Source organism: Hakea prostrata, chromosome 9, assembly GCF_041222555.1.
Source record: "Hakea prostrata isolate BN-2017 chromosome 9, UWA_Hpros_2, whole genome shotgun sequence".
NCBI classification, from domain to species: domain Eukaryota; kingdom Viridiplantae; phylum Streptophyta; class Magnoliopsida; order Proteales; family Proteaceae; genus Hakea; species Hakea prostrata.
In genome coordinates, this window is record NC_142608.1 from 33,072,093 (window position 1) to 33,144,181 (window position 72,089).

A 72,089-nucleotide genomic window follows, 5' to 3' on the forward strand; every position below is an offset into this window, starting at 1 on the left:
CTACTAACAGAGTACCTGTTACAACATCGTGGAAGGGGTCTTGCTCGGTACCAGATATGCTAAACACTCTGCCAAAGGGAGGGGCAGAAGTAGCAGCATGAGTACTTTTCACTACAGGAGCTTGAGGTTGCACAGACTTATTGGGGCAAGAACGAGCATAATGGTCTGCTTGCTTGTAGAGGAAGCAAGTAGTATCTTTCGGTCCAATAGGAGCTGCAGCAGAGGGAGGTCTCTAATAAGCTGGTCTAGGATTCACCATCCCAGGCCTAGGAGGATAAGTAGCTCCCTGAGGTCTGGCTCCACTGGACTGACCATAATAGCTCACAGGAAGGGAATTAGGATTCGGACCAACATTTCTCGGCTGAAAGGCGGGTGCAGGATAAGGAGTAGGTCTAGCAAAACGCCGATCAGTGCGGTCCACAAATCCAGAAGATCTAGGTTGCCAGGGTTTCTGAACTCGAGCATTTTCCTTTTCATTCTCTTCAAGCTTCTTCGAGTTTTGGACCACCTGAGCATATCCTTCAAGAGGCAAGACAGTGAGGTATGCCTTAATAGAAGGTCGCAAACCCTTGAAAAACTTTTTCGCCTTGGCTTCTTCAGACTTAATAGACTCGGGGGCGAAGAAGAAAAGTTCTTCAAATTTCTGATGATACTCAAGCACAGACAAAGTACCTTGTACTAAGGCCATGAACTCGGCCTCCTTTGCATCCTTTACAGCTTCCGGAAAGTAGTTCTTGCAAAAAGCTTCCTTAAACTTCTCCCAGGTAACAACACCACCATTCAGTCTCAAGGATAGGCCTAGTGGAAGCCCACCATGCATCAGCTTCTTGCTGAAGCTTCGCTTCGGCAAACAACACTTTCTCGAGCATCGGAACATTGCAAATGTCCGAAGGCCTTCTCCAACTCACAAAGCCACTTGTTCGGAAAGAGGGTGTCCTTTGTTACACCGGAAAAGGAAGGTACTTGTAACTTTAGGAAACTTTCCATCAAACGGGTGTGGGGTGTCCCGGTGAATCTTTCCATAAGAGGGGCTGCGGCTCCAGAAGTTCCAATTCCGGCACGGTTCTCATTGCGAAGGGTAGCAAAACCAGTCATCATTTGATTAAATTGGGCAGCCTGCTGTTGCATCATGTTGATCATGACGCTGGCGATATCTCTAAAGCTTCCGATGTCGGGGGCACCAGGAGTGCCATTCGTGGTGTGGCTATCGTCCTGTGTCTGCTGATCAGAGCCCCCAACAGGGGTTTCTTCGTTTCCGTTGCTTCCGGATCCGACGAAACGATTTCTAAGTAAGACCATTCTACAAGGATCAAAGATAAGGATACCAAAATTTCAAATTTGACAAAGACAACTTGGCCAACGAATAGGATAACCAAATCATGGTTAGAATTATCAATATAACAGTAAAATAAATCAGCATTGATCAAAATCCAAAGGAAATGAGTCCAAGAATCAAAAACTCCCAAAATAACCCAAATGCAGAAAAATGAAGGATTTTGGTTGATGCTTTTGGTCGATGGTATTGACCAAAATGATCGACCAAAATAAATTCTGCGCGAAAATCAGATTTAAAGGGCCCACTTCTCATTTCATTTTCATTTCTCACTCAACCATTTCGAGTTTAGCTCTGGAGAAAGCGATTTTCTAGGGTTCTCAAAAGTGCTAGGACTTGATTCAAGGCTTCAATCATTCTTGATAATCTCACTTGATCATCTACACAAGTAAGTTCTCTTTCTTTTTCTCTTTTCTTGTAAACTTCATTCACCATTGTTGTGTTCTTCAATAAAACTGAGTAATACTTGTAGCTAATGGTTAGAATCATACATATAAATGATTAGAAACATGTTTTCATAACTTTTCAAGTAAGATTAAGTTCCAAACACAATATTGCATCCATTTTGGTTACCAAAACACTATTCATTTCACAAAAACTCAACTTTACAAGCACTTGTCTCATTTTCAACCCAAAAGGAATTTTGACATGAAACAAATTTCTACAACACTGATCTACTAGGGGAAAAGTGTTCCCACTCTCCATTCGGTCAAATTCCAATTTTTTTAAAAATCACAAATGCAAGCCAAAAGAGGGATTTTTCTCTCTCTTACTTGCTGAATTTTCACTTTGAATATGCCAAAAAGATGGATTTTCACCAAATAAAGTATTCTAGCATGCTTGTATAGGTCTTATGCATATGTTAGAATGATCAAATCAAAATTTCACCAAAAATCGAATTTTCTGAAAATTTACGAAAATGCCCTTCATCTAACAATCATACATTGAGACTAATCCAAATGAGTTTATTTCCTTGTTTCAACAGATACACCATGCCTAGAGGAGGGAGACGAGTAGACAGGGGTAGAGGACTTGTTCCCCGGGCTGAGGTCATAGACGAGGAGCATTTCACTACTCCTATGGCGGAGTTTCTATACGAGCATTATTTCCATGATATACCGATCGAGCACGGACGATTGGTGGATGTGGATGATTTAGAGGTATTTCGCATCCGAGAGAGATTAGAGGCTATGGATTGGCTTCACTTATGCACTACGGCACAGCCAGTCTACCCAGATCTTATCAGATACTTCTATAGTAATCTGACTTACCGTATAGAGGATGATCCGAGGGATGGTTCTAGGATTGTCATAGATTCCATGGTCAGAGGTAGAGAGATTAGTTTCACTACGAGAACACTGGCTCGCATCTTAGATGTACCGATCGTACGAGATTCCCGTTGGTGGATTCCCGCTGGTACAAATATCACAGAGGTGCTTCTTCCTTATGAGGTATACGAGGTGTGCATGACTCTATGGGATGACATTGACTGTTATATGCCCCGGTGTGGTACTGAAATGCGTCCTTCAGCTAGAGTTATCGCTCGCATCGTCGGGCGAAACATCCTTCCGAAGGCAGGGCATCATAGCAAAGTGTCGGCGATGGAGGCACTGATCATTTATAGTATGTATACTGGAGTACAAATCGATTTAGCATACATCATGCAAAATGTCATGATTGATCGGATCGAGTTTCCTGGGGATAGGAACTTGGCTTTCGGTCGACTCTTGACTCGTATCTTTGAGTACTTTGGTGTGGACTTGGAGTATACACCTACGATTCAGGGTCGAGATTTAGGTGAGCCCATTTGTACATGGTTGATCAGGAAGATGGGGCTCCAGGATGCAGTCAGATCAGAGGATGAGGATGATATCGATGATGCATCAGGAGATGACGACTCAGAGGATGATAGTACTGATGATGATGATGGTGGTGACGATGATGAGCATAGTGAGGATGATGATCAGGGTTATGATGATCAGGGTTATGATGATCAGGGTCATGATGAGGCTCCGAGGCATGAGGAGGTTCCCGCTCCACGATTTACTGAGGTCGGAGGCCCATCACACACGACTTCTGAGGCTCCAGATGTGGCTTTTCATCAGTCGTCAATTTACTCTATTCTTGAGAGGATCAAGGCTCAGCAGGAGAGGATGGAGTTACACATGTGCACCCTCAGTGAGAGGTTTGCACGACTGGAAGAGGAGTTCAGATCTAGGAGAAATCAGACAGATCGCAGGAGTCGTTCACCTACATAGACATCACTAGGAATTTTCTTTTATGCCATTATGGATGTATTTCTCTTTTTCAGACTTGCAAAAATTTCCCTATGAAATCAATGAAGTTCAGTTGTTTTGTCTATATTATTGTGTCTTATTCATGAGTCAAATTATGTTTCCATATTTTGGTTTCTAGTCCAGGTTATCTATTATTCACTTCTAGGAGCACTTGAGTCACTTTCGGATCTATGACTCGGAATGTTCCGTCACCGTTTCTGTGGTCGGGGTTCCACTTGATCTTGGGCTCTGATACCAATCTGTCACATCCACCCAGCCTGTACCCCATTTGGAATACCCGGGATGTGATCCACAGTCCAAGGATCAGTGATCTGAGGTCCATGCCTCCCACATACACGGTAACACAATCATGAACAGTAATAATCAATGGTAAAAACAGCTAATATCAAGTATCATGAATAAGACAAGATTAACTAAATTAGAGTGCGGAACATAGATAATAAATAAGGTATGATCAAAATCATAAAGGGTGAGAAGGTGTGGTAGCCACCCTCTCAGAGCAGCGGAAAAGTATTAAATCAAGTTAGTTACATATCCAAGTGTCACCGGAATAATTCAAAGACAAGTTAATTACAAAATCCAAGGTTCCACAATACACCAGGGGAATGGGGCACTATGCTAGGGTTTCTTCTATACTAATGGTAGTCTCATCAACAGTACGGATGAAGTAAACCCAGCGCTACTGCTCCCGCACAACTGTGGGGCTAACCCTAGTGCGAATAATAATCCTCCTCGGCTCCAATATACAAATCCTCACCGACGCCACTACCCGGAGGGTAGTATGTGGAATCATAGTCCTCCTCATAGGAGGTGCCATCGTAATCTTCAGTACCTGGATTGTAATCTAAAACATTTGCACAAAAGGAATGAGTTCGAAGAACTCAACAAGGAAGTTATTCCATAATTAGAAATCATACACATTCAGAACATATAATAATGCAATGTGATATGGAACATATGATGCAGATATGAGCCTAACTCTATGAATGCTGGTCTCTAAGGTAGACATGCTTTAAGTCAAAGCACCGTACTTCTCTGGGTCGTCAGTCACTCTCCCATTTCCATATCTTGGGAATGCCCGAGGAAGATCGGTAAAGTCATCAAAAACCATGGTAAGGGGATCGGTCACCGCTCTCTCACATCACCATTTGGTCAAGTACTGGCACATGTCACAGTAAAGCCTAGCCCAATGCAAGTCATCTACTCGATCGGTCAAGTCGATTCAGATACGTCCATTCCTCGCCCCGGCGATCCTTTCCGGTATCCTTCACACTAGAGTCAGCGAAATCCCGGATTTCGGACTCATCAACCCTATTGGTCATCTACATATAGTAAACGGGAAGCTCTCACGTCCTCTCACGGATTGGTTACCGGTCTTGAGCGCCCGTGAGCCCAAGTCTATCCATATGCAACTCTACCAATAAATGGCCCCTTTCAGGTATCCGTAGCATGGTTTATGTCCCCTACCGGATTGGCTACCGGCCTAGAGCGCCCATCCAACCATACACTACCACGGGTTGTTCGGTCTCAATGCCCTTCCGATTCGGGTCTGACACGACAAGGATGAACCTAGCCACACAACTAGACAATCCTATGTATGTCATCCAATAACTCGGGAGAGTTTCGATAGGCACCATCGGAGAACATCCCATACTATTCCCTTCGATGCCCAAGGACAGAAGTGTCAGTAGGACACCCTCCAATCCCAAGTCATACGTAAGCAATCACACATCAAATCTCATCATTTCTCATGCATCCAATGCATATTCATAATAGTAATCAAATCATGATATTGAAACGAATCATTATAAACATAAGCAAATCAAAATGATAAAGTAACACAACAAACGTATAAAGATTTAAATGTTACTGTTCTAACACATATGTAACAGTATCATAATGATTGAAAGAAATTTAGGGATTTCATTCTTTGAATAAGGCACAGTTCAATATTTGATGACTTATATATTTATGGATATAACCATCCTTACCTTGGATGAGTTGATGATGAATTGAGAATACCAAGAATAGTCCAATAGAATTGTTAAGGACCTAAACAAACATCAATAATAAGTTAGAAAAGAAGTCGGGAAGATCGGATGTTATTTGAGTCAAAACTGACCAAGGTTGCTGTCAGCAACAACTTTGGTCGATGGTCTTGGTCGATGGTATCGACCAAAATGATCGACCAAAATAGTCCTCGGGCAGAATAGTGGATTTTGGGGATTTTGGTCCGAAATGAGTCTTCCGGTGTTCGGATCAATCTGAAACTTGGAGGCATACTTAACAACAGTAGTAGGACACTATAAATCAAGGAATTAACCCAATCCAATGGTCTAATTAAAAAGCCCCAATTTGAGCTATCAAGTTCAAGTGATAAACATCATGGCATGAGTTGGAATTGATTGCATTGATGAGGAATAGCATGCAATAGCTAGAGGAACTAATAGAAATTCGATTGGAATCATATGGCAATGTTAAACATGAACATAATACACTCTATAGCTCAGTTTGATATCAAATGGTATGATGTTAATAGGTAAATCATGGAATACATATGCTAGGCATGAGATATAAGCATTAGCATCAATGAATGGCTAAGGGAATCATGGATTGAGCATGAGTAGGCACTTGGAGTGGTGGTTGCAAGGTTGCAGCACCATTCCAAATGTCCCATCAGCAAGATGACAATAGAAAAGAGTAGAAAATGGTAGGATAGAGAGTGGAATGAAGAGTCATGCCTTAGTGTGGAAGATGAAGACAAGAATCAATGATAAACTAAGTGTCTTTGATGAGATACCCTTCACACTAACCAAGGAGCTGCTTTGGGAAGCTCTCCCCACGTTCCCAGGTGAGAAAAATGATTGCAAAAGGCTCAAGGCTCGAGGTCATATTAAATAGAAAAGGAATATTCCATGGAATCATTAACTTGGCAGACTGGGACATTTTGGTCGATGGTCCTTGGTCGATGGTATTGACCAAAATGATCGACCAAAATGTTTTCAGCAGAAAACTCAGGTTTAGAACAGCAACTTCAAGTAGGGATTTGAAAGACTATACAAGGTCAAATTGAGTGAGGTTTTCTTCCATAATTCAATCAAGAAATCTAGTTTCGGGGAATACCTTCGGATTGTGCACAGGAGGTCATTTGGTACATCAACTATATTAATCTTCTCCGATGCGCAGACTTTCCTTAAACACTGACAATGCATTTAAGCAAGGGGGTATCATTGTCAATGTCCATGGGCTCGGTCTCCGAATCATGATCATCAATCAGGATGGTCCATAAATCTCTTCTTCCACCGCTTCGGGTCCTCGGACCTGAATACAACAGTGGATCTGGGTCAAGGTCAAGGTTAGAATAGGGCTGGATATTACACAGGGGGTTGAAGTCCAAGTACAACCTAACCCTAATCAACACATGGGGAGGGTCCTACCTTCAATCCGGACAACCCCAGACACCACTTGCCTTCCAGAGGTCCAGCTACCAAGCAAGGTAGGCTCTTCAACAAGAGAATCCAGATCCATGGGTTCAGGGTATGGATCATGGACTTCTATCCGGACACTCCACAAATTTATCCGGCTAGACCTTTGGGTTCTCAAACCTGCAATACAGATCCCGGGTTAGAAATACGGGGGTTGTTATACAAGGGCTTCCTCCCACAGTCAACCACTTAACAGATTCCCTAGGTAGGAAAGGAAAGGGATTCACCCAACCAATCATGGGGATCCAAGGAAAGGGTGTGAGACCTTTCCCACAATCACAAACTTTGTAGGAAAAATAATACAAGGGAGTAATCAAGAATTCTGGTAAATCAAGAAACAAGAACATCAAGAAACAGGAACATCACCATATGGTTTCAAGAACTTTAAGAACATCGAGTGAATTGGGGAATTCACTCTAAGAAAGAAAGAATAGTATTTTAAAATCAAGAAAGGTAATGGGTAGAGCAATGAGAGCAAACAAGGTTTCACATAAAGTGAAAGGAAACAAATTCTAATCATACAATTAGGGTTTTACTAACAAGAATCCATGTATCCCACAGAAAGACTAGGGAGAATAAAGATTCACCCTAGGGAAAACAAGAGTAAACATACATAATCAAGAAAGGTTTTGGGGAGGATCCAATGAATTAAAAGTGGATTTGGATACCTCTCATGAGGGTTACCCAAAATCGACTCTCACAAAAAATCACCCTCTTTTTGGTTTCCATGGTCCAAGGAAAATTAGTGATCAACCCCTCAATCATGAGGACACAAGGGAAGGTCATGGTAATGGTAATGTTATGAGACCTTCCCCACAATCATAAAGATAGGTAGGAAAATCATGGAAATAGTCATCGAGATCTCAGATAAGATCATAGACATAAAACATCACCATATGGTTTCAAGAAACATAGAGTGAATGGGGGATTCACTCTATGGCTAAGAGAATCAAAGAAGAGGCCTTTACAATAGTGTAATACCTTTCTCATAATCAAGAAATCAGAAGTATAGAAGAAAGAATAAAACAAAAAAAAAAATGAATCGATTACTAACCTTTTAGAAGAATAACCGATGAAGAAACTCGAACGGATGCTTAAGGATCATCCTTGGCTTTGGAGGAGAGGTTCTAGGGCTCTTCCCACGTTCTCTAGAGGCTTAGAAATGATTTTGAGTGAAAAACACGGAGTTCCCCTCTTTAAATAGCATAAAAACTCCCAAAATTACCAGAATATCCAAAATTGACCATTATAACCCTGTTGGTCGATTGGTTGGTCAATTGGCCAGTCGACCAACCATGTCAGTAAGCCCAAAACAGGGATTTAATGGGCCTAACTTCAATATATTTGGATGGGCTTCATACCACACTTCAAACAACTTACCTAGCATTGATGGATGTCTTCAAACCAGGTCCAACTAGGCTTTAGGCCCATCAACCAAGTTCTTCTTCATCAATGTGCAGCTCAACTCCAAATCAAGTAAGGTATTCATAAGGGAACACCATCATCAATATCCATGGGTTTTGGGTCAAACACCATGTCTTCTACTGAGATGGTCAACAAAGACTTCTTCCTTCACTTCGAGACTTTGGATCTACACTAAGGGAGAGGTCTAACGTGACTTCCTAGGACCTTCCAAGGATAGCAACATTGTATTCAAGGTCCAACTTCAAGGTCAAACATTAAACAAGTCCTTCACCCAAAACAGTTAGGGTGTCCTGATTAGGTTTTGTCTGGATTTCATATCTAACATGGTCACTAGAATAGAAATCTATCGGATCACATAATGGGCTAAATCCGAAATCGATCCGTAGATTTCACGGATAGACTATAATGAATGGGGATTCATTCTAAAGGATTTCACGGATAGACTAGAATAAATGGGGATTCATTCTAAAGATAAGAAAACAATATATCATGGTCAAAAATTCACTTAAGAATAGATCTAGCATAGATTAGAGATAAACAACACAAGTAGAGTTAAGATCGTTAAGATTATACTAGGTTTAAAATCGAAATCATACTGTGTTGTCCACAGAAGGAATTGAGTGAATGGGGATTCACTCTAAGACTATGAGGATGAAGAAGTAGATCATTACAGGAGCATAAGACCTTCCTCACAATCACAACAAAGGGTTGAAACAGAAGAGATAAAGAGATCGATACTAACCTTGTAAAAGAAGATTCGATGGAGAAACTCCTACGGATGCTTAGGATCTTCCTTGGGCTTGAAGAGAGAGCTCTAGGGTTCTTCTCATGTTCTCCAATAGTTTAGAGGCGAAGTGGTATGAATTAGATCGAAGTTTGTATATATGGGGCTCATAAAACCTAATTTCCTAAAAAGTGACAATTCTGCCCTGGACCAGCTTTGGTCGCTTGGCTTGGTTGCTTGGGGTAACCAAGGCAATCGACAAAGGCAGTGCCTTTTGGTCAAATTGGTCCTTTGGTCTTTGGAAGCCACAAGTTCCACTTGGGTCCTCTTCCAACTTAAGAAAGGGGTCTTATCTGGTTTTATATGACCTTCTAAGGATATCATCACTGTATTCATGGTCCACCTTTCCAGTCCAACATCATTCAAGTTACATCTTCTTCCAAATTCAATCAGGGTTTCCAAAAATGGGATCTTCACTAAGGATTTCTAGATTAGGGTTTTGTAGGATTTCACACCCAGTCCCAGTCAAACTCAGAGGGATGATGATGATGATGATGATGATGACGACGATGGTCTTGGTGGTGGTGGAGGACTACATGAGCGATTACATGTTCCATTATCAAAGACACAACATCTCTCTGAGAGATACACTGGAGAGACTCAGTACACGCATGCCACCCAAGATGACGATCATGGGGGTGAGCTTCATTGTGGTCATCCTATGAGCTACACTTGGCCAGGGAGGGGGAGGGCATTGGGGGGGGGGGGTGGAGCAGCAACACATGCATGGGCTATGGTTATGTGATGATACTTGATCGTGTGGCTCATATGACCATTTCAATCTGACAGATAGCTTGTCGGAAGCGATGGGTCCATGAGCTTGGAGGAGTCTATAGGCTTCACATTTTCTTATGGCTATGAGGCTTATAGTTATGGTGTCCCTCCCACTCATGGACACAATGGTACATACCCATCTTCTAGGAGTTCGCACTATAATGGGTATTGTTGGGAAATGTCATGTCAGCATTGCCACATCAGCCTCCATTAGTTTTGATGATAATAAGTATATCCGTCTTCTAAGAGTTCACACTACAATGGGTATTGTTGGGAAATGTCATGTTAGCATTGCCACATCAACCTCCATTAGTTTTAATGATAATAAACACAAATTACTAATATCAACATTAAGTTGTGATTGTCCAGCTCATCAGTAAAGTGGACCAAATCCAAATCATGGATTCATTGGACTAAACTCGCCGGATGTTCAAGCCCAAGTCAAGAACAAGCAATCTCGGACAAAGAATCAAAATTAAGATGGATATCAAGTTCAAAGCACAAGAAGATGCGAAGATCAAGACTTAGATGAATTTAGGACTTAGGACACATTCACATACACTCATATGTAATCACATTTAATTATATGCATGTCATGTCACTAGACTGACCTAAGCCATATTAGGAGAGTGTATGAGGCTTAGAGTTGACCAAAAAGACCAAAAACCCAACCAAAGTCCAAGTCCCAACTTGACTAGGACTCTGTGCTGCAAACGGACGTTTGTCTGGTCATAGAGTGCCAGATGGAATTTTTGTCTAGCCAAACGGTGCTCCATCTAGCTAAGGCAAGCCAGACGGATAACCATCTCGTCCATTTGGTCCTGACTTAAGCCTAACGACTATATTTTAATGGATACAAATTGAGAAAGAGCTGCGTCTGATCAGACGGACGTCCGTCTGGACTAAAATTTCACTGAAATTTTCTATCCATTGGGAGGTTGGGCCAAGCAATTGAATGCCTGCTTTATAAGCCCAACCACCCCCATTTGAGACTCTCTACCTTGCCCATTGAGCAATTGCTACCTCACAACTCTCAAATTGGTGAACTAGCATTGATCACTTGCCTTCCAACTCCATCCAACTTTAAAGGACATTCCAAAGTTGTCAAGCAAGCTCATTGGAGTCAAGCTTGGAGTTATTGAAGGCCATTGGGACTTCATTAGTGGTGCATCTCATATCTTGAACATTCATTATTCATTGCATCATATTCACACAAGGGGTAAAGTGTCACTCCCCTTGTTAGGTAATATCCTTCATTTTTTCAAATTGTATTGATTGTTCAATTTAGTCTAGGTTGAGTAGAATTGGTAGAGGGTGTTGTTGCCCTACTTAGAACAAAGATTGTAAATGGTGCTCTTGCCCTAGTAAACATAGATTGTAAAGGGTTTGATCTCTACCCATTGTATTGAAAGATACTCACTAGTGGAATACTCTCTTGAGGCCAAGAGAGGAGTGGACGTAGACTTGCAAAGTCGAACCACTATAAAATACTTGTCTTGTGGATTGATTGCATTTATAATTATGATTGAATTCTACAATTTACTTTGATTTTTGCAATTAAATTGAAATATTAGGCAAGTCCACTAGTTGCAACCTATTCACCCCCTCTAGGTTGTATTAACAGGTACAATGATGGGTCATCTGTGAGCTTGGATGACTCTAAAGGCTCCACATCTACTTATAGGGGTTATGATGGTTGGGGTCCTCAACATTAGAGTGTCCTGATTATCCCTCCTAGTGGCTGGGGGACAACTTGTATGTTGGAGGTAGTATACCAATATGGTATGAAAGTAAACCTACTATCATATGAGCCAACACCAGCACCAACACCACCATACCCAACAGGGTCTCTTGACTTTCTTCCATATATCTATTCACATTACCCTCCCGATGGGAGTAGTTTTGCATTCATAGATGACGCTAATTACAGAGCTTTAGTTTCTTTGTACTTCAATAACCATTAGCATGAAATGTCATGGAGTGACTTTAGAAAAATAATGGAAGAGAAGCTCATAAGTATAGCCTTTGGGCGTTGTAGCATGATATCACATGACTCACAATAAATAGATCCACTAAGGCATAATACTTGGCATTGACATGATACAGGTGGTGCTAGCACAAGTATATACTTAGTTGTATTTTTATACTAGTATTTTATAATGATGTTTAATGTTCTTGTTCATATTTATTTTGGTTTAATTGTTTAAAATAATGTTATAGAATTCCAGTTTTACCCGTATATAGTCGGGTATGTGCCAATCAAGAACACCAATTTAGGTGAGGTTTTAGGCAAAACTAACAATTTCAATGTGTTTATTGGCATTAAATTATGGTATACATCAAGGAACAACATATCGTCGAAAATCGGCGAAATTTCGCCGATTTTCGATAGCTCTGATGACCAGCGACATAAAAAATGGATCGAAATCACCGGAAAATCGTCGAACCAGTAGTAGCGGCAGTGCTAAAACAGCACCACCAAAATAGAAGAGAACCAGTAGGAGCGGCAAGCAGAGAAAGAAACAGAAGAGAACCAGTAGCAGCAGCAAGCAGAGAAAGAAACAGAAGAGAACTAGTAGTAGACTAGCAACGGCAACTACGGCAGTGAACTTCGAATCTTCATCAGTGATTTTCGGTGAACTTTTGATAAGATTTCGCTGGTTCGCCTGGTAGCAAATCGGCAAACTCTGCCAAAAGTTCGCACCTTCGTAGACATCAAATTTGGGCCCAAAATGACTAAATACCTGGAATTGGGGGTTGAAATCTGGCTAAAACATGGCCATATATTGCTGAAATTTTGCGGGTTTACCGGGTTCGCCAGCCTGCAAACCAGCGAATTTGGCCGAATTTCGGACACTGCATATCTCTCATTCATATATGCAAAGATTTTATTTAACAGAAAAATAAAGGGGGGAAAGAAGAGGAAATGAAACTACCGAAAACGCAGCAAAGGCCATCTCGCCTTGAGTCAAGCTGGTTTGGGGTAGGCCTGGATATCTAAAAAGCCGGTCCATCCCGGTCCATTTGTACCATCCTGGGGACAGCACCTGCGAAATGCCACCTCAGCTCCTCTCGCTTCACCAAAGAGCAGCCGCACCGATAAACAAAATCAAGTTTAAAAGGTTCCTCACCCCTGCCTGTGGGGTGGGAGCTTGGGCTTTCTTGTAACCTCCAGTTCAATGTCAAATTGCCAAGGAGGTAGTAGCAGCTCATCATCATTTTGTGAACAAACCCATCTCTGACTCTGAAATGCTATCTTTCCTGTAAGTCTTGATTATTTCCTTTTCACGCTCTCTCCTTTTATCGTCTTACCCTAGTTTTGTGCTTCAAATTCTTTTCTTTGATGTATAATTAAAAATTTCTTCAATGTTTCAAGAGTATACAAGAATGTCAGGTTAGTGAAATAGTCCTTAGTTTCTTGTTTTCAAATCCTTCTGGAAAATAGTATATGATTATGGTGAAGATATTTGATTGGGCTCATTCTGCTAGCCATTTTGGTTATGGAATTTTATGGTAGTTGAATGTTGTTTTTTCTTTATTCCTCCTTTTGTTTACGTTCTTCCCATTCCTCAGGTACCAATCTTGTGTTTAAAACAATGTACAGTTTTTACTGAAATTGTTTAGAAGCAATGAAGAAAATCTTTAAGCTCTGACAAAAATAGAGGCCATACTATGTGTTTCTTTGGAAAGAAGTAGCCAAATCTGTCAATAATTATCCATGTTCATAGATATATTTGGCTAGCTTCTGTCTCTGTGTCCTCTCCACACTTCTCTGAGTACAAGTGGTTTTGACTTCGGCTCAAATTATTGAGGAGCCTTGTCAGGAGCACTGGGTGAACCCTGCTTCGTACTTCATAGTTGTGCTGCTAGTCCCTAGTGGCATGAGCAAGGTGAAGTCAGTAAAAGCACTATTAGCACCTCGGTTCTTGTTTTCCCCTGGGCAATCCCAATATCAGAAGACAAATAGAAGGGAATATCATAAAAAATGTGAATTTTGATAGCATCTGTTTTCAGAACGTGGGACGGAAAAGAAGTTCAAATGTTATAATGTGCGAAAGCTCTTTGGATCTCACCACTCAAGGCAAAGTGGAAGGAAGAGTGGGTGGTCCAGGAACATCAATAGGAAAAGGCTGGTAGCTCTCCTCTCCTTCTTTCCCATGCCTATTTGTCCCCTGCCCCCCAAAGAGGTAGATATGCTGCTTATGTTGTGCTCATTCTTTCCTGTTCACACTATTTTGATTCATTGATGTAACCCAGGGTCTCGGTTAGCCTTCTAGGATCCTCTCAATTAGAGCCATCAGCAGATTAGGGTTTAAACCCTTTCTGTTTGGGTTGAAACCTCAGTGGACAGCTGCTGTTTTTACTCAAAATACCGTGCAGATGAGGCTAATTCCTTGCAGTACTTCGTTTCAGAGCTGGAAATGGTTTTGGATTTTGCTATAAGGGGATTTAAGGTTTGAGAAGGGTGATACCAGGGTTCGGCTGCTACTGTTTTGGAACTCCAGAGCTGAATATATAAATTAGGGCTTAAAGAATTCAGCTGTAGGTTTTCAATTTGGCTTGGGAAGGGGCTGTTGTTAGATGTTTTATCATTTCAGGTCAGAGTCTAATAAGTTTAGGTCAGTTCTAGATGGATTAGGATGTGTTTGAAGAGTCCTAATGGGTTTGGGTTCTTGGATTTGACTGGGACTGGGATTGAGTGAAGGGGAAGGGTAGGGATGCTAATCCTAAAGGGTTTAGGGTTTGATTGAGGGATTTGGGATTTATGAGATTTCAGTGGAAGTTGGGTTTGGGTTTGGCTCAATTGGGCTGAAATTGAGAAGGAAGGTGATGAAAATCCAATTCTGGGTTACGGTTTCTAAGAGGATATCCCTTGAATTTGGGTTTAGCCCAGAGTCTTCCAGCAAATTAATGGAAAGATCTAAGGAACCAAGGGTGATTTTAAGACTATTGTGGGATGGAAAGGATCAATCCCAAATTTATATGGGAAGGTCCTTGGGAGAAAAGGGAAAGTTTAGGGTTTTAACGAAAATCTATATGGGTAGGTAATGGGAGGAAAGGTAAAATTGGATTATTTCAACCTTTGTGGGATGTAACAAAAATAATGGGCAAAAGGTTTAAGCAAAGATGAAGATCTTGAAGAAGGCTTCTGGGCTTCTTGAAGGCTGCTGGGATGAAGAAGAAAGGCTGCAGATTGATGGAAGGTTGCTTGATCTTGAACAAAATCCTTACTCAACCGTGGCCCCCTCAACTTAGAAAACCATGATCCTTAAATTAAATAACTTTATTCAATCAAGACTGAGGAATTACAAAGAATACTAGGCTATTTATAGCCTTTACAAACAAGGTAAAAAATTCGATCGAAATGAACATTTCGACCTTGGAAAAGGTCGAAATTTCGAGGTTTCGGTCGAAATTTCGACCGAAACTGGATACTTTTTTCCTGATTCTTGAAAACTCAATTTCGAGCCTCAAATGCACTCAAATTGATTTGGATTTTTGCATACTAGCTATTTCAAACATAATAAACACTATAATAACTACTAGTTTACTAAAAAACTACTGAAAATGTAACATCCAACATTCCAAGTATATAGTACATGAATCAGAGAAGAAGTTGTATTGTTATTACTTACAAGTTACAACTTACAACTTACAACTTGCTTACAAGTCTATTCTATTCAAGCCTCAAGGTCTCCCTCTTCCGTCTGCACCCCATACAAATGACAATATAACTCCCATGATGTTTGCCCCCGCCCCATATAGTTTTGGACATAGTCAAAAACTGCACCTCTGTATGTGGCCTCATCCACATGCATAAGATTCCCTAACGGTGGGAAGTTGTGAATCTCCAAAGGAACTGGTGGTGGTGGGCCTTGTGGGCTGTGGAATAGTGTGGAAGATCTCGCTCAACAAATGAAAGACCACCCCGCCCCGGCTCTCGGGACTAGGAGAAGGATAAGGATAACGATAAGGTCGCAGTGGCTGACTCCGATAATCGATAGTGGGAGGGACACCATAAGCTCCATAGGCCGCTCCATAACCATAAGGCTCTAGTCGTGGCCGATCGGCCCGACCCCGAATCGATAGCCGGGAGGGACACCATATGGTCCATAACCATAAGGACCATAACCATAAGTCGACTCGGTAGAACCAATACTCTCCACGGCGGTATCATATGAGGACTCTGCAGGGCCTATGCCATCCGGATCCTCTGAGAGGTGGAGGAGTCTCTAGTATCATCAATGCTCATCGATCTCATAGATCCCACCAAGCTCTCGGCATCGGATGGACGGTAGGACCCATATGATGGCGTGTCCTCTCGTGCTCCAACCATGCGTTGTTTCCCCTTCCCCTTCCTCGAATATGTAGAGGAAACATTTTTGCCTCGAGATGCAGCTCCAGTATGGTCCGAATCTTGTGTCGCGTGGGTGAACCGACTCTCTCCCGTGAATCTCGGTGGTCGTCCTCCCCCCCCCGACTCTCACGTCCGGCGGGTGGTGGTGGTGGTGGTCTCTCCCAGGATCAGCTGAATCCTGATCACGAGGTCCCACACCCTCCTCATCCCCTCCATCATCACCATCACCGTCATCATCATCACCATCATCGTCATCGCCGGAGGCCTGAGTCACCTCATTCTCAGTGTCGGACCAGAAAATCAAATCCTCACTCTGGGTGGATGCACTAGGGTGTGGCACGAAGGGACGGGCGGGCTCTGCATGTGGCCTCCCCCCTCTGGGCCATGAAGTCCCCCACATCAGCCCCCATCTCCTCTGCAATCCGACTATTGGGAAGACCTCCATCCTCATCCAAAGCAATCCGTCTCCACTATCCCCGATCCGATCAACTCTCGGGTTATCATCATCATCCATCTCAAATATGTCGGCCAACTCGATATTGGTGCTCTCTCTGTCCATCCCCTGTCTAATATGATCCTCTCTCAGTCTCATATTATAGTGTAGGTAGACAAGGTCCTCTAGACGCTTCACACCCAATCGGTTGCGCCTCTTTGAGTGAATGAGGCTGAAAGTGCTCCAATTTCGCTCACAACCAGTGGCAGAACATGTTTGGGAGAGCACTTTGCTTGCAATCCTACTCAAGTTGTGTGAATCACGTCCAAATTGCAACCACCACTCAGCTGCAACAAACATAGACTCCAAGTCATTTTAATACTTAAATAACTAAATTAAAGATATAATCATAGAATATAATAATTAAATGTATAATGTATAATGAAATAAATGAATGAACTTGCCTGCAGGGGCGGTTTCCCGTCCCGATACAGCCACAGCACGACCGAAGCTCCCAGTGGCATCCCTAAAAGCCTTTATCTAATATATAAAGAGAAAAAACAATAACTAGTTAGTACTTAGTAGTTACTAGTTACTACTTACTAGGTTAATGACTTAGTATAAAACTACGAATTGTGAATATCAAATGATTCTAATCACTATCTCACCTCCATAAGGATGACTGCTTGTTTAGCTGTATCCGGTTCGAACTTCTCCACTACAGTTTGGACAGCATCCATCAAATCTTGCCTCATCCCAATATTGTCCTTGTAATGGTACTTGGGATTTAAATAGTATGCTGTGTAAGAAAAAGTATGTCATAAAAGGGAATAGTTAATGCTTAAGCCTTAATAGTGTGATAACATAATGAAAATTAAATTAAATACTAGACTTAAGTACTTAACAACTTAACAACTCACCAGCCTTATGCAGTGGATGCTGCAACATAGACTCCCATCTACTGTTGATGATTTGAAGGACTTTCTTGTTACCGCGTGGGTAGACCTGAGCAACTTGCTGCTTCATCCTATCTACTGCAGCAAATATGTGTGCTAGAGTAGGTTTTCTTTGCTGATCTACCATCCTCAACACATTCACCACAGGCTCAAGCATCTTCACTACTATCCTCACATTGTGCCAGAAACTCTCATCAAGGATAGTCAACTGAGCTCTCCTTCCTCCCACTGATGAAGAACCCTCCCAGTTAAACCACTCCTCTGATGCAAACATACTCCTAAGGCCAGTCTTCCTACTCTCAAAGCTCTGCAGTGCTATCCAATTAGTAGCAAATCTGGTTATGCTTGGCCTCACTAACTCACCCTGACACTTGTCCCTCATCATCCTTAATGCATAGGTGTGGTTATATATGAAGGTGCTAACATGTCGAGCTTGGTCCACCGTATTCTTCACAAGCTTGACCTTTCCAATCTCCTTCAACATTAAGTCAATGCAGTGAGCAGCACAAGGAGTCCAAAAGAGCCTATATCATCCATCCATCAAGGCATCAAGCCATCAATACAAAGTTATAAAGTGTACATGTATATGTGTAATGTAAATATATGTATTTACAAATGAAAATTAATACTATATGTTTAGACTTTAGATACCTGGAGTTCTCTTGCATCTTCAACCCCGACTTTCTTGTAGTTGGAGCCATTATCGATCACAATTTGAACTACATTTTCCACTCCAACCTCCTTCACCACTTGCTTCAGTAATTTGTAAATGTATTTTGCATCCTTCTTCTCACCGGATGCATCTACTGACTTGAGGAACACTGTCCTCCCATCACAATTCAACATGAAATTGATGATGGACTGTCTAGTGGGACCAGTCCAACCATCAGCCATCAGAGTCACTCCATAATGATTCCACATGGGCTTTAATCCCTTAATGTATTCATTTATGTCCTCTTTATGCTTAGGCAAATACACATTGTATATCTCATATGGAGTGGGGCCCCTGTACACCACTCCCACTACCCGCCTATCTGCTCAATCATATCTCTGTAGTAGGGCCCCCTGAGAGCTGTATGTGCTGGAACACTATGGTAATGCGCCCATTTGGAGAAAGCCATCCCCACTTTCTCCTTCACACTCCCCCATAAGTGCTTCAACTTTCTCTGTTTATGCTCAGGCCTCGCAAATAGGGCCGGATCATTGCGAAGAATCTCAAGATCCGGATCTGTAGGATGTGCTGAGGAAGCTCGACCCCTTGTAGGGGCCCGTGGGATAGGAGCCTCCTGCCTGACACTCTGAGACCTCCTCATAGGGACTTGGGAGCCACCTACACCTCCCATACCTACTGGCTCTCTAGAGGACCCACAACCCAGACCCCTCTGTTGCCTCCTGATGTCATCAATCCTCTGTTGCTCCCTACTCATCATCATCGCCCTCCTCAGCTGATCGGCCTCTGGATCGGGGTCACTTGTCTCCTGGCTCATCCCTACCATAACCCTCGGGATCCGGAAGGTCATTTAAGCGAGCATCCTCGAACTCATCCCTCTGTGTTCTCTTCTCTTTCCTCTTTTGCTTTCCACCACTAATATATGAGGCCATTGCCTTCTTGACCTCTATAGGCACCTTTGGGCACCCTGTTACATCCCTGTTGCCACCAGCTAGATGCACCTTCAATCTAGTGGCCCCACCTCCTCCTATTTGTTTCTTGCAGTAATTACACTCACTCTTCCTCTTATCAGCTGTCAGTGGCCTTCCATGATCCCAAGCTATGTCTGACATCTTTAAAATAGAGTGCCTGATACAAGAAACACATACTAAGTATCTTGAAAAGCTCCACAATATGCTCCAAAAATGACATACATGCTTCTAATAATAACCTCCTATTTTTTAAATATTAAAAAAAAATATGTATAACTATATAAGTATTTTTTTAATATATAAATAATTTTAAAATATATAAAATACACACTAACTATCTTAAAAATATCCACAACATGCTCAAAAAATTGCATACATGCTTCCACTAATACTCTCCTATTTTTAAATTTAAAACAGAAATTAATTATTTTTTTAATATTTAAATATATTTTTTTAATTATTTAAATATATATTAAATACAGTAAAATTACATAATTAACAGAAAAAAAAATTAATTCAACACCATCACAGCAATATGGTGTCTCAACTCTCACATACATCCATTTGAAGCTTATACATGTACTATACATAAACATTTTTAACAATATACATAATTTAGTAAATAATTTTTAATAACAGAAAAATAAAAAAATAGTAGGAAGAATCAAAAAATAATTTTGACACTACAAATTCATAGATTATCACTCTAAAGTAAACATATATAAATTTGGAAGCAATCTAACATGATTTAAGGCACAAATGAAACAAAAATCAAAAAATGAGGAAGTTGGTTACTCACCTTGCAAGATTTGAGAAAATGCACAAATGGAGGAGCAAATCAAGTGTTTGAAGGAAATGGAATACTAGAAATTAGGTGTAGAAGCAGATGAAAACAAGAGAAATCAAAAAAAAATTCAAAAGGAGGTCGAAATGGCTCTGGCGATATGGCTCGGTAGGTCGAAATGCCGTCGATATGTCGAAAGTGGGTATTTTATAGCCTACGCATGTGTCGTTTCGGCCCGATATGGTATCGGGTCGAAATTTCGACTCGTATCGACCGAAATTTCGGTCGATACGAAACGAAATGGATACTTTTTGTGCCTACTACTCAATTTCGTTTCGAGTTGGATTTTTGCAGGCATTTCGATCGAAATTTTGACCATTTCGATCGAATTTTCTTCCATGTTTACAAAGAAAGAAGAACTTGACTCAAACTCCACCTAAATTAGAAGACTTCTTCTTGAAATAGAAGACTGACTTATCTATAAGAGTCCTCTTTAGGAAAAAAGGCTTTACCTAAGGAAACCACTACCACTTAATAAAGATAAGTTCTAACCAAAGGCAAACTTCTGAAAGATAAGAACCCTTCTTGTAAAAGAGCCTTATCTTATCCACAACTTAACTAGTGGAAACTACTCAAACACAACTCAAAATGGACTGGGACTCTTTTCGTAAGTCACAAAATACTAACTCAAATAAAAAAAGATCCATAACCCTTGGATCGAGGGGGTTCCAACCAGACCCTTCTTGAGCCCTAAAAGGGCTATAAAAGTGACCAAAATATCCTTGGAATGGGGTTCACATTGGGGGTTCGGCAAGGGGTTCCCTGTGTTCGCATCAGAAGGTCACTTAGTTTAGGATGATGATGTTCTTAAAGTTTGGGATAGATCTAAGTTAGATTGCTGTAGATTTTACCTTGAATTTTTGTTGAAGGAGAAGTCCCAAAACTTGCAGAAAATTTTCAAAAAAATTATAAAAGGGGTGATAAAGGCATTTGGGTTATGGTTTTGGGTTGGGAGGGTGGCTAAGGGTAGGGAAGGTGCTGGGGTTTTGTACTTGATGGGCAAGAAGGACACTTGAAGGCAGTTGGAAGTTTGGAAGTTCTTGGATTGCCGCAAGCTTGAAAAAGATGAAATAGATGAAGAATAATTGCAGAAAAATCTCAAATTCTGCCATGACACTCTGAAGGAGACCACAACTCCATTCCCTCAAACTTAGATTCTTTATTCAATTCAATGTGACTTAAGCAATTTGACTAAGACTCAAACTGGGAACATTATCCATAAAGGATTCCCTTTATAAAGGACTTAACTGATCAATTACAAAAGGATTCAACTAATTAATTACAAAAGGACTCTTAAATGAAACCTAATTGGACTCTTACTTAAGACATCTTGAATCAAATTACTAACTTTGAGGAGTGCTTGCAAGTTGGACTCAAATTCGAAGTCTTACATTGACTGGGATTTTGTCGTAACTCACAAAATACTAACCCAAATAAAAAATAAAGATAGATCCATGATCCTTGTATCGAGGGGGTTCCAACCAGACCCTTCTTGAGTTGTGAAAGGGCTGGAAAATGACCAAAATACCCTTGCAGTATTCGGTCAGCTTTGGATTGGTCCTGTTTAGGTCTGGGTTTCGGGCCCAATTATGGGGGGGGGGTGAACCTTGTTCGCATCAATTTCCCCCTTCTTGAAGTCTTTCATCTCTTGCTGAAGACGCCGACTATGTGCTCTTGGATCAATCCTCTGTAGATCCATGCTGTATGCTCACCCTCGCATATTACAGTTGGGAGGTAGGTGCATATGTGTGGCTGCTTGCACCTTGTTTGGACATAACTCTGGAAAGATAGGGCTGGTGGGGATGAAGTCTTCAATTCTAGGGGTCCTCTTGTCAAAAGCCCAAAGAGGAAAGATGAAGTCAATGGGCATGCCCTTGGAGTGTTTCCTTGTCATAACATCTGTCAGTACCCTAGTTATAGACTTGAGAATCCTTGTAGTGTCTCCTCCAAGAAAAAAATTGAGACCCAAAGGAGGGCCAGTTTCACAAGGAATAGGGGCTTGTGTGACCTTATTGCCTATGGACAACATTAGTCTATCCTTAGTGTTAAGGGCATAGGGAATCTCCAGTGTGGTGGTACCTCATCAATTACTTGTCTGACTGGTGTTGCTGATTGGCACCTTCGTCAATTGTTAAGTCCTTGACATCAAGAAATTGAGCTTCCTTCTTGTATTCCACTGTTTTACCCTTAGGGTCATCATCAAACTCTTCTAGCATGGCTGTAGTCGGCATGGACAGCAGCTTTGTTTCTTTTGTCATCCCATTAAGACCTTGGCAATGGTCCAAGAGTGCTACCTTATCCATGGGATCTTCTAGGGCCGACTCTGGAGGCAGCCATGGGGTCTCTTTGTCAAGAGTTGTGTAGAAAGAACCCCACGTTCTTGCCTCTTGATCCAACACACAACTCAGATTCGCAGAATTGAACAAAGGAAAAGTAAATCGCACACAATGAACACAAAGATTTTAGTTGGTTTGGATCTTGCGATCCTACATCCGAGGCAGAGGTAGAACCTCTAGTCTTCGGCTATAGATCTAACAAAGTACACCCTCAAATCGCTCTTTACAGACTTCTCTTTACAAGGATTACAATGCATAAACCTAGAGAGATACAAGAAGCACAAAAGCCCCAAAATACAAGAGCAAAATAGCAAGAATATTGCAGCAACAGAGAGTTGCAACAATTCACAAGAGAGAGAGGAAGAAGATGATCGCCCAACACACTCTAACGGCAGCACCTAAACCGAAGAGATAAAACCCTAAAACAAATACCTGGTAAAAGTCAGTTATGCCCCTAAACTAATTGCAAAAAACAAATTACCAAGAATGCCCTCAACCTAGTGCAAGAATGACAAGTATACCCCTACAAAGATGTGTGAATTTTAAACTGCATTACAACATACTCCACCTTGGTTTAAAATCGAAAAACCTAAGACTCAAGACTAGAGACTTTACCCCTGCATTGACTCAAGAAAGGGTAAAAGACAAAACATAAAAGACTATTGCTTTATTTTCAACTCAATGCTTCCCTAAACTTAACAACACGGACAGACTTGGTTAGAAAATCAGCGGAATTTATACTTGAAGAGATTTTCTCCTCCTTGACTTGACCACTTATAATGACTTCTCTGATAAAATGCAGCTGAACATCTATGTGCTTGGTCCTTTCATGGTAAGCACTGTTCTTTGAGAAATGTATTGCACTTTGTGAATCATGAAACACAATAGGATCTTCAACTTCAAACCCGCTGCCTTAACAATTCCCTTCATCCATAAAGCCTCTTTTACAGCTTCAATTAATGCAACACACTCCACTTTGGTGGATGATAGGGCAACAATATGTTGTAGATTAGACTTCCAACTTACAACATTGTCACCCATAGTAAATACAAAGCCAGTCAATGACCTTTTATCTAAATCAGCTGCATAATCTGAATCACAATATCCTTTCACAATAAAACTGTTAAAAGCATTAGAAGTAAATTGTAAACAGTGATGTGAAGTTCCTTTCCAATATCTTATAAGCCATTTCACAGCTTCCCAATGGTTCTTGCAAGGTTTTCCCATAAAACCTACTAACAACACTAACACCATATGCAATGTCCACTCTAATACCTATCATTGCATACATTAAGCTGCTAATAGCATTATCATAGGGTAAATTTCTCATAAAGACTCATCACTAGACAAATCACCATCTATAGATTTCAATCTAAAATGGGACCCCAAAGGCACATTATTAGGCTTACAATTATGCATTGAAAACAGTTCAATAACCTTTTTATTATAACTAGATTGAGTTAAAGACAAAATTTTATTTTTTCTATCTCTGATTATATCCATTCCCAAAATTCTTTTAGCAGGTCCAAGAATTTTCATGTCAAACTTAGCTTTCAATAACTCTTTTAGCCTATTAATATCACCAGTATTCTTACAAATAATTAACATGTCATCAACATAAATCAACAGGTAAATAAAACATTTATCCTCAAGCATCTTAAAGTGAACACAATGATTATAGCTACTTTTAGAGAAGCCAAGAGACAAAACAAAGTCATCAAATCTTCTATACCACTGTTTAGGAAATTGTTTCAAACCTATAATGATTTTTGAAGAAAACATACTTTATTTTCAGAACCTTATTTTATAAAGCCTTTAGGCTCTTCCATAAAAATTTCATCATCTAGAGAGCCATGCAAGAAAGCAATTTTGACATCTAATTGTTCTAACTCATTATCAGATATAGCTACAACAGATAACATTAATCTTATTGAGGTTTGCTTAACAATGGGAGAAAAAACCTCAGGATAGCCTATGCCCTTAACTTCAGAAAACCCTTTAGCTACAACCCTAGCCTTAAATTTAGCATTCTCAACACCTGGGACAGTAGGTTTTCTTTTGAAAACCCATTTACAACCTATGACCTTCTTACCTATGGGTTTGTCCACAAGGGACTAGGTCTGGTTCTTCATCAAAGAATCTAATTCTTCCTTGATTGCCCTCAGCCAGTCATTCTTAAATGAACTCTCACATGCCTCCTTGTAACCAATTGATTCATTGAGCTCGATTAAGTCACCAACCTAGTGCAAAGGCTATAACATCAGCATGAGCAAACCTAGTAGGTGGTTTAATGGTCCTACTAGACCTATCTCTAGAAAGAAGATAATTAGACAAAGGGTCATTGCCTTGACTACCTAGATTAGGTTTAGAAAAAGATAATTCTAGACCATCATCATCATTATGCTGTAGATCATGATCTTGATCTGAATGTGGACCTAATAATTGATCTTGAGCATCACACTCATGCTGCCTAGAATGGGCAGCATTCTCCACCTCCAACCTAACTCTATCTGAGTCATCAAACTCTTTAGTTCCTTATTAAAAACATACCTCATTAAAGACAACATCTCTACTAATGACACACTTCTTTTTAGCAATAAGCCACAACTTATAACCTCTGGTTCCTAGAGGGTATCCTATAAAAACACCCTTGACAGCTCTAGAGTTTAATTTTCTTTGCTTAGTATGAACATAAACAATGCAACCAAAAGGTTTTAGGAAATTCAGATTGGGGGTTTTTCTGTCCAAAGCTCCATAGGAGTTTTAAAAGCTATAGTAGAGGAGGGGGACCTGCTAATCACATGATAAGCTATAGATACAACTTCAGCCCAAAAAGATTTACCTAGACCAGAATCAACCAACATACACCTAATCTTGTTTAATCTTGTCTTATTTATCTGTTTAACCAGCCCATTTTGCTGATGTGTATCAGCGCATGTTCTATGTGTAGCAAATAGCAATACCAAATTGAGCGCAAAAGAAAATTGATTATTACAAAATTTAAGTCCACTTTCAGTTCTTAAAAGTTAAAACTTTTATTTTCTTTTTAGTTTGATTTTCTACTGGAGTTTTCCAGATTTTAAAATTTTTAAAGGCTTGATCCTTATGTTTTAAAAAATAGACCTAAACTCTTCTAGAATAATCATTAACCATAGATAGAAAATAATATGAGCCTGAGAGAGAACTAGGAACTTGGGGTGATCCCCATAAATTTGGATGTATGTAAGCTAATATAGATTCTAATCTATGTAAAGATACAGTAAAACTAGGCCTATGAGACTTACCTAAAATGCAGTTTTCACAAAAATCAAGACTGGTTACCATCTTGGGGTCCAACAAGCCTTGCTTTCAAAGCTCTTGTAACCCTTGGTTACTCATATGTTCAAGTCTCAAATGGCAAAGACTAGTATCATTAGATTTACTTAAGACTAGATCGGATTAACCCAAAACGGCCTCACCCTCTAAAATGCACAAGCCATGCTCTAATTTCCCCCTTATAACAACTAAGGCTCCTTTAGTTACCTTAAGAACACCATTTTCAGATTTGTAGGCAAACCCCTTTGAATCTAACATCCCTAAAGAAATTAAATTCCTTCTCAAAGTAGGGACTAATCTAACATCTTCTAAAATATTATAGGTCCCATCCCCTAATTTAAAAACCTAACAGATTCTATACCTGTTACATCACAAGTCTGATCATTTCCCATAAGGACTTTGCTACTTGTTATTGGTCTAAAGTCACTTAACTGCTCTCTCCTAGATGTCATATGGAATGTACAATTTGAGTCCATAACCCATTCTTGGTCTGCTAACCTATTTGATAACACTAACACTTTAGTACTATCATATCCATCCAATGAATTAGCAAAATCCTTTTTATTTATGTTCCCACTATTCTAAGATTTTTTTCTAAAATGACTTCCTTGTGGCAATACTAACAAGTAACTCTCCCCTTAGATTGAGATCTATTACGCTGGTTACTCTTCGATTTATTATTGTTATTTGAATCTGTCTTTGAATTATTTTGATTTCTCTTTTCAGATCTGCCCCTAACATTTAAACCTTCAGCAGAGGCTTTCTTTTCAATCTTTATCTCTAATTATTTAGATCTAAGAGCACCCAAAACATCTTCTAAAGTTAAAGATTCCCTACCATATTTAATAGCAGCCTTAACGTCTTTAAAAGAATCAGGTGAAGCATTCAAAAGAATTATAGCTTGGTTTTCATCTGAAATCTTTTCATCAATGTTAGATAAACTAACAGTAATTTTCTTAAATTCATCTAGGTTATCTTCCAAAGATTTACTAGGATCCATTTTGAAACCAAATAAATTTTTTTTCTTCAAATGAATCTTATTAGACAAAGACTTAGTCATAAATAGAGATTCCAATATAATCCAAACAGCAGCAGCAATGGTTTCATCATTTACTTGACTTAACACATTATCAGATAAATGCAAAATTAGCAAACTATGTGCAATTTCAAGCATATCAAATTTTGCAATCTCAAACAAAGAAGCAGGCAAGGCTTTCTCACCTTCAAGTGCCTTGCAACACTTTTGATGTACTAGTACTGCCTTCATCTTTTTACGCCACATATTGAAGTCTCCCTTCCCATCGAACTCTTCCTACTCAACTCGCGTTTTCCCTATTAGGTTCCCTGTATTCAAGAAAGAAACCAACAAAAAATCAAATTAGAGAATATGCACGCAAAACAGAATAAGAAAAATAAAGTAATCGAAGAGAAAGAATCCAAAACACCCTTGAACGATACAGAGACCGCACAACCAGAGAGAAACGAGCACTGAATCGCGAGTTCTAGATACCAGATGTAGAAAGAAACCCACGCTCTTGCCTCTTGATTCAATCGCACAACTCGAATTCGTGGAATTGAACTGAGGAAAAATAAATTGCACACAATGAACACAGAGATTTTACTTGGTTTGGATCTTGCGATCATGCATCCAAGGCAGTGGTAGAACCTCTAGTCTTCCACTCTAACACAGTACACCCTCAAATCTCTCTTTACAGACCTCTCTTTACAAGGATTACAATGCATAAATCTAGAGATATACAAGAAGCACAAAAGCCCCAAAATACAAGAGCAAAGTAGCAAGAATATTGCAGCACTTCACAGAGAGAGAGAGGAAGAAGATGATAGCCCAACATACTCTATAACGGCAGCACCTAAACCAAAGAGATAAAACCCTAAAACAAATACCTGGTAAAAGTCAGTTATGCCCCTAAACTAAATGCAAAAAGCAGATTATCAATAATGCCCTCAACCTAAAGCAAGAATGACCAGTATACCGCTACAAAGATGCACGGTTGGTGAATGTGGTGAACGGCAACTTCCTTTCTTTGGTGTTGTTCTCTGGCTAAGTGATCTTCATTAAAACAATCTTTAGAGTTGTTGATCTTATCTAATTTCCCTAGTATTACCTCTAAAGGAAGCTTTTGGCTTGGTGGAGAAGGTATGCTGTCTGGATGAGGGAGTTTGGCCATGTTTTTGTGATCACTAATGGTGTTGTTCTCTACTTGTAAAACCTCTTGGGTTGAATCTTCTAGTTTTAACTTTTCCTTGAATTGAAGGGGCTTGCCTTTAGGCTGAACTTCTGGAGTGGGTCCTTCGATTTCTTGGGAAGTAGGGGTAGGACTATGCTGACGTGCTTGGCTGGCCTGTATCTTCCTGATCTCTGCTGGTAGGTTTAGTGGTAATCGGACAATTACATTACCATTACGGACAAACTTAAATTCTTTCTCCTCATATTGACTACATCATTGTCATATAACCAAGGTCTCCCCATTACAATATCACTCACCCTCATGGGAATTACATCACACCGAACCCCATCACACTAGGCATGAAGATTGATAGGAACTAAAAATCTCTGAGAAACTTCTATCTTATCATCAATCAAGAGAGAGACACTATAGGGGTGGGGATGCTCTTCTAATTTCAGATTGGCCCTTCTTATAAACACATCAGACACCAAGTTGACACTACTACCACCAGCAATGAGTACCTTTCCTATATGGTTTCCTGACTTAACTCTGGCGTAGAAAGGGCAATTTTTCTTCCAAACTTCCTCTTTAGTGTCAGTTATAAGGAGCTTTGAGATAAGGTTTACAGAAGGGCTGTGCTCAATGCATCTTCCATCATATGGATCCTTTAGCTCCATTCCTTTGTTGTATCCTACTGTAAACTCATACAAAGCTCTGGGAGTTGCTGGTTCTTCTAGCTTTGATATCAACTGATGCAACCCAAAATCTGGGTTAGCCTTCTAGGATCCTCTCAATTAGAACTAGCAGCACATTAGGGTTTAAACCCTTTCTGTTTGGGTTGAAACTTCACTGGACAGCAGCTGTTTTTACTCAAACTACTGTGCGAATGAGGCTAACTCCTTACTGTACTTTAGTTTCAGATCTGGGAATGGGTTTAGGTTTAAGTTTAGTTTTAAGGGGTTTAGGGCTTGGAAGGGGTAATACCAACATTTGGCTGCTCCTGCTTTGGAATTCCAAGAGCTGAATATATGAATTAGGGCTTAAAGAATGCTGCTGTAGGGTTTCAATTGGGCTTGGGAAGGGGCTGTTGTTAGATGTTTTATAATTTCAGGTCAAGTCTAATAAGTTTAGGTCAGTCCTAGATGGATTAGGATGTGTTTGAAGAGTCTAAAGGTTTTGGGATTCTTGGATTTGACTGGGACTGGGATTGAGTTTAGGAGAAGGGGTAGCGATGCTAATGTTAAAAGGGTTTAGGGTCTAGTTGAGGGGTTTGGGAGTTACGAGAGTTTTGGTGGAACTAGGGTTAGGGTTAGACTAGGGTTTGGGTTGGTCTAGTTGGGCTGGAACTTGGGGGGAAGGTCACTAGAGTTAGGGGAATGATGCTCCTAAAGTTTAGGACAGATCTAACGGTTAGATTTCTGTAGATCTGCCCTTGAATTTTAGGTCTAGGAAAAAGTTCGAAAATTGCAGAAAAATCCCAGAACATTCAAGAAGGGGTGATAAGGACTTTTTTTTTTATGGTCTTAGGGATTGAGTTGGTGGTTAAGAGTAGGGAAGGGGCTGGGGTTGTACTTACTTGATGGGGAAGGACACTTGAAGGCTGTTGGAATTTTGAAGGTTCTTGGACTGCTGCAAGCTTGACGAAAATGAAGAAGATAAAGAATAATTGCAGAAAACTCTGAAATTCCGCTGTGGCCCTCCCAAGAAGACTATGACTCTATTCCCTCAAATTCAGATTCTTTATTCAATTCAATGTGCCCAATAATGGGGGAGGGGGTGGCTTATACAGCCTTACAAGTTAAGCATTTTGACTAAGACTCAAATGGGGAACCTTATCCATAAACAATTCCCTTTACAAAAGACAACTAATTAATAACAAGAGGACTCTTAAAGGAACCCTAATTGGACTCTTACTTGAGACATCTTCATGGAATCAAATTACTAGCTCTAAGGAATCCTTGCAAGTTGGACTCAAACTTAGAGTCTTACATAGACTGGGACTCTGTCATAACTCACAAAATACGAACCCAAATAAAAAATAAAGATAGATCCATGACCCTTGTTATCGAGGGGGTTCCAACCAGACCCTTCTTGAGCCCCAAAAGGGTTGGAAAATGACCAAAATACCCTTTGGTGTTTGGCCAGCTTTCGATTATTTTTTATTTTATTAAAATTTTTTTTGGGGGGGGGGGGTGTTTGGGTTGGGGGCGACCTTGTTCACATCATTCATTAATCAACTGCTCCATGGACAGCAAAATAGGGGTGGCTTCACATTGTTTCTTGACATGTCATCTGCATTTGAGGGAATTTCTCTCTGTTTCAGGCTAATCCTGCATCTTGCATGTGTATAATAAAATCTGACTTAGACAATGTATGTTGGAGGCTGGACTTCCATTCAATTGCAGTGATTAAAAAGTATGGCCATATTCAGTGTTTGACAATATAACCATTCATTGTGTTCGAGATTCTTGGCATAAAGGTCCAATGGACTTTCCGTTAATATGCTTTTTGCCTTTTCCTCCATAGTTAGACTAAGATTAAAAGAAGTTGGAATATATCTTATAGCAGGTTTAGTATGCAGTTCCTTATTGTTGCTTCCAAAAACAGTTTGTGCAACCTTAGGTCAAAATAATTATCAATATCCATATATTATTTTTCTAGAGGGCAGGCCTTGGTTCAAGTGTAAGGTTTCTCAATTGACTGATCACTGGCTCCTTGGTTGAGTCTGGAAACGGCCTTTGTATGAAGGCAGGGATAAGGCTGTTCACAGTACGACCCTTCTAGACCAAGGAACAAATCTTGATTGAAATGGGAATTTCGACCGAAACTGGATACTTGTTTTCAGGATTTTGGAACTTCAATCTCAGACCTCAGATGGACTCAAAATGATTTGGATTCTTGCATACTACCTATTTCAAGCATAATAAACACTATAGAACTACTAGTTTACCAAAAAAATCATTGAAAATGTAACATCCAACTTTCCAAGTATATACTACATATGAGAAGCAAGAATGTTACCAATTACAAGTTTACTCTATTCAATGTCTCCTCTTCTTTCTGCATCCAATACCAATGACAATACAAGCCCTATGATGTTTGCCCCATATAGTTGTCGATGTAGTCAGCAACTGCATATTGGTATGTGGCTTCATCCACATGCCTAAGATTTCTTGACGGTGGCAAGTTGTGACTCTCTGAATAAGAAACTGGCTCAACTGCATATGGAAAGGTTGGTGGTGACTATGGAATAGAGTGGAAGATCTGCTCAACAAATGAAGGAGCACCCTGGCTGTTAGCATAAGGATAAGGTCTGTACTGACAATAAGGTTCCCGTGGCTAACTCCGATAGGTGACAGTGGGAGGGACACCATAAGCTCCATAACTATAAGGCTCCATTAGTGGCTGACCCTAAGTCTGATAGCCAGGAGGACACCATATGGTCCATAACCATAAGCTTCATAAGTCGACCCAGTAGAACCAATACTCTCCACAGCAGTATCATATGAGGACTCTGTAGGCCTATGCTATCCGGATCCTCTGGAGGTGGAGGAGTCTCTAGAATCATCAATGCTTATCGATCTTATAGATCCCACCAAGCTCTCGGCATCAACCGGACGGTAGGATCCATATGATAGCGTGTCCTTTGTGCTATAGCCGTGCTATCCCCTTCCCCTTCCTCGAATATGTAGAGGAAACATTTTGGCCTCGAGATGTAGCTCCAGTATGGTCTGAATCTTGTGTCGTGTGGGTGAACTGACTCTCACCTGTGAATCTCGGTTGTTGTCCTCCCCCTTACTATCACGTACTGCTGGTATTGGTGGTGGTGGTGGTCTGTCCTTAGGATTAGCTGAATCCTGATCACGAGGTCCAACACCCTCCTCATCCCCTCCATCATCATCATCATCACCATCATCATTGTTGCCGGAGGCCTGAGTCACATCATCCTCAGTGTCATATCAGGCAATCAAATCCTCACTTTGGGTGGATGCACTAGGGTGTGGCACGAAGGGACGGGTAGGCGCTGCATGTGCACTCGCCTCCTAGGCCATAAAGTCCTCCTCATCAGCCCCCATCTCCTCTGGCAACTGTTTATTGGGATGACCTCCCTCCTTATCCCGCAATGGCTCTCCACTATCCCTGATCCAGTCAACTACTGGTTATCATCACCATCCATCTCAAATATGTCGGCCAACTTGATATTGTTACTCTCTCCATCCATCCCCTATCTAATATGATCCTCTCGCAGTCTCATATTATAGGTTATGCAGACAAGGTCCTCTAGACGCTTCACACCCAATCGGTTGTGCTTCTTCGAGTGAATGAGGTTGAAGGTGCTCCAGTTTCACTCACAACCTGTGGTAGAACATGTCTGGGAGAGCACTTTGCTTGCAATCAAACTCAACTGGGGTGAGTCACGTCCAAATTGCAACCACCTCTCAGTTGCAACAAACATAGACTCCAAGTCATTTCAATACTTAAATAACTAAATTAAAGATGGAATATAATAATTAAATATATAATGAAATAAAAGAATGAACTTACCCCCAGGGGCGGATTCCCATCCCGATACTGCCACAGAACGACCGAAGCTCCCAGTGGCATCCCTAAATGCCTTTATCTAATATATAAAGAGAAAAAACAATAACTAGTTACTAAGTTAATGACTTAGTATAAAACTATGAATTGTAAATATCAAATGATTCAAATCACTATCTCACCTCCATAAGAATGATTGCTTGTTTAAATGGATCCAGTTCCAACTTCTCCGCTACAGTTTGGACGACATCCATCAAATCTTGCCTCATCCCAAGATTGTAATGGTACTTGGGATTTAAATAGTATGCTGTGTAAGAAAAATTTGTCATAAAAGGGAATAGTTAATGCTTAATAGTATGATAACATAATGAAATTTTCATTGAATACTAGACTTAACAACTCACTAGCCTTATGCAGTGGATATTGTAACATAAGCTGCCATATAACTTGGATGATTTTGAGGACTTTCTTGTTGCCGTGTAGGTGGACCTGAGCAACTTGTTGCTTCATCCTCTCTACTGCAACAAATATGTGTGGTAGAGTAGGTTTTCTTTGCTGATCTACCATCTTCAACATATGCACCACAGGCTCAAGCATCTTCATCACTATACTTACATTATGCCAGAAAGTCTTATCAAGTATAGTCAACTGTGCTCTCCTTCCTCCCACAGATGAAGAACCCTCCCAGCTAAACCACTGCTCTGATGCAAACATGCTCCTAAGGCTAGTCTTCCTACTCTCAAAGCTCTGCAGTGCTATCCAATTAGTAGCAAATATGATTATGCCTGGCCTCACTAAGTCACCCTGACACTTGTCCCCCATCATCTTTAATGCATATGTGTGGTTATAGATGAAGGTGCTAATTTGTCGGGCTTGCTCCACGGTTTTCTTCACAATCTTGACCTTTCCGATGTCCTTCAGCATTAAGTCAATTCAGTGAGCAGGACATGGAGTCCAAAAGAGTTTATATCTGTCCATCTATCAAGGCATCAATACAAAGTCATAAAGTGTACATGTAAAATATGTAATGTAAATATATGTATTTAAAAATGAAAATTAATACCATATGTTTTGATATCTAGAGTTCTCCTGCATCTTCAACCCAACTTTCTTGTAGTTGGAGCCATTATCAATCACAATTTGGATCACATTTTCCACTCTAATCTCCTTTACCACTTGCTTTAATAATTTATAAATATATTTTGCATCTTTCTTATCACCGGATGCCATCTACTGACTTGAGGAACACTGTCCTCCCATCACAATTCAACATGAAATTGATGATGGACTGTCTAATGGGACCAGTCCAACCATCACAATCACAATCACTCCATAATGAGCGCACATGGGCTTTAATCCCTTAATATACTCATTTAAGTCCTCTTTATGCTTAGGAAATAGACATTTTATATCTCATATGGAGTGGGTCCCTGTACACCACTCCCAGCCTTGCCTATCTCTTCAATCATATCCCTATAGTAGGGTCCTTGGGCTGTATGTGTTGGTATACTATGGTAATAAGCCCATTTGGAGCCATCCTCACTTTTTCCTTCACGCTCCCCCATAAGTGCTTCAACTTTCTTTGCTTATGCTCAGGCCTCACAAATAGGGTCAGATCATTGCGAAGAATCTCTAGATCCGAATTTGTAGGATGTGTTGACGAAACTCGACCCCTTGTAGGGGCCCGTGGGATAGGAATCTCCTGCCTCACACTTTGACTACTCCTCATAGGGACTTGGGAGTTGTTTGTGCCTCCCATACTTGTTGTGTCTCTAAAGGACCCACAACCCAGAGACCTCTGTTGCCTCCTCATGTCATTAACCCTCTGTTGCTCTCTACTCATCATTGTCGCCCTCCTGATCTGTTCGGCCTCTGGTTCAGGGTCACATCCTTATTCTCCTGGCTCATCTAGACCATAATCCTCGGGATTTGGAAGGTCATCTAGGCATGCATCCTTGAACTCCTTCTGTGTTCTCTTCTCTTTCCTCTTTTGCTTTCCCCCACTAATATATGAGGCCATTGCCTTGTAGGGGCACATTTTGCCACCCTACTACATCCCTGTTTCCACCAGCTAGATGCACCTCTAGTCTAGTGGCCCCACCTCTTCCTATTTATTTTTTGCAGTAATTACACTTGCTCTTCCTACTATCAGTTGTCAGTTGCCTCTCGTGTTGCCAAGCTATGTTTGACAGCTTTGAAAGAGAGTGCCTGAAATACACACTAAGTATCTTGGAAAGCTCCACAATATGCTCCAAAAATTACATACATGCTTCTAATAATAACCTCCTTTTTTTAAATATAAAAAAATATAAATAATTTTTAATATATAAAAATACACACTAACTATCTTAAAAAGCTCCACAACATGCTCCAGAAATTGCATACATGATTCCACTAATACTCTCCTACTTTTAAATTTAAAACATAAATTAAAATTTTTTATTATTATTTAAATATATATTAAATACAGTAAAATTACATAATTAACAGAAAAAAATCAATTCAACACCATCACAGCACTATGGTGTCTCAAATCTCACATACATTAATTTGAAGCTCATACATCTACTATACATATACATTTTTAGCAATACACATAATTTACTAAATAATTTTTAATAACAGAAAAATAAAAAAATAGCAATACACATAATTTTGACACTACAAATTCATAGATCAACACTCTAAAGTAAACATACTTAAATTTGGAAGCAATCCAAGAAGATTTAAGGCACAAATAAAACAAAAATAAAAAAATGAGGAAGTTGGTTACTCACTTTGCGAGATTTGAGAAAATGCATAAATGGAGGAGCAAATCTAGTGTCTAAATGAAATGGAGTTGTAGAAATTAGGTGAAAAGAGGGCTGAAAGCAAGAGAAATAAAAAAAAATAATAAATCAAAAAATCAAAATAGGGTTGAAATGTCTAAGGCGATATTGCTCGGAATATCTCGAAATGTTAATAGGTCAGAAAACAGCTCGAAAATGGACATTTTATAACATAGCTTTGTATCGTTTCGGCTCGATACGATATCAGTCGAAATATCGTATCGACCAAAATTTCAGTCGATACGATACTAGACACTTTTCGTATCTGTAGTTGTATTTCGTTTCTATTTGGAAAATTGTAGGCACTTTGACTGAATTTCGGTCGAATTTTGTTCCATGTTCCAGACGTTGTGGTAGTAGGAGCATTGTGTATTTGTTACACCCTTTTTCAATCTACACAATTAGAATGTTCTAGATAATGGGTTTGGGAAAGGTATTGTTATCCATTCCCTACAGCTTGAAAATGGACACTTTATAACATAGCTTTGTATCGTTTTGGCTCGATAAGATATCGGTCGAAATATCGTATCGTATCTCCCAAAATTTCAGTCGATACGTACGATACTGGACACTTTTCGCATCTTTCCTTGTATTTCATTTCTATTTGGAAAATTGCATACATTTTGGCTGAAATTTCGTTAATTTCAGTCGAATTTTGTTCCATGTTCCAGACGTTGTGGTAGCAGGAGCATTGTGTATTTGTTACACCCTTTTTCAATCTACACAATTAGAATGTTCTGGATAATGGGTCTGGGAAAGGTATTGTTATCCATTCGCCCCCCCCCCCCCCCCCCCCCAAAAAAAAAAAAAGAAAAGAAAAGAAAAGAAGAAAGAAACGAAAAGAAAAGAAAAGAAAACTACTTTTTAGTCTCCTATTATTTTTCTCAGTGTTTTAGAATCGGATGGTCTAGGTGGTGGAGTAATGGAAAAGTTCTTTGTTCTTTTGTTTTTTATTGTCAATGTCACTTCTCTAGTCTCTTTTCTCCATTCATTTTCTTCATTTATCTTACTGTTATTTCCCTTGGAAAAAAAATCCATGTAGCTTACCTCATCTAGCTGAGATAAGGGTGAGCTGCTGCTGTTGCTTTAGGAACAATATATGGTTCTGAAAGGTCATTTTCTCCTTCTGCAGAAGATTTCTGGTTCCAAGCTTGCCACCCAATTGTACTGCCAACACTCATTTGGGGCCACTATACACTTGTGTGGTGGATGGTGCACATTTGCAATCAGCCTTGACACAGTCAAATATCCATATAGCGTTTTTGAAGAATACATCTTGTACAGTTACCTTCACTAGTTCCTTCTTAAGTGTGCACTGTGCTGGAACATTACAACTCAACATAAATGCTGTAGAAAAATCTGATGTTGGGCATAACCTTCTACCAAAAGCTGATACAGGATTATTACCGAAACAGACTGTGTCTGAAGATTTTCAAGGTGATGCTGATTCTGATTCTGGTGATCGAGTTGCGGATGCTGATCACAAGGAGTCCAAGAGAAGAAGAAAGATAGGATCAGCAAACAAAGGGAAGATTCCTTGGAACAAAGGCAGAAAGCATAGTGAAGGTAAAGCCTTTGGTTTTCCTCTTTTTTTTTTTTTTTTTTTTTTTTTGAGTAGTGTAAACCCGCACTTATTTAGCTAATTTCTAAACTAACGTTTTCTGTCCGCAGAAACCCGTGCTCTTATCAAGCAGAGAACTATAGAAGCTTTGAGTGACCCCAAGGTGAAGTCATGTAAGAATCAGTCAGTTTCATTTTATTTGTCAGACATTGTTTCAGATATAATTGAAGCTAATTTGAAATGGTCATATTTTATAAGTCATGTATGTTATCTAAAGGTGACTTTTTTGGTTATTGTTGTTGTGGCACAGCCATGTTCAGTGTAGGCCCTTGAATGCCTTTGTATAGGAAACGATTTAGGTTAGGTCAAAGGAATTTGAAGAAGTAGGGCCAGACCTAAGATAACCTATAAAAAGTGATGAATAAGAATATGCATAGCTTAGGCCTTATATCTGGTATGATCTCTATGCTGATTGAAAGGTAAGGATCCACGTAGCCAACCCCATTTAGTTGGAAAAAGGCTTGTTGTTGTTGTGGATTAGAGTGAAAAATGTGCTATTCACCATAGTAGGGGGAACAACGGGAGGTTGACAACCTGTAATGTGGGGGTACTGAAGTGGTCCAAGTGATAGAGGAAACTGCACTCATCTTGCTGGTAATGTGTCAGCCTCAAGAGAAGAGGAAAGTGGCTACAGTTGAGCCGAAAGCTTCAAATACCTACAAAATTGTGAAATCTATATTTATACCTCTTTTGGCACTTTTTGTAAAGTGTTCCTTGGGCCTCCTACAATATGGGCCCAACTATTTTCTACATCATGATGAGTTATAAATTAATAAGATTTGGTAGCCATAGTTAATGTTAGAGAGATCCATAATAATTTCCCCACTACTACTGCTGCTATTGTCACCACTTACTAGCACTATAGTCTATAGCTGATACTTTTATTGTTAAGAGAGACCTATTCTTCTTTTTTATATTTTATTTTTTTATGGCTATTACTACCGTAAGTAACATTTATTTTCCTTCTGATTAAATATATTCTCTTTTCTTGTTGCTCCCTCCTGCCTTTTGGTCGCATTCCCCCTTTTAAATTTTCTTATAAGTTTTCTTATCTAATTTTCAGGTCCGAAGGAAGATGTCTGAATACCCTCATGCTCATACGTATGCTTCTATTCTTCAAGTTGGGGACAAATGTGTCTGTGATACCAGTAGATTCTTTTTGTGTCTTACCAACCGGCTGCTGCTGCCCCCTTCTTTTGGGGTTTTTTTTTGAAGGGGGTGGGTGGTGTGTTTAACTTTACAGTGAGACTGTCTTAAAGGCTAGTCTGCCTTTAGGGAAAATTTGCTTGATACTTTGTGACACAGAATCATATCTGAGTCTGGCCACATTTTAGGCAACTATGCCAAAAGGCCAGCTGATGAGAGTAGGCATGGAGAAGTCCTTGCTGAATTTCATGTGATTTTGCACTCCATATGGCTGTTGACTTGGTGATATAGTACACGAGTGGGCGAGTGTGGGGTCTATAGGCCAGTGGTTTGGTAAACAGAAGGCTGCCATGTAGCAAATAGACCATCTGTCTGCCTAGGTCAGCAGAACTCATAAATTAACTAAATTTTATGTTATTGAAATCTGATTTTTTAATTCACCAAAGACACAATAACAGGACGTGTTATTGTGTTTTTGAGCAAAATATGAATAGAGTGACATTGCCAGCATCTAGAGCACACAGTTATATTCTGCAATTTCCTATGCTTCTTTGCATCCTCTCTCTACTTCGGCAGTCTATTATTCCTATTCATCTGCTTCACAGCCTGCGTCACATTCTTATGACCAAGAGGGTTGATTCTAGATATGACTTTGAACCTTAAAAGGGATTGGGGTTGAAATGTGTTTCTGAATCTTACTAACTCAACCCCTGTGGTCTCTTATAGTGAGCGGAGCAAGGCCAGAATAAGCTTGGCGCAGAAAAAAGTTTGGGCAAAACGCTTGAAAAGGAAACGACTGGGGGAAAAGTTCTATCTGAAATGGGCAGAAAACGTAGCAGAAGCAGCGAGGAGAGGTGGGAACAACCAGCAAGAACTAGACTGGGATAGCTATGAGAAGATAAAATCTGAAATTGCTGTCCTAGAGGCTGAAAACAAGGCAAAGACAAAGGAGCTTGCAAAAGTAAGAAAAGAAAATGCAGCCAAGGTGAAATCAGAGGAGAAGCTGAGTATTGCCCTTAAGAAGAAAGAGAAGGGACAAAAAGTTAGAGCTAGAAGAGTAAGAAAGAGGAAGATCGATAAACGAATGAGAGAGAAAGCAGATGTGGATGTAACAATGGAGTTCAAACTCAAGTCCATATTAGCGACGGTAAGCCTCATTCTGGAAAAATAAAGTAATTTTGGTGAATAAAGTTTTGTACTTGAATTAATTCCGTTTCCTACTCAATAGCACATGCATGATAGTGTGGCCATATCATGATATGGTATTTTCTGGCCTAGGATGTTTCCTTGTGGAGAGGGACCTCTGATTTTCTGTTTATATTGCTCTTTCTGGAGATTCTGATATGATAATGTCTGGCAAGGATGTTTCTTGTTGTTGGGACTCTGATTCTGTAAATCTATTTCTCTCTTGATTTTACTAATGCTAATGCATGTTGGAACTTAGATTCCCAGAAGAAAGTCAATAAATGGTCAAGGTAGAAGTCAAGAGGAAGCAGCAACTGGACATCAGCCGACTATTGAAAAATGGGATCTGGAATTTATTCAGAGAGAAAAATTGCGGAGAGAAATTTCACTTGCTGATCAGATCCAAGCTGCAAGGAGCAGAAGAGCAGAACATGCAGGGCAGGAAACTCTGACAGAGTCTTGGGCTCACCCTCTCAGCAGGTCCATGGGAGATGAGAACAGTTAGCTTAAGGGCTCAGTCCCTGCAGCAACAGGGCATTAGATAATTGTAGGAAACTGTGATGATTTTACTTGTATGTCATGGGGTTAGATTCGGTGACGCGGCATGAAATACTTGAGCACATGCTATTCAGCCGTTGTAATTAAGTGGTTAATGGACATTCCTTGTCTTTTTGCCTGGTTTTGGCAGTACAAGGTTGGCAGCACAGTGATCTTCCATTAGCATCCCAGGTACAATTTGTATTTATTTTATACACTTGAGAATTTGTGATTGAACTTCAAGTTAGCTTTTTAAGAATCCAATAAGGTTTGTCACGGTTGGGAATTTTAATTCTGCCCAAGGGCAATTATGGAAATGCATAATTGGGCGGTTATAATATATGAAGATATATTGGTAACTACCGTTACACTCTTACAACATACACTAAATTCGTTAGACTCTCTCTCTCTCTCTCTCTCTCACCCCAACCAAGAACTAAAAAAAGAAAACACAGATTTGGCTACTCTCTTCTTCTTGAGTCCATCTCCTACTTTGACCGCCAATCTAAAAAGGCTATTTGGGTTGGGGATTTGTTCTCTTTACTCATGATTGAGAATTTACCAGTGATAAAAAGTGTGGAGGAGCAACTATGTGGATCCGTATTTACTTTTGATGTATTTATTATTTTGGATTAGCATATCTAGGTAAGATTTTGTTCTCTCCTTTTGTGGATGAAGAATCAAATACTGAGTTCTATGTGTTATCTTCCATGTAGAGAACCAATGTTCGCATCAGAGCCTTAGGTTTCCACTTCTTTTTTTTTGTGCTGAGTGGGAGCCATAGGGGAGAAACGTTTTGTGTGAGCCACCTCATAGCATAAGTATGATTTTGTGTTTTAAAGCAATTTTATTTGGGTCATTTAGTTATTGAATCATGCTTCTAGCTTAGAATAAAACTTAAGTATAGAAATTCTAAATAGATTTACACGAGAATTTGATTGGATGTTTATTAGCATTTCTTTTGGTTCAGGTGCTTATTCAATAGGTTGATCATACTGGTGTGAATTTGTTGTTGTTTGTGTTTTTATGCTAGAAATTTTGAACTCATCCTTGCTTGCACTGTCTCTAGTTGATATAGCTGCAATTAAAAACATTGTTGTTGACCTCACCAAGGAAGATAAGTTGAATGAGAGGAACTATGACCTTTAGAACCGAAAGGTGCAATTATCTCCTTGAAGTGCAGGACATGCTGGAAACCATAAACCAGACCATGACCCCACTGAAAGAAGGTACCATTGCACAACATCATAGGGACCTTGAGACTTAAAATGTCTGCAAGAGGAAATATAGGGTAGCTTGGATTACCATCCTGAGCTGTATGAGGGATGACTTGATGCTTCAATTTGAGAAGCACTAAACTATTAAGTCTTTGTGGGAGGTAGTGAAGTTCCAATATAGAGTAAAATCCCTCACAAACCCTAACCCGAAAATCTATGTTGTAGGCTTGAAACCCGAAGTCAAGGAAGAAGGCAACTGTGGGCCATTCCATTGGAACCCATTGGATCTGACCTAGAAACAATGGATATTGATGATGAAGATCCTATTATGGAAACCCTGACTGACTTTGGAAGAAGATGCAATTTAAATGATGACGGACTCGGAAGATGGATTATGAGTACAGTGATGACACCATTGGAAGGTCCTACAAAGCCAGGTAAGACCCTTTCTTAAGTTGGAAAAGGACCCAAGAAGAGTTGGGGGCATTCGAAGACCAAAGACCCTATTCTTCAAAAGGGGTACAACTTGGTCAATTGCCTTGGTCGCCCCAAGCGACCAAAGCTTCCCGAGACAGATTTGAGTATTTTTGAAAAATTAGGTTTCCAAAGCTCTATATTTAAACTTTGGTCTAATTCGAGCCACTTTGCCTCTAAGCTTGTGGAGAACATGAGAAGAACCCTAGAGCTCTCTCTTCAAGACCAAGGAAGATCCCCAAGCATCTGTGAGAGATTCCTCTGTTTAATCTTCTTCTTCAAGGTTAGTAATCGCTCTCATTCTCTCTAGATCTATTATCTCTTATGTTTCTACCCATTATGGTGATTGTGAGAAGGGTCTTATGCTACTATAGTGACTCATTCTTCTATCCTCACAGTCTTAGAGTGAATCCCCATTCACTCTATCCTTTCCATGGACAACGTGGTGTGATTTTGGTATTAAACCTAGCATGATCTTCACGATCTTATTCTTACTTGAATTATTTGATTTCTAATCCATGCTAGATCTATTCTTAGGTTATTTGTTGACCATGATTTATTGTTTTCTTATCTCTATAGTGAATTCTCAATCACTCTAGTCTATTTGTGAAATCTGCAGATTGATTTCGGATCAAGCCTATTATATGATCTGTTGGATTTATACTCCGTTGACCATGTTAGATGCTTAGATTATGATAGATAGTCTCCTTATACTATTTCATAATTTTCCTATTAATTTCGGAGTGTTTGGAGCTTAAAAGATGAGTTTTCGAGGCAAAACCAGGATTTTTTGTCCGTACACAAAAGGCTTGGTCGATTGGCCTGGTCACCCCAAGCGACCAGAGGGCACAGAGACAGTAACTGTCCTTGTTTTGGTTGCTTTTCGTTTCGATCCTTTAGGGTCTGGTCCTTATGTTTAATACTTGTTTGATTAGGTTTTCTTTGGTGACTTTGGACCTACCCTTTGATCTTTTCTTCGGAGTTTATGAATCGAGCTTAAGTGAGTATGTTCACTCACAATGACATGATTACATTCTTTATTATGTTAGAACTTGTATGCATGTGTTAACTACTGTCTTAGGATTTTTCTATATTTGTTATACTTCTGTAATTTCATAATATGTTCATTATGTTAACTTGCATACTTGTATGAATGTGATTGATTATATTGTGATTAATACCTTGATATGATATATTTGTGGAATCATGTTGAGATGTGATTGCTTAGGTTGCAATTGTCGAATGGGGAATGCCCGTTTGATAATTCTGTGTTGGGACATCAGTGGAGGTGGTATGGGATGCATTCCTATGGTGCCCTTTGATGCTTTCTGCGATTACTAGATGTCATACCTAGGACTTGTCTAGATGAGTTTGGCTAGGAAACCCAGTCATATCTCACCCGATCGGCAAGGGTATTGAGGCCGAATGTGTCACATCCACCCAGCCGGTAACCTATCTGGCATACCCGGGATGTGATCCACAGCCCGAAGATCCAGATCGAGCGGCCATGCCTCCCACATACACGATAACATAATCATGAACAATATAATCAATGTATAAAGTAAACAATAAATAGATCAAATGAATGAGAAAAGGGTAATTAATCAGAGTGCAGAAACATTAAGTAACAACTTCTAAGTAACAGAGTCTCAAAGAGAAAGAGTGATCAGAAGTCACTCCTTCTGTCACATCCACCCAGCCGGTACCCCATTTGGAATACCCGGGATGTGATCCACAGTCCAAGGATCAATGATCTGAGGTCCATGCCTCCCACATACACGGTAACATAATCATGAACAGTAATAATCAATGGTAAAAACAATTAATACTAAGTATCATGAATAAGATAAGATTAAATAAATCAGAGTGCGGAAGACAATAACAGTAAAGTATAAGCATAATCATAAGGGTGAGAGAAGGTATGATAACCACTATTTCAGAGCAGCGGAAAAGAAGTGTGATAACGTTAATTACATGTCCAAGTGTCAAAAGATAATCCCAAAAATAAGTTAGTTACAAGACCAAAGGTTCCATAAATACACCAGGGGAATGGGGCACTAAGCTAGGGCTTCTTCTATACTTATGGTAGTCTCCTCAACAGTATGGATGAGGTAAACCCAACGCTGCCGCTCCCGCACAAATGTGGGGCTAACCCTGGTGCAGATAGTAATCCTCCTCGGCTCCAATATACGGATCCTCACCGACGCCACTACCTGGAGGGTAGTATGTGGAATCCTAGTCCACCTCAAAGGAGGTGCCATCGTAGTCTTCGGTACCTGGAATATAATCTAAAACATTTGCACAAAAAGGAATGAGTTCGAAGAACTCAGCAAGGAAGTCATTCAATAATTAGAAATCATACACATTCAGAACATATTATAATGTAATGCGATATGGAATATATGATGCAAATATGAGTCTAACTCTATGAATGCTAGTCTCTAGGGTAGACATGCTTCAAGTCATAGCACCGTACTTCTCTGGGTTGTTAGTCACTCTCCCATTTCCATATCTTGGGAATGCCAGGGGAAGATCGGTAAAGTCATCAAAAAAACCGTGGTAAGGGGATCGATCACCGCTCTCTCACATCACCATTTGGTCAAGTACTGGCACATGTCACAGTAAAACCTAGCCCAATGCAAGTCATCTACTCAGTCGGTCAAGTAAGATTCAGATACGTCCATTCCTCGCCCCCGACGATCCTTTCTAGTATCCTTCACACTAGAGTCATCGAAATCCCAGATTTTGGACTCATCAACCCTATTGGTCATCCACATTAAGTAAACGAGAAGCTCTCACGTCCTCTCACGGATTCGTTACCGGTCTTGAGCACCCGTGAGCCCAAGTCTATCCATATGCAACTCTACCAATAAATGGCCCCTTTCAGGTATCCGTAGCATGGTTTATGTCCCTTACCGGATTGGTTACCGGCCTAGAGCGCCCATCCAACCATACACTACCACGGGTTGTTGGGTCTCAATGCCCTTCCGATTCGGGTCTGACACGACAAGGATAAACCTAGCCACCCAACTAGACAGTCCTATGTATGTCATCCAATAACCCGGGAGAGTGTCGATAGGCACCATCGGAGAACATCCCATACTATTCCCTCCGATGCCAAGGATAGAAGTGTTAGTAGGACACCCCCCAATCCCAAGTCATACGTAAGCAATCACATATCCAATCTCATCATTTCTCATGCATCCAATGCATATCCATAATAGTAATCAAATCATGATATTGAAACGAATCATTATAAAGATAAGCAAATCAAAATGACAAAGTAACACAACAAGAGTATAAAGATTTAAATGCTACTGTTCTAACACATATGTAACAGTCTTATAATGATTGAAAGAAAACCAAGAGATTTCATTCTTTAAATAAAACACAATTCAATATATGATGACTTATATATTTATGGAGATAACCATCCTTACCTTGGATGAATTGATGATGAATTGAGAATACCAAGAATAGTCCAAATAGAATTGTTAAGGCCCTAAAAAAACATCAATAATAAGTTAGAAAAGAAGTCGGGAAGATCGGATGTTAATTGGATCAAAATTGGCCGAGGTTGCTATCTGCCAACATTTTGGTTGATGGTCTTTGGTTAATGGTATCGACCAAAATTTCCTTCGAGACAGAAATGTGGATTTTGGGGGTTTTCATCCAAAATGAGTTTTCCGGTGTTCGGATCAATCTGAAACTTGGAGGCATACTTAACAATAGTAGTAGGACACTATAAATCAAGAAATTTACCCAATCCAATGGTCTAAACAAAAAGCCCCAATTTGAGCTATCAAGTTAAAGTGATAAACATCATGGCATGAGTTGGAATTGATTGCATTGCTGAGAAATGGCATGTAATAATTAGAGGAGCTAATAGAAATTCGATTGGAATCATATGGCAATGTCAAACATGAACATAATACATCCTATAACTCAGTTTGGTACCAAATGGCATGATGCTAATAGATAAATCATAGAATACATACGCTAGGCATGAGATAGAAGCATAGCATCAATGAATAGTTAAGTAAATCATGGATTGAACATGAGTAGACACTTGGAGTGGTGGTTGCAAGGTTGCAGCACCATTCCCAATGTCTCATCAGCAAGATGGTATCGACCAAAAGGATCGACCAAAATATTTCCAGCAGAAAACTAAGGTTTAGAACAGCAACTTCAAGTAGGGATTTGAAAAGCTATACAAGGTCAAATTGAGTGAGGTTTTCTTCCACAATTCAATCAAGAAGTCTAGTTTCGGGGAATACCTTCGGATTGTGCACAGGAGGTCATTTGGTACATCAACTATATTAATCTTCTCCGATGCGCAGACTTTCCTTAAACACTGACAATGCATTTAAGCAAGGGGTACCATTGTCAATGTCCATGGGCTTAGTCTCCGAATCATGATCATCAATCAGAATGGTCCATAAATCTCTTCTTCCACCGCTTCGGGTCTTCGGACCTGAATACAACAATGGATCCGGGTCAGGGTCAAGGTTAGAATAGGGCTGGATATTACATTCTCCCCCCCTTAAAAGAATTTCGTCCTCGAAATTGAAAGCGTACCTGTGCTTCCAAAAAGATGAGGAAATTTCTCCTTCATGTCTTCTTCTTTCTCCCATGAAGCTTCTTCAGGGGTATGGTTTTTCCATCGAATCTTCACCGAGGGGATGGTACAATTCCGCAATTGCTTGTCCTTTCTATCTAGGATCTCGGCTGGTCCTTCATCGTAAGAAAGATCGACACTAAGTCCTTCGGGCGCTTGCTGTAGTATGTGCTCCGGGTTTTCTAGGTATTTCCGAAGCATTGAAACATGAAACACATTGTCAACTCCAGCAAGTGATGAAGGCAAGGCCAAGCGGTATGCTACAGGTCCAACCCTTTCCAAAATCTCAAAAGGTCCAATGAAGCGGGGACTAAGCTTTCCTTTCACATTGAATCTCGTCACCCCTTTCATAGGTGATACTTTAAGGAAAACTTTCTCTCCAATTGGAAATTCTAAGTCGGTTCTTCTCTTGTCGGCATACGACTTCTGTCTAGATTGAGCAGACTTGATCCTTTCCCGAATCATGTCAACCATATCACTTGTAGCTTCAATCATCTCTGGACCTAAGACTTTTCTTTCACCAGTCTCAGTCCAATACAAGGGCGTTCTACAAGTGTTACCATACAAAGCCTTAAACGGAGCCATGCATATTGTTGCTTGATAACTGTTGTTATAGGCAAACTCGACTAAGGCTAAGTGTTCATCCCAATTTCCACCCGTGTCAACCACACAAGACCTAAGCATGTCTTCAAGAATGTGAATTGTCCGCTCAGATTGTCCATCGGACTGTGGGTGATGAGCTGTACTCATATTCAATAAGGTTCCCAAGGCTTTCTGCAGACCATTCCAAAACCTTGAGGTGAACCTAGGATCACGGTCAGAAACAATACTCATCGGCACTCCACGTAGACGAACTACATTGTCCACATAAAGTCTAGCTAGCTTATCCAAAGAGTAAGTGATCTTCATAGGAATGAAATGGGCTGATTTGGTCAACCTATCAACAATCACCCACACATTGTCATTTCCCTTACTCGTCCCCGACAAGCTAGTCACCAAGTCCATTGAGATATCTTCCCACTTCCAACTAGGAATAGGAAGGGGCTGAAGTAATCCAGATGGGGGTTGACGAACAGCTTTCACACGTTGGCAAGTTTCACACCTGGCAACGAAGTCTTCAACGTCTGCTTTCAAACCATTCCACCAAAAATGTTCCCTTAAGTCCTTGTACATTTTGGTACTTCCCGGGTGTACTGTAAAGATGGACTGGTGTGCTTCTTTCAATATTTCCTTCTTGATTTCATCAACAGTGGGCACACAGAGTCTACCTCTAAACAATAAAGTACCATCCAAAGATGTACTAAAAGCAGGGTCCATTTCTGAATTCGAGGCAATTTTATCAATCTTCTCTTTCAACTCTAGATCAGAACTTTGCAAGGCAACAATTCTATATCTAAGGGAGGATCTTGCAGTCATGGCATAGAGAATGCAATCCGAACCCTTAGGGACCACTTCCAAACCAAATCTTTCCATCGAAGACAACAAAGGCCGACTCAAAGCATTTAAATCAAACTCTTTTCTTTGACTCTTTCTACTAAGAGCATCCGCCACTACATTTGCTTTACCCGGGTGGTACTGGATGCCACAATCATAGTCAGAGACCAATTCCAACTATCTTCTCTGTCTCATATTCAGCTCCTTCTGTGTGAAGAAGTATTTCAAACTTTTATGATCCGTAAAGATGGCGATCTTCTCACCATAAAGATAGTGTCTCCAAATTTTCAAAGGAAATACCACAGCAGCAAGCTCTAAGTCATGAGTGGGGTAATTCCGCTCATAATCCTTTAGTTGTCGAGAGGCATAAGCCACTACCTTCCGTGTTGCATTAACACGCAGCCCAAACCGATTTTAGAAGCATCAGTGTAGACCGTCAATCCACCGGAACTATCAGGTATAGTCAGAACCGGAGAGCTTGTCAATCTAACTTTCAGCTCTTCGAAGTTCTTCTCACAAGAATCGGTCCAAACAAACTTCTCTTCTTTTCTAGTTAGCTTAGTCATAGGGGCAGCCATCCTAGAAAAGTTTTCAATGAATCTCCGGTAGTATCCTGCTAATCCAAGAAAACTTCTTATCTCACTCACGGTCTTCGGTCTTCCCCAATCAGGAACAGTTTGGACTTTCTCTGGGTCAACACGAATACCCTCGGCTGAAACAACATGGCCAAGAAATACTACCCTTGAGAGCCAAAAGTCACACTTGCTAAATTTAGCATAAGTTCTTCTCTCAACCTTCAACGTAAGTTACCATCCTCCTCATTCTTTAGTAAATCAAGATGTCATCAATGAAAACGATTACAAACTTATTAGCACATTGTAAATACTCGTCATAGGTCCATGAACATGCGCATTAGTTAAGCCGAAAGGCATCACTTTAAATCATAATGTCCGTACCTGTCCAAAGCTGTCTTAAAGATGTCACTTGACTTCAAGCGATGATATCCCGATCTCAAATCAATCTTTGAAAAGACAACAACACCCTTCAACTGATCAAAAGGTCATCAATCCGAGGCAAAGGGTATCTATTCTTGATTGTTAGCTTGTTCAAATCCCGTCAATGCCGCATACTACCATCTCTCTTTACAAACAAGACCGGAGACACACTTGCCAAACCTCCCTAAGAGTTCATTAATGAGTCAACTCTTCTAGTTCGGTAGGTGCCACAAGGGCCTGATATAGGAGCCGCTCTAGGAATTAAGTCTATAGAGAACTCAACTTCCCTATCGGAAGGAAAACCCGACAAGTCATCCGGAAAAACATCGGGAATTCACTAACAATTCCGACTTCTTCAAGTCTCTTCTTCTCTCGACCTTGCTTCCCACACTTCAAAAAAGGCATGGACTTGCATTAGAGTGACAAGGTCCTTGCTAAATCTTCCCTTCTCTCCTTGAAATTGAAAACGAACTCTCTCTACATGGCTGGATCTTCTTGAGGAGCATAAGATACGCATTGTAGAAGGTCAACCGATCGATTCCAAGATTACATCAAAATCTCTCATGTCAAACAATACAAGATTTGCCCGATTCCTTCCCCAAATCAAAAGAACAATCTTCTAACACATCTAGTTTAACAAACCCAACAGGGACAAATAGATAAATAACTAAAAAAACAACGTGTCAAGTTAGTCTCAAGGCAAAAGTAGATGATATGAATGAATGTGATGCACCCGTATCAAGAATACAAATGCGGGAAGAGAAGCTACAACAATTACAACACGCGGTCTTGCTCGGCTCCGGAGATACTAAATACTCACAGAGGAAGTAGATAGGAGTACTCTTCACGACGGAGCCACACTTCTTGGGGTAGAAACAAGCAAATGGCCGCCGAGAGGAAGCAAGAGTGCGCCAATAGGAGCCGTAGGGGAGGTCTCTAAGATTCACCATCCCGAGCCTAGGAGGATAAGTAGCTCCAGCTCCATACCATAATAGCTCACAAGAAGAGGATTAGGATTCGACCAAAATCTCGCTGAAAGGCGGTCGATAAGAGCACAAAACGCCGACCGGTCCACAAATCCAAGGTCTAGATTGCGGGGTTTAACTCGAGGATTTTCCTTCATTTTCTTAAAGCTTCTTCGAGTTTTGGATTACCCGAGCATATCCTTCAAGAGGCAAAAACAGTGAGGTATGCCTTGATAGAAGGTCGCAAACCCTGAAAAACTTTTTCGCCTTGGCTCTTCGGACTTAAGAGATCGGGGCAAAGAAGAAAAGTTCTTCAAATCGTGATACTCAAGCACGGACAAAGTACCTGTACTAAGGCCAGAACCGGCCTCCTTTGCATCCTTTCAGCTTCCGGAAAGTAGTTCTTGCAAAAAGCTCCAAACTTCTCCCGTAACAACACCACCATTCAAGGTCTCAAGGATAGGCCTAGTGAAGCCCACCATCATCATCTTCTTCTCTCGCAAACAACACGTTAGAACATGCAAAGTCCGAAGGCCTTCTCAATCACAAGCCACTCGAAAGAGGGGTCTTTACACCAAAGAAGGTACAACAAGAAACTCCATCAATCGGGTGTGGGTTCCGATAATCTTTCCACAAGAGGGCCCGAAGTTCCAACTCCCATGTCTCATCGAAGGGTAGCAAAACCAGTCATCATTTGATTAAATTGGCAGCCTGTTGCATCATGTTGGCATAACCCACGATATCTTTAAACCTTCCAAATCGCACCGAATCCATTCGTGGTGTGGCTATCTTCTTTCCAATCGAGCCCTAAGGGTTTCTCTTCCCTCCATCCAAAACAATTCAAAAACCATTCAAGATCAAAGATAAGATACCAAAATTTCAAATTTACAAAACAACATGACCAACAATAGATAACCAAATCATGTTAGACTTATCAAAATAACACAAATAAATCAGCATTGATCAAAATCCAAAGGAAATGAGTCAAAGAATCAAAAACCCAAAAAAAACCAGAAAAATATAAATTTGGCGACTTCTTGGTCGATGGTATCGACCAAAAGGATCGACCAAAATAAATTCTCGCGAAAATCCGATTTAAAGGGCCCACTTCTCATTTCATTTTCATTTCTCACTCAACCATTTCGAGTTTAGCTTTGGAGATTTTCGCAAAGGCGGCTTGATTCAAGGCTTTAAACATTCTTGAGGGTCTCACTTGACTCAACAAAGTGCTAGGTCTCCTCTTTCTCTTACTTGATTCAAGGCTTTAACCATTCTTGATAATCTCACTTGATCATCAACACAAGTAGGTTCTCCTTCTTTTTCTCTTTTCTTGTAAACTTCATTCACCATTGTTGTGTTCTTCAATAAAACTGAATAATACTTGTAGCTAATGGTTAGAATCATGCATATAAATGATTAAAACATGTTTTCATAACTTTTCAAGTAAGATTAAGTTCCAAACACAAGATTGCATCTATTTGGTTACCAAAACATTATTCATTTCACAAAAACCCAACTTTACAAACACTTGTCTCATTTTGAAACCAAAGGGAATTTTGAGATGAAACAAATTTCTACAACATTGATCTACTATGGGGAAAGTGTTCCCACTCTCCATTCGATGAAATCCCCATTTTTCAAAAATCACAAATGCAAGCCCAAAGAGGGATTTTTCTCTCTCCTATTTGCTGAATTTTCACTTTAAATATGCCAAAAAGATGAATTTTCACCAAAGGAAGTATTCTAGCATGTTTGTAGAGGTCTTATGCATATGTTAGAATGATCAAATCAAAATTTTACCAAAATCGAAATTTTCTGAAAATTTACGAAAATGCCCTTCATCTAACAATCACACACTGAGACTAATCCAAATGAGTTTCTTTCCTTGTTTCAACAGATCCACTATGCCTAGAGGAGGGAGACGAGTGGATAGGGGTAGAGGACTTGTTCCCCGGGCTGATATCATAGACGAGGAGCATTTCACTACTCCTATGGCGGAGTTTCTACACGAGCATTATTTCCATGATATACCGATCACTCACATCACCATTGGTCTAAGTATTGGCACATAAAAGGGTTAAGCCTAGCCCAATGCAAGTCATCTACTTAGTTATATCAACTCAGCTACAGATACTTCCATTCCTCTCCTCTCGGGATCCTTTCCGGTATCCTTCACACTAGAGTCAGCGTATTCCCTCTCGGATTATGGACTCATCAACCCTATTGGTTATCCACATATGGTAAACAGGAAGCTCTCATGTCCTCTCACGGATATAACTCACCGGTCTCAAGCGCCCATGAGCCCAAGTCTAATCATATGCAACCCTCCAATAAATGGCCCCCACAATATGATTCCCGTCCTCTCACAGATATAACTCACTGGTCTTGAGTGCCCGTGAATCACATTGCTACCATGGGTCATTCGGTTTCAATACCCTTCCGATCCGGGTATGATATAACGGGGACATCCTGGCCAAACACTGCTAGACAGTCCTAGGTATGACAATCACTGATTTGGGAAAGCGTCAATGGGCAACCCCGGAAACATCCCATACTATTTTCAGTAATGTCCAAGGACAGAAGTGTCAAAAGGACACCTCTCAATCCCAAACCATACCTAGTCAAACACATTCTCAGATCAGTCATGTCATCCACAATGAACCATTCATCATATAAAAGAGAATATAAAGTCATGATCTAATCATTAAACAATATAGTAATAAGCAATTCATACAAGCTGGAATAATGAAAAAGAAAACATAAGTGAAGTCCTACTGTACTTACAGTACTGCATCAGAAGTATAAAGTACAAGAACAATACATAAACTCAGAGTTTCATAAAGTATAAACTAAAGAGTATACAATCTATGTTATTATGAATAACTGTCCTTACCTTGATTATCGCCGAAGATAATCCATAGATCAAAGAGAGTAACTCCAAACTTAGCAAATAAACCCCTAACAAGCATAGATACAACATTAGGAAAGATACCTAAAAGATCAGAGAGCAAACAAATCGAATCGGGAGAAAAACAAAGCTACTGCCTCCTTTGGTCAAGTGCTTGGTCTACTGACCCAGTCGACCAAGCAGTCGACCAACCGAGTCAGTACGGAAATGTAAAGACTGATTTGGTCATAACTTCTTCGTTTGAAGTCGGATTGATCCGAAATTTGAAGGGGAACTTCCTAGAATGTATTAGAATCAGTTAGGGAGATAAAAACATCAAGTCATGGTCAAAAGACGGGTTCTTGATTTGAACCAAGAAACTAGGGTTTCAACCTTATGGCTCTCATGAAAAGGCTATGATCACAGGATGAAAGGGAATGATTGCTAACAAGAAAATAACAAGAAAATCATTGAAAACCAAGTTTAGATTAACATAAATATTACCCATGAGGTTTCCCTCGCATGGGAGGTTACTAAAGGTTTCCAAAAAGATCATACAAGGTAAGGGTTTTAAGAAATTAATCAGGCTAGGGTTAAGATCATGACGGTGATCATAGATCCTAAAGAATAGAATGAGATCACGAAGGGATGGTTGCAAGGATGCAGCATCTTCTTCTAATCTCAATCAAGAATAAGATTAAAGAAAAGAAATTCGTAATGTTGAAGTGATTACTAACCTTGAATTGGATGATCAGAGATGAGAAGCTTCAAATCTGCATAGGAATCGTTCGAATCACCAGAGAGAGTTTCGGAGAGGTCTTCTCACGTTCAAAAAGTGTTTAGGAGGCTGCCGTAACTAAGAAACACGAAGTAGGGTTTAAATAAAAGTGAAAAACCCTAAAACTGCATTTTCTCGGATTTATCAAACCTTTGGTTGAGTGCTTGGTCGACTGGCCCAATCGACCAAGGCAGACAGTAAGGAACAAACAGGGAATTGAAGGATCAAATGGGCTCTAAACCTCAAGGGCTTTTGCACACACATCAAGTGACATATCTATTGTGTAGAAATACCTTCAAACTAAGTCAGATAACACTCCAAGTCCTTCAACTAATCTAATCTTTAGACAGGTGCAGCTTCCTTTCCAGATCAGTACAGACTTCCAAGATTTGAACTCCACCATCAATATCCATAGGTTCATAGTCAAACACCATGTCTTCTACTGAGATGGCCCACAGTTGGCTTCTTCCTTTACTCTGGGTCTTTGGACCTACAAACAACCGGGTTTTCGAGTCAAGGTCAGGGTTAGGTTAGGGCTGGGTTTCACATCACTAACTGGAACCTCCTGAGGGGAGGACGGTTGGGCTGATTCTTTGCCTTTCCTCGACTTATCCATAATTGCAGAAATGGTAAAGAAAAAGAAATCAAGAAGGGATAGAAGAGACTTACTGGTTGGAGAGTTGAAGAGCAAGACGAAGAAAGCAAAGGCTAGCATGGAGGAGACTTGAGAGACAAAACGCTGTCAAACAAGAAATGAAAATGAGGTCACTCTTCTATTTATAGTGAGGAAATGAAAGGGCACGGTCAAACGGTCTAAGATCAATCGAGGCGACAGTTAAGATCATGAATGCCAAAGTTTCCGATCCAACGGCTGGACAATGAAATGACACAACGGTTGAGATTGAGAATACTAAAGGTCATGATCTAGTGGCCGAGAATCAATGATTTCAATAGTTGGGATTCTGTCACCGTTGGCATATCAAGTGTTGCAATGAAGAAACGATTACGACAAATTAGTGCGATGGTTGGAAGTTAAGAATTAAGAAGACTTTTGAAGAAATGACCTTCGTCATTTGAAAACTTGAAAAGAAGAGATGGGATTAAAACATTCCATACGTTCGAGAAACCAATTGCACCGAATGGGGGGCTCTATTGTGGAGAGTATATAGCCCGAGGGATCCCCTCGGGAGGGACACACACCCTGACTTGGGTAGGTGCGTCCCCTTACCTCAGGAGACTCAGAAAACCCCCTCGGGAGGGACACACACACCCACTCGGGTAGATGTGCTCCCTTCCCTCGGGAGATTCTGTCACATCCCCCCAGCCAGTACCCTAACTGGCATACCCGGGAGTGTGATCCACATCCCCGAAGATCAAGTATCGAGGAAATCATCCTCCCACATATACAATAACATAATCATAAACAGGAAATAATCAAGGTTTTAATATTATAAACAAAAGATTCAAATCAAGAAATGAATAATCAATATAATCAGAGTGTGGAAAATGATACCAGATGTAATCACATCAAAAGAAGTGGAGTGAGGCGAAAACTCACTTCACAGCTACAGCGGAAAAGTATTGCATAAGTCTAAAAAGAATTACAATGGTTCTAAAGAAAACTAAGGAAAGAAGATCAAACAAAACTACGAGTTTTCTATCCTATAGATGACATCTTCAAAATAGTGGACTTCGTTAGTCCAACATAGATGTTCCATCTCTACATTACGTCTAATCGTAATATGCAATGTGATAGCTCGAGGGATCATTAGTGTAATCTTGATTGTCGCCAACACCTTGCGTGTAGTACGCTTCATCGGTTTGCACTTCATCGTACTGTCCTTCATAGTAGTCAGTAACTGTCACATCCACCCAGCCGGTACCCCATTTGGAATACCCGGGATGTGATCCACAGTCCAAGGATCAATGATCTGAGGTCCATGCCTCCCACATACACGGTAACTTAATCATGAACAGTAATAATCAATGGTAAAAACAGTTAATACTAAGTATCATGAATAAGATAAGATTAAATAAATCAAAGTGCGGAAGACAATAACATTAAAGTATAAGCATAATCATAAGGGTGAGAGAAGGTTAGATAACCACTCTCTCAGAGCAGCGGAAAAGAAGTGTAATAACGTCAATTACATGTCTAAGTGTCAAAAGATAATCTCAAAGATAAGTTAGTTACAAGACCAAAGGTTCCATAAATACACCAGGGGAATGGGGCACTATGCTAGGGTTTCTTCTATACTAATGGTAGTCTCCTATACAGTACGGATGAGGTAAACCCAACGCTGCCGCTCCCGCACAACTATGGGGCTAACCCTGGTGCGGATAGTAATCCTCCTCGGCTCCAATATACGGATCCTCACCGACGCCTCCGGGTAGTATGTGGAATCAAAGTCCGCCTCAAAGGAGGTGCCATCGTAGTCTTCGGTACCTGGAATATAATCTAAAACATTTGCACAAAAAGGAATGAGTTCGAAGAGCTCAGCAAGGAAGTTATTCCATAATTAGAAATCATACACATTAAGAACATATTATAATGCAATGCGATATGGAACATATGATGCAAATATGAGTCTAACTCTATGAATGCTAGTCTCTAGGGTAGACATGCTTTAAGTCATAGCACCGTACTTCTCTGGGTCGTCAGTCACTCTCCCATTTCCATATCTTGGGAATGCCAGGGGAAGATCGGTAAAGTCATCAAAAAACCCGTGGTAAGGGGATCGATCACCGCTCTCTCACATCACCATTTGGTCAAGTACTGGCACATGTCACAGTAAAACCTAGCCCAATGCAAGTCATCTACTCAGTCGGTCAAGTAAGATTCAGATACGTCCATTCCTCGCCCCCGACGATCCTTTCTAGTATCCTTCACACTAGAGTCATCGAAATCCCAGATTTTGGACTCATCAACCCTATTGGTCATCCACATTAAGTAAACGAGAAGCTCTCACGTCCTCTCACGGATTCGTTACCGGTCTTGAGCACCCGTGAGCCCAAGTCTATCCATATGCAACTCTACCAATAAATGGCCCCTTTCAGGTATCCGTAGCATGGTTTATGTCCCTTACCGGATTGGTTACCGGCCTAGAGCGCCCATCCAACCATACACTACCACGGGTTGTTGGGTCTCAATGCCCTTCCGATTCGGGTCTGACACGACAAGGATAAACCTAGCCACCCAACTAGACAGTCCTATGTATGTCATCCAATAACCCGGGAGAGTGTCGATAGGCACCATCGGAGAACATCCCATACTATTCCCTCCGATGCCAAGGACAGAAGTGTTAGTAGGACACCCCCCAATCCCAAGTCATACGTAAGCAATCACATATCCAATCTCATCATTTCTCATGCATCCAATGCATATCCATAATAATAATCAAATCATGATATTGAAACGAATCATTATAAACATAAGCAATTCAAAATGATAAAGTAACACAACAAGAGTATAAAGATTTAAATGCTACTGTTCTAACACATATGTAACAGTCCTATAATGATTGAAAGAAAATTAAGAGGTTTCATTCTTTAAATAAAACACCATTCAATATTTGATGACTTATATGTTTATAGAGATAACCATCCTTACCTTGGATGAATTGATGATGAATTGAGAATACCAAGAATAGTTCAATAAAGTTGTTAAGGCCCTAAACAAACATCAATAACAAGTTAGAAAAGAAGTCGGGAAGATCGGATGTTAATTGGATCAAAATTGGCCAAGGTTGCTGTCTGCCAACATTTTGGTCGATGGTCTTTGGTCGATGGTATCGACCAAAAGGATCGACCAAAATTTCCATCGAGACAGAAATGTGGATTTTGGGGGTTTTCATCCGAAATGAGTCTTCCGGTGTTCGGATCAATCTGGAACTTGGAGGCATACTTAACAATAGTAGTAGGACACTATAAATCAAGAAATTTACCCAATCCAATGGTCTAAACAAAAAGCCCCAATTTGAGCTATCAAGTTAAAGTGATAAACATCATGGCATGAGTTGGAATTGATTGCATTGATGAGGAATGGCATGTAATAGTTAGAGGAACTAATAGAAATTCGATTGGAATCATATGGCAATGTTAAACAAGAACATAATACATCCTATAACTCAGTTTGGTACCAAATGGCATGATGCTAATAGATAAATCATAGGATACATATGCTAGGCATGAGGTAGAAGCATAGCATCAATGAATAGTTAAGGAAATCATGGATTGAATATGAGTAGACACTTGGAGTGGTGGTTGAAAGGTTGCAGCACCATTCCTAATGTCTCATCAGCAAGGTGGCAATAGAAAAGAGTAGAAAATGGTAGGGTAGAGAGTGGAATGATGATTCATACCTTAGTGTGGATGATGAAGATAAGAATCAATGATAAACAAAGAGTTTTTGATGAGGTGCCCTTCACACTAACCAAGGAGCTGCTTTGGGAAGCTCTCCCCACGTTTCCAGTGAGAAAATAATTGCAAAAGGGCTCAAGGCTCGAGGTTATAATAAATAGAAAAAGAATATTCCATGGAATCATTAACTTGGCAGACTGGGATATTTTGGTCAATGGTCCTTGGTCGATGGTATCGACCAAAAGGATCGACCAAAATATTTCTACCAGGAAACTAGGGTTTAGAACAACAACTTCAAGTAGGGATTTGAAAGGCTATACAAGGTCAAATTGAGTGAGGTTTTCTTCCACAATTCAATCAAGGAGTCTAGTTTCGGGGAATACCTTTGGATTGTGCATAGGAGGTCATTTGGTACATCAACTATATTAATCTTCTCCGATGCGCAGACATTCCTTAAACACTGACAATGCATTTAAGCTAGGGGTATCATTGTCAATGTCCATGGGCTCAGTCTCCGAATCATGATCATCAATCAGAATGGTCCATAAATCTCTTCTTCCACTGCTTCGGGTCTTCGGACCTGAATACAACAGTGGATCCGGGTCAGGGTCAGGGTTAGAATAGGGATGGATATTACATTCTGCCCCCCTTAAAAGAATTTCATCCTCGAAATTGAAAGCGTACCTGTGCTTCCAAAAAGATGAGGAAACTTCTCCTTAATGTCTTCTTCTTTCTCCCATGAAGCTTCTTCAGGGGTATGGTTTTTCCATCGAATCTTCACCAGAGGGATGGTGCGATTCCGCAATTGCTTGTCCTTTCTATTTAGGATCTCGATTGGTCCTTCATCGTAAGAAAGATCGGCACTAAATCCTTCAGGTGCTTGCTGTAGTATGTGCTCCGGGTTTTCTAGGTATTTCCGAAGCATTGAAACATGGAACACATTGTGAACTCCAGCAAGTGACGGAGGCAAGGCCAAGCGGTATGCTACAGGTCCAACCCTTTCTAAAATCTCAAAAGGTCCAATGAAGTGGGGACTAAGCTTTCCTTTCACATTGAATCTCGTCACCCCTTTCATAGGTGATACTTTAAGGAAAACTTTCTCTCCAATTGGAAATTCAAAGTCGGTTCTTCTCTTGTCGGCATACGACTGTGGGTGATGAGCTGTGCTCAGATTCAATTGGGTTCCCAGGGCTTTCTGCAAACCATTCCAAAACCTTGAGGTGAACCTAGGATCATGGTCAGAAACAATACTCACTGGCACTCCGTGTAGACGAACTACATTGTCCACATAAAGTCTAGCTAGCTTATCCAAAGAGTAAGTGATCTTCATAGGAATGAAATGGGCTGATTTAGTCAACCTATCAACAATCACCCCCACAGTGTCATTTCCCTTACTCGTCCGCAGCAAGCTAGTCACGAAGTCCATTGAGATATCTTCCCACCTCCAACTAGGAATAGGAAGGGGCTGAAGTAATCCAGATGGGGGTTGACGAACAACTTTCACACGTTGGAAAGTTTCACACCTGGCAACAAAGTCTTCAACGTCTGCTTTCAAACAATTCCACCAAAAATGTTCCCTTAAGTCCTTGTACATTTTGGTACTTCCAGGGTGTGCTGTAAAGATGGACTGGTGTGCTTCTTTCAATATTTCCTTCTTGATTTCATTAACAGCGGGCACACAGAGTCTACCTCTAAACAATAATGTACCATCCAAAGATGTACTAAAAGTAGGGTCCATTTCTGAATTCGAGGCAATTTTATCAATCTTCTCTTTTAACTCTAGATCAGAACTTTGCAAAGCAACAATTCTATCTCTAAGGGAGGATCTTGTAGTCATGGCATAGATAATGCAATTTACCCAATCCATCGAGGACAACAAAGGCCGACTCAAAGCATTTAAATCCAATTCTTTTCTTTGATTCTTTCTACTGAGAGCATCCGCCACTACATTTGCTTTACTCGGGTGGTACTAGATGTCACAATCATAGTCAGAGACCAATTCCAACCATCTTCTCTGTCTCATATTCAGCTCCTTCTGGGTGAAGAAGTATTTCAAACTTTTATGATCCGTAAAGATGGCGATCTTCTCACCATAAAGATAGTGTCTCCAAATTTTCAAAGCAAATATCACAGCAGCAAGCTCTAAGTCATGAGTGGGGTAGTTCCGCTCATAATCCTTCAGTTGTCGAGAGGCATAAGCCACTACCTTCCCGTGTTACATCAACACGCAGCCCAAACCGATTTTAGAAGCATCAGTGTAGACCGTCAATCCACCGGAACTATCAGGTATAGTAAGAACCGGAGCGCTTGTCAATCTAACTTTCAGTTCTTCGAAATTCTTCTCACAAGAATCGGTCCAGACAAACTTCTCTTCTTTTCTAGTTAGCTTAGTCATAGGGGCAGCCAACCTAGAAAAGTTTTCAATGAATCTCCGGTAGTATCCTGCCAATCCAAGGAAACTTCTTATCTCAGTCACGGTCTTCGGTCTTTCCCATTCGGTAACTGTTTTTACTTTCTCTGGGTCAACACGAATACCCTCGGCTGAAACAACATGGCCAAGAAATACTACCCTTGAGAGCCAAAAGTCACACTTGCTAAATTTAGCATAGAGTTTCTTTTCTCTCAACCTTTGCAACGTGAAGTTCAGGTGCTCCGCATGCTCTTCTTCATTCTTTGAGTAAATCAAGATGTCATCAATGAAAACGAATTACAAACTTATCGAGCACATCGTGAAATACTCGGTTAATGACGTCCATCAACACGGCAGGGGCATTAGTTAAGCCGAAAGGCATCACTTTAAATTCATAATGTCCGTACCTTGTTCTGAACGCTGTCTTAAAGATGTCATTTGGCTTCACTTTCAGCTGGTGATATCCCGATCTCAAAGCAATCTTTGAAAAGACAGCAGCACCCTTCAACTGATCAAAAAGGTCATCAATCCGAGGCAAAGGGTATCTATTCTTGATTGTCAGCTTGTTCAATTCCCGGTAGTCAATGCACAGACGCATACTACCATCTTTCTTCTTTACAAACAAGACCAGAGCTCCCCAAGGCGACACACTTGGCTGCACGAAACCTCTCTCTAAGAGTTCATTTAATTGAGTTTGCAACTCTTCGAGTTCCGTAGGTGCCATTCTGTAAGGGGCCTTGGATACAGGAGCCGCTCCAGGAATTAAGTCTATAGAAAACTCAACTTCCCTATCAGGAGGTAAACCTGACAAGTCATCCGGAAAAACATCGGGGAATTCACTAACAATTCTGACTTCTTCAAGTCTCTTCTTCTCTCTGACCTTGCTTCCAGACGAAGCATCCTCCAAAAAGGCATGGACTTGCATTAGAGTGGACAAGGTCTTCTTGCTAAATCTTCCCTTCTCTCCTTGAAATTCGAAAACTGAATTCTCTTCTACACGGAACTGGATCTTCTTTGAAGAGCATAAGATCACGACATTGTAGAAGGTCAACCAGTCGATTCCCAAGATTACATCAAAATCTCTCATGTCAAATAATACAAGATTTGCCTTCAGATTCCTTCCACAAATCAAAACAGAACAATCTTCTAACACTTTATCTAGTTTAACAGCAGACCCAATAGGGGTACAAATAGATAAATAACTAGATAAACATCGAGGTGTCAAGTTAGTTCTCAAGGAAAAAGTAGATGATATGAATGAATGTGATGCACCCGTATCAAGTAATACAAATGCGGGAAGAGAAGCTACTAACAGAGTACCTGTTACAACATCGTGGCAGGGGTCTTGTTCGGTTCCAGAGATACTAAATACTCTGCCAGAGGGAGGGGCAGAAGTAGTAGTAGGATTACTCTTCACTACAGGAGCTGGAGGTTGCACAGACTTCTAGGGGCAGAAACGAGCATAATGGCCTGCTTGCTTGCAGAGGAAGCAAGTAGTATCTTTCGGTCCAATAGGAGCTGCAGCAGGGGGAGGTTTCTGATAAGCTGGTCTAGGATTCACCATCCCAGGCCTAAGAGGATAAGTAGCTCCCTGAGGTCTGGCTCCACTGGACTGACCATTTATAGCTCACAGGAAGGGAATTAGGATTCTGACCAAAATTTCTCGGCTGAAAGGCGGGTGCAGGATAAGGAGCAGGTCTAGCAAAACGCCGATCAGTGCGGTCCACAAATCCAGAAGGTCTAGGTTGCCAGGGTTTTTGAACTCGAGCATATTCTTTTTCATTTACTTCAAGCTTTTTCGAGTTTTGGACCACTTGAGCATATCCTTCAAGAGGCAAGACAGTGAGGTATGCCTTGATAGAAGGTCGCAAACCCTTGAAAAACTTTTTCGCCTTGGCTTCTTCAGACTTAATAGATTCGGGGGCGAAGAAGAAAAGTTCTTCAAATTTCTGTTGATACTCAAGCACAGACAAAGTACCTTGTACTAAGTCCATGAACTCGGCCTCCTTAGCATCCTTTACAGCTTCCGGAAAGTAGTTCTTGCAAAAAGCATCCTTAAACTTCTCCCAGGTAACAACACCACCATTCAAGGTCTCAAGGATAGGCCTAGTGGAAGCCCACCATGCATCAGCTTCTTGCTGAAGCTTCTGCTCGGCAAACAACACTTTCTGGGCATCAGAACATTGCAAATGTCAGAAGGCCTTCTCCAACTCACGAAGCCACTTGTTCGGAAAGAGGGTGTCTTTTGTTACACCAGTAAAGGAAGGTACTTGTAACTTTAAGAAACTTTCCATCAATCGGGTGTGGGGTGTCCCGATGAATCTCTCCACAAGAGGGGCTGTGGCTTCAGAAGTTCCAACTCCGGCACGGTTCTCATTGCGAAGGGTAGCAAAACCAGTCATCATTTGATTAAATTGGGCAGCCTGCTGTTGCATCATGTTGGTCATGACGTTGGCGATATCTTTAAACCTTCCGATATCGGGGGCCCCAGGAATGCCATTCGTGGTGTGGCTATCTTCCTGTGTCTGCTGATCAGAGCCCCCAGCAGGGGTTTCTTCGTTTCCGTTGCTTTCGGATCCGATGAAACGATTTCTAAGTAAGACCATTCTGCAAGGATCAAAGATAAGGATACCAAAATTTCAAATTTGACAAAGACAACTTGACCAACGAATAGGATAATCAAATCATGGTTAGAATTATCAATGTAACAGTCAAATGAATCAGCATTGATCAAAATCCAAATGAAATGAGTCTAAGAATCAAAAATTCCCAAAATAACCCAATGCAGAAAAATGATACATTTTGGTTGATGCTTCTTGGTCGATGGTATCGACCAAAAGGATCGACCAAAATAAATTCTGCGCGAAAATCAGATTTAAAGGGCCCAATTCTCATTTCATTTTCATTTCTCACTCAACCATTTCAAGTTTAGCTCTGGAGAAAGCGATTTTCTAGGGTTTTCAAAAGTGCTAGGACTTGATTCAAGGCTTCAACCATTCTTGATAATCTCACTTGAACACCAACACAAGTAAGTTCTCTTTCTGTTTCTCTTTTCTTGTACACTTCATTCACCATTGTTGTGTTCTTCAATAAAACTGAATAATACTTGTAGCTAATGGTTAGAATCATGCATATAAATGATTAGAAACATGTTTTCATAACTTTTCAAGTAAGATTAAGTTCCAAACACAAGCTTGCATCTATTTTGGTTACCAAAACATGAGTCATTTCACAAAAACCAACTTTACAAAAACTTGTCTCATTTTCAAACTAAAAGGAATTTTGACATGAAACAAATTTCTACAACACTGATCTATTATGGGGAAAGTGTTCCCACTCTCCATTCGGTGAAATCCCCATTTTTCAAAAATCACAAATGCAAGCCCAAAGAGGGATTTTTCTCTCTCCTACTTGCTGAATTTTTTCACTTTAAATATGTCAAAAAGATGAATTTTCAACAGAGGAAGTATTCTAGCATGTTTGTACAGGTCTTATGCATATGTTAGAATGATCAAATCAAAATTTCACCAACATCGAAATTTTCTGAAAATTTACGAAAATGCCCTTCATCTAACAATCACACACTGGGACTAATCCAAATGAGTTTCTTTCCTTGTTTCAACAGATCCACCATGCCTAGAGGAGGGAGACGAGTGGGTAGGGGTAGAGGACTTGTTCCCCGGGCTGAGGTCATAGACGAGGAGCATTTCACTACTCCTATGGCGGAGTTTCTACACGAGCATTATTTCCATGATATACTGATCGAGCACGGACGACTGGTGGATGTGGATGATTTAGAGGTATTTCGCATCCGAGTGAGATTAGAGGCTATGGATTGGCTTCACTTATACACTACGGCACAGCCAGTTTACCCAGATCTTATTAGATACTTCTATAGTAATCTGACTTATCGTATAGAGGATGATTCGAGGGATGGTTCTAGGATTGTCATGGATTCCATGGTCGGAGGCAGGGAGATTAGTTTCACTACGAGGACACTGGCTAGCATCTTAGATATACCGATCGTACGAGATTCCCGTTGGTGGATTCCCCCGGGCACAGATATCACATAGGTTCTTCTTCCCTATGAGGTACACGAGGTATGCATGACTCTATGGGATGACATTGACTGCTATATGCCCCGGTGTGGTACCGCGATGCATCCTTCAGCTAGAGTTATCGCTCGCATCATTGGGCGAAACATCCTTCCGAAGGTAGGGCATCATAGCAAAGTGTCGGCGATGGAGGCATTGGTCATTTATAGTATGTATATTGGAGTACAAATCAATTTAGCATACATCATGCAAAGTGTCATGATTGATCGGATCGAGTTTCCTGGGGATAGGAACTTGGCTTTCGGCCGACTCTTGACTCGTATCTGTGAGTACTTTGGTGTGGACTTGGAGCATACACCTATGATTCAGGGTCGAGATTTAGGTGAGCCCATTGGTACTTGGTTGATCAGGAAGATGGGGCTCCAGGATGCAGTCAGAACAGAGGTTGAGGATGATATTGATGATGCATCAGGAGATGATGACTCGGAGGATGATAGTAGTGATGGTGATGATGGTGGTGACGATGATGACCATAGTGAGGATGATGATCAGGGTCATGAGGAGGCTCCGAGACATGAGGAGGTTCCCGCTCCACGATTTACTGAGGTCGGAGGTCCATCACACACGACTTCTGAGGCTCCAGATGTGGCTTCTCATCAGTCATCGATTTACTCTATTCTTGAGAGGATCGAGGCTCGGAAGGAGAGGATGGAGTTACACATGTGCACCCTCAGTGAGAGGTTTGCATGGCTGGAGGAGGAGTTCAGATCTAGGAGGGATCAGACAGATCGTAGGAGTCACTCACCTACATAGACAGTACTAGGAATTTTCTTTTATGTCATCCTGGATGTATTTCCCTTTTTCAAACTTGTAAAAATTCTCCTATGAGATCAATAAAGTTCAGTTATTTTGTCTATATTATTGTGTCTTATTCATGAGTCAAATTATGTTTCAATATTTTGGTTTCTATTCCAGGTTATCTGTTATTCACTTCTAAGAGCACTTGAGTCACTTTCGGATCTGTGACTCGGAATGTTCCGTCACCGTTTCTGTGGTCGAGGTTCCTCTTGATCTTGGGCTCTGATACCTATCTGTCACATCCATCCAGCTGGTACCCCATTTGGAATACCTGGGATGTGATCCACAATCCAAGGATCAATGATTTGAGGTCCATGCCTCCCACATACATGGTAACTTAATCATGAACAATAATCAATGGTAAAAACAGTTAATCCTAAGTATCATGAATAAGATAAGATTAAATAAATCAGAGTGTGGAAGACAATAACATTAAAGTATAAGCATAATCATAAGGGTGAGAGAAGGTATGATAACCACTCTCTCAGAGCAGCGGAAAAGAAGTGTAATAACGTCAATTACATGTCTAAGTGTCAAAAGATAATCTCAAAGATAAGTTAGTTACAAGACCAAAGGTTCCATAAATACACCAAAGGAATGGGGCACTATGCTAGGGTTTCTTCTATACTAATGGTAGTCTCCTCAACAGTACGGATGAAGTAAGCCCAACGCTGGTGCGGATAGTAATCCTCATCAGCTCCAATATATGGATCCTCACCGACGCCACTACCCGGAGGGTAGTATGTGGAATCATAGTCCGCCTCAAAGGAATTGCCATCGTAGTCTTCGGTACCTGGAATATAATCTAAAACATTTGCACAAAAAGGAATGAGTTCGAAGAACTCAGCAAGGAAGTTATTCCATAATTAGAAATCATACACATTTAGAACATATTGTAATACAATGCGATATGGAACATATGATGCAAATATGAGTCTAACTCTATGAATGCTAGTCTCTAGGGTAGACATGCTTTAAGTCATAGCACCGTACTTCTCTGGGTCATCAGTCACTCTCCCATTTCCATATCTTGGGAATGCCCGGGGAAGATCGGTAAAGTCATCAAAAAACCGTGGTAAGGGGATCGGTCACCGCTCTCTCACATCACCATTTGGTCAAGTACTGGCGCATGTCACAGTAAAGCCTAGCCCAATGCAAGTCATCTACTCAGTCGGTCAAGTCAGATTCAGATACGTCCATTCCTCGACCCCGGCGATCCTTTCCGGTATCCTTCACACTAGAGTCAGCGAAATCCCGGATTTCGGACTCATCAACTCTATTAGTCATCCACATATAGTAAACGGGAAGCTCTCACGTCCTCTCACGGATTGGTTACCGGTCTTGAGCGCCCGTGAGCCCAAGTCTATCCATATGCAACTCTACCAATAAATGGCCCCTTTCAGGTATCCGTAGCATGGTTTATGTCCCCTACCGGATTGGTTACCGGCCTAGAGCGCCCATCCAACCATACACTACCACGGGTTGTTCGGTCTCAATGCCCTTCCGATTCGGGTCTAACACGACAAGGATAATCCTAGCCACCCAACTAGACAGTCTTATGTATGTCATCCAATAACCCGGGAGAGTGTCGATAGGCACCATCGGAGAACATCCCATACTATTCCCTCCGATGCCCAAGGACAGGAGTGTCAGTAGGACACCCCCCAATCCCAAGTCATACGTAAGCAATCACATATCCAATCTCATCATTTCTCATGCATCCAATGCATATCCATAATAATAATCAAATCATGATATTGAAACGAATCATTATAAACATAAGCAATTCAAAATGATAAAGTAACACAACAAGAGTATAAAGATTTAAATGCTACTGTTCTAACACATATGTAACAGTCCTATAATGATTGAAAGAAAATTAAGAGGTTTCATTCTTTAAATAAAACACCATTCAATATTTGATGACTTATATGTTTATAGAGATAACCATCCTTACCTTGGATGAATTGATGATGAATTGAGAATACCAAGAATAGTCCAATAGAATTGTTAAGGCCCTAAACAAACATCAATAATAAGTTAGAAAAGAAGTCGGGAAGATTGGATGTTAATTGGATCAAAATTGGCCAAGGTTGCTGTCTGCCAACATTTTGGTCGAGGGTCTTTGGTCGATGGTATCGACCAAAAGGATCGACCAAAATTTCCATCGAGACAGAAATGTGGATTTTGGGGCTTTTCATCCGAAATGAGTCTTCCGGTGTTCGGATCAATCTGAAACTTGGAGGCATACTTAACAATAGTAGTAGGACACTATAAATCAAGAAATTTACCCAATCCAATGGTCTAAACAAAAAGCCCCAATTTGAGCTATCAAGTTAAAGTGATAAACATCATGGCATGAGTTGGAATTGATTGCATTGATGAGGAATGGCATGTAATAGTTAGAGGAACTAATAGAAATTCGATTGGAATCATATGGCAATGTTAAACAAGAACATAATACATCATATAACTCAGTTTGGTACCAAATGGCATGATGCTAATAGATAAATCATAGGATACATATGCTAGGCATGAGGTAGAAGCATAGCATCAATGAATAGTTAAGGAAATCATGGATTGAACATGAGTAGACACTTGGAGTGGTGGTTGAAAGGTTGCAGCACCATTCCCAATGTCTCATCAGCAAGGTGGCAATAGAAAAGAGTAGAAAATGGTAGGGTAGAGAGTGGAATGATGATTCATACCTTAGTGTGGAAGATGAAGACAATAATCAATGATAAATAAAGAGTTTTTGATGAGGTGCCCTTCACACTAACCAAGGAGCTGCTTTGGGAAGCTCTCCCCACGTTTCCAGGTGAGAAAATAATTGCAAAAGGGCTCAAGGCTCGAGGTTATAATAAGTAGAAAAGGAATATTCCATGGAATCATTAACTTGGCAGACTGGGATATTTTGGTCGATGGTCCTTGGTCGATGGTATCGACCAAAAGGATTGACCAAAATATTTCCAGCAGAAAACTAAGGTTTAGAACAGCAACTTCAAGTAGGGATTTGAAAGGCTATACAAGGTCAAATTGAGTGAGGTTTTCTTCCACAATTCAATCAAGGAGTCTAGTTTCTGGGAATACCTTCGGATTGTGCACAGGAGGTCATTTGGTACATCAACGATATTAATCTTCTCTGATGCGCAGACTTTCCTTAAACACTGACAATGCACTTAAGCAAGGGGTATCATTGTCAATGTCCATGGGCTCAGTCTCCGAATCATGATCATCAATTAGAATGGTCCATAAATCTCTTCTTCCACCGCTTTGGATCTTCGGACCTGAATACAACAGTGGATCCGGGTCAGGGTCAGGGTTAGAATAGGGCTGGATGTTACAATAACTGTAGAAAAATATAACAAAATATTGTACAAAAAGGAATGAGTTTCGAAAGAAACTCAGTAAGACAAGTTAACTCATAACATCATAAATACATATATCAGAACATAACAAGATGCAATGCAGTATGAGACAAATAATGTATGTATGCTGGTCTCTATTGGCAGACATGTTTTAAGTCATAGCACCGTACTTCTTTGGGTAGGTCAATCACACAACGCCGTTTGGTAGTGGGTCTGGCATCCCTCGGGACATTCCATGGCTGGGGGTTAAGTCACCGCTCTCTCACATCACCATTGGTCTAAGTACTGGCGCATGCCAGGGTTTAAACCTAGCCCAATGCAAGTCATCTACTTAGTTACATCAACTCAGCTCAGATACGTCCATTCCTCCCCTCTCAGGATCTTTTCCGGTATCCTTCACACTAGAGTCAGCGTATTCCCTCTCGGACTACGAACTCATCAACCCTATTGGTTATCCACATATGGTAAGCGGGATGCTCACATGTCCTCTCATGGATATAACTCACCGGTCTTGAGCGCCCATGAGCCCAAGTCTATCCATATGCAACCCTCCAATAAATGGCCCCACAATATGATTCCCGTCCTCTCACGGGTTGGTTACCTGTCTTGAGCGCCTGTGAATCACATTGCTTCCACGGGTCATTCGGTGTCAATACCCTTCCGATTCGGGTTTGATATAACGGGGACATCCTAGCCAAACACTGCTAGACAGTCCTAGGTATGACAATCAATTATTTGGGAAAGCGCCAATTGGCAACCCCGGAAACATCCCATACTATTTCCGGTAATGTCCAAGGACAGAAGTGTCAAAAGGACACCTCTCAATCCCATACCATACCTAATCAAACACATTCTCAAATCAGCCATGTCATGCACAATCAACGATTCATCATATAAAAGAGAATATAAAATCATGATCTAATCATTAAACAATATAGTAATAAGCAATTCATATAAGCTTGAATAATGAAAAAGAAAACATAAATGAAGTGCTACTGTTCTTACAGTAGTACATCAAAAGTATAAATTACAAGAACAGTACATAAACTCAGAGTTTCATAAAGTAGAAACCAGAGAGTGTACGATCTATGTAATTATGAAATAACTGTCCTTACCTTGATTGAAGATAATCCAAAGATCAAAGAGAGCAACTCCAAACTTAGCAAATAGACTCCTAACAAGCATAGATACAACATTAGGAAAGATACCTAAAAGATTAGAGAGCAAATGAATTGAATTGGGTGAAAAATGAAGCTACTGCCTCCTTTGGTCGAGTGCTTGGTCTACTGACCCAGTCGACCAACCGAGTCAAGACGGAATTGCAGAAACTGATTTGGTCATAACTCCTTCGTTTGAAGTCGGATTGATCCGAAATTCGAAGGGGAACTTCCTATAATGTATTAGAATCATTTAGGAAGATAAAAACATCAAGTCATGCTCAAAATATGGGTTCTTGATTTGACCCAAGAAACTAGGGTTTCAACCTTATGGGTCTCATGAAAAGGTTATGATCACAGGATGAAAGGGAATAAATTGCTTGGCCAAAAATAACAAGAAAATCATTGAATAATCAAGTTTAGATAAATCTAAATATTACCCATGAGGTTTCCCTCGCATGGGAGGTTACCAAAGGTTTCCAGAAAGATCATAGAAGGTCAGGGTTTCAAGAAATTAATCAGGCTATGGTTAAGATCATGACGATGATCATAGATCTCAAGGAATAAAATGAGATCACAAAGGGATGGTTGCAAGAATGCAGCATCTTCTTCCTAATCTCAATCAAGAATAAGATTAAAGAAAAGAAATTCATAATGTCGAAGTGATTACTAACCTTGAATTGGCAGATCAGAGATGAGAAGCTTTAGATCTACAGAGGAATTGTTCAAATCACCAGAGAGAGTTTCGGAGAGGTCTTCTCACTTTCAAAAAGTGTTTAGGAGGCTGCCGTAACTAAGAAACACGAAGTAGGGTTTAAATAAAAGTGAAAAACCCTAAAACTGCATTTTCTCGGATTTAGCAAACCTTTGGTCGAGTGCTTGGTCGACTAGCCCAGTCGACCAAGGCAGACAGTAAGGAACAAATTAGGAATTGAAGGATCAAATGGGCTCTAAACCTCAAGGGCTTTTGTACACACATCAAGTGACATATCTAGTGTGTAGAAATACCTTCAAACCAAGTCAGATAACACTCCAAGTCCTTCAACTAATCTCATCTTCAGACAGGTGCAGCTTCCTTTCCAAATCAGTACAGACTTCCAAGATTTGAACTCCACCATCAATATTCATAGGTTCAGAGTCAAACACCATGTCTTCTACTGAGATGGCCCACAGCTGGCTTCTTCCTTTACTCTGAGTCTTCGGACCTAAAGACAACTGGGTTTCCAGGTCAAGGTCAGGGTTAGGTTAGGGCTGGGTATCAAAGATTTAGAGAACCCCCTCGGGAGGAACACACACACCCACTCGGGTAGGTGTGCTCCCCTCCCTCCGGAGTCTCAGAGAACCCCCTCGGGAGGGACACACACACCCACTCGAGTAGATGTGCTCCCCTCCCTCGGGAGATTCAGAGAACCCCCTCGGGAGGGAGACACACACACCCACTCGGGTAGGTGTGTTCCCCTCCCTCAAGAGATTCAGAGAACCCCCTCGGGAGGGACACACACATCCACTCGGGTAGGTGTGTTCCCCTCCCTCGGGAGATTCAGAGAACCCCCTCGAGAGGGACACACACCCACTTGGGTAGGTGTGCTCCCCTCCCTCGAGAGACTCAGAGAACCCTTTCGGAAGAAAGCACACCTCCACTCGGGCAGGTGCGTATTATCCCCTCGTGAGCCATACATGAGATAAGTTCGAAAGGTAAGAAGACCTTCAATACTAAGTCCAAGAGTGAAGTTGAAGACGACCAAGTCAAAGGGGTTAGTTAGTGATAACTACCCACCATATCCGTTCCGAGACTTGGGGAGATGGATAAGCGAATAATGGCTCTATTAGGCCCGCCAAAGAAGGGAACGTGCTCCCTAAGATCTCTCACCCACTCTTCAACTGAATAGGCGAAATTCAAGGAGACGCCGCCTCCAAATATCCTCTATATAAACATTCATCCTACAAGGAGAAAGGTACGAGATTCACTTTACCATTATTCTCTACGCCTTGAGAATCCTCTCAAGATCTTCTATTGTTGCCTAGACTAACTTGGGCGTCGAAGGCGGATCCACAGCCAATACTAGGCTGGCCCGTTTTTGTTTTCTTTGTGAGTGCAGGCATCTCAGCTATTCTCATTCAGCTATAGAAGTCTTCAAGTGGTCATCCAAGTATCCGACTCTCGGAGAAGGTTTAGACGCAACACGAACTTCGAACTTCAAGCTTCCAATTAATGCTTTTGTGCACAACTATGCTGATGCAAGAATTACAGATCGGGTTCTCTTGGCATAACAAAAACATAGAAAAAAATAAAAATAAATAAAGATATTGTAATTATAAGCTTTCCCTAGGGTTTGCTAGGACAGTTAAGGCATACAATAGCACATTCCATGTATCAGGTAGGCCTGGCAAGCACCAATGGCTGCAATCTCCATAGATATGTGGTTGCTTCATCTGCTCCTTAGTCACCAGCTTCCCTTGCTTTGATGTGTACACCGTTGGATGGGCA

At 40.6% G+C, this 72,089-nt stretch overlaps 2 protein-coding genes across 2 annotated transcripts in view; one reads left to right on the forward strand and one right to left on the reverse strand.

Annotated features, from left to right (window-relative positions):
- The first annotated feature begins 13,226 nt into the window (after positions 1–13,226).
- Positions 13,227–40,615, forward strand: LOC149005136 (histone-lysine N-methyltransferase, H3 lysine-79 specific-like protein). Its single transcript, XM_089136055.1, has 6 exons — positions 13,227–13,361; positions 36,670–37,103; positions 37,209–37,261; positions 38,222–38,259; positions 39,031–39,451; positions 39,749–40,615. The coding sequence occupies exons 1-6, from the start codon at positions 13,348–13,350 to the stop codon at positions 39,992–39,994; spliced, it is 1,206 nt and encodes a 401-aa protein (XP_088992181.1). The 5' UTR covers positions 13,227–13,347; the 3' UTR covers positions 39,995–40,615.
- A 31,299-nt stretch (positions 40,616–71,914) lies between these two features.
- The window catches only part of LOC149005137 (protein trichome birefringence-like 42), a 3,517-nt gene continuing 3,342 nt past the window's right edge, over positions 71,915–72,089 (reverse strand). Inside the window, exon 5 of the mRNA XM_089167868.1 lies at positions 71,915–72,089. This exon is cut by the window's right edge and continues 162 nt beyond it. Coding sequence (XP_089023994.1) covers positions 71,915–72,089 — 175 coding nt within the window.

Coding starts and splice junctions, on each gene's coding strand:
- LOC149005136 (XM_089136055.1), top strand. Junction 37,104..37,208: donor AGGCAGAAAGCATAGTGAAG/GTAAAGCCTTTG, acceptor TTCTGTCCGCAG/AAACCCGTGCTCTTATCAAG. Junction 38,260..39,030: donor GAATACCCTCATGCTCATAC/GTATGCTTCTAT, acceptor GGTCTCTTATAG/TGAGCGGAGCAAGGCCAGAA.